This window comes from Eubalaena glacialis, chromosome 9 (assembly GCF_028564815.1).
Source record: "Eubalaena glacialis isolate mEubGla1 chromosome 9, mEubGla1.1.hap2.+ XY, whole genome shotgun sequence".
Taxonomy (NCBI): domain Eukaryota; kingdom Metazoa; phylum Chordata; class Mammalia; order Artiodactyla; family Balaenidae; genus Eubalaena; species Eubalaena glacialis.
This window is the reverse complement of record NC_083724.1, coordinates 10295684-10367772: the sequence shown is the minus strand read 5'-3', so window position 1 is coordinate 10367772 and position 72089 is coordinate 10295684.

Below are 72089 nucleotides of genomic sequence, written 5' to 3'. Positions count from 1 at the left end.
TTAAGCTCACCCCCCTTTGAGATCCGTCCCCTCAGCCTCAGGGGCGGCCCTGGCAGTGAAGGAGCCGGAGGACACCTGAGTGTTGGCAGCCGGAGCCCAGCAGTGTCTCTTTCCTGGGAATTGGGAATTTGTGTTTGAGTCACAGAGTTTGGCTGGCCTCTGTTGGGTGTCTGAGGTTGCGGGGGTCAAGGCCAGGCTGTGTGCCGAGAGAGGAGAATGAAGCAGAAACCCCGAGGGAAGGCAGACGGCAGTTTTGCTCTCTGGCACCAGTGCCCCTTCTGTTCAGGCCCTACTGCCTCTTGGGGTCTGGCTGCCTGTCCCACCACTTTCAGGGCCCTGCCAATACTGGTCCCCCTCCCGCCCCCCTTACTACTTCTTCCTTATTTCAGTGTGTGAGGGTTCTGGTCTTGTAACCAAAGGATGCCTAAGCATGGCCGTGTAGGTTCATGCCTGCAGGCACAGCACTGGGCTCTGGCAGTGACAAGACAGACCCGGCCGCTGCCTTCTGAGCAGAGAGGCAGAATTTGAACCTGTGTCCAATAACCCTTCAGTCACAGTTGCGTCAAGAGCCGTGCGTAGCAGGAGACTGAAACGGGCCTGACCCGGTTCTGTGGGAGCTGGTCAGGGAAGGGCTCTCACAAATCTTCTGGGGTGAGCCCTGGGCACGGACAGGGCGTTTGACCCGCTGCCAGTCAGTCAGCCAGTAAATGACCCAGATGACGTGGGGACCCAGGATGCCAGCTTCCCCCACCCCCACGAGGCTGCCAACATCCTGGGGCCAGAGAACAAAGCACTGCAGGATCATGAAGCCTTGGTGAGGCCAAGGCATGGGACCGTGGGATGTCCTGCACTCAACGGAATGCTTTACTGCTGACTCAGCTCCTGGTTAAGCTGGGTGTGTGCAAGTGTCACAGCCCTCAGGGCACTGGGTCTGCTGGCTGAGCAGGTGGAGGGTCAGGCCATGTCAGTAGTGAAATCTGGTTTGGAGCAGGGGATTGGCACGGGTTACTCCCCCAAGCCCATGTGATGACGTAGGGTGGCAGTGTTTGGACTAGGACAAGGGGTGACACCATCACTGGCTTCAAATCTGAGAGGATTGTTAATACTACTACTATTACTACCGATAGCAGCTACCCTGTTTTGCGTACTTGCTACACAGGAGGCAATATGCTAAGAGTTTATGTACATGACCTCAATGGAGCCACCCAGCTACTCGATAAGGTAGAAACTGGTAATATTCCCATTTTACAGATGAGTAAACAGAGGTCCAAAGTCATCGTCATAGTTTGGATACTTGTTCAGCAAATCTTTGGTTCCATTCCTACCATGGGTGGAGTGTATTTCCCTGCCCCATTGATGTTGAGCTTGGCCATGTAAGTAACTCATTTTGGCCGGTGGAATGTTAGTGAACGTGACATGAGCAGTGGTTTGAATGTGCTGATTGGTTTCACTTGGCTCGTGCTCTCCTGCCATTTCAGTGGGAGCATGCCCTGTGTAGACGCTGGTTCCAGAATGAGAAAGAGACCCACAGAGCAGACTTGAATCTGACCCTCAGCCTGAAGCAGAGCTCTTAGCCACGCTCTGCTTAGATTGACTAAACCACAGCCAACCTGCAGACCCATGAATGTGGCAATAAATATTTATTAGTGTAAGTTACTGACTTTGTTATGCAGCATTACTGTGGCCGTAGCTGACCAGTACAGTTGCACAACCAGTAGTGGCAGAGCTGAGATTTAAACTGAAATGGTTCTGACCAGAAAATGTCAACGTAACCCCTATGCTATGAAGTCTATCAAATTAGAAAATGTGGGTGAAGTTTTTAGCAGAGTGCAAGGCCCTTCATCAACAGGTTATACGTAACTAGTATTAATATTTGTATTGTCATTATCGCCATCTCTAAAGAGCCAGGGAAACCCAAAGCATCCATGGGCTGCTGGAAGTGCAGTAGTCAGCAGTGCTGGAGGAAGGGCCCTTGGCGGGGGGACTGTGCCTCACATCTGGATTCTGGAACAGGGCCAGAGTTATGTGTCGGTGGCTGAGGTTCCTGAGAGGTCACCACCCGCTTCAGCATCTCTGCGGGGACCAAGAGCAGGAGAGGAGCATGGGCTCAGGAGTCAGACAGATCTTAGTCCGAATTCCAGCCCACCAACTGCTGGCTGTACACCTGGGGCAGTGCCCTCTCTCTGTGCCTCAGTTTCCTCATCTGTAAAATGGGGGTGAAGATCAGTTTCCTTGTAGGGCTGTTGTGAGGATCAGATGCAATTGTTACTGAGGAAGTTTAGCAACCAACCAACCAAAAACATACCCCCCTGTGTACACAGACTCTAGGGAACCAAGGGGACTGGTCCTCGGAGCCCGTGTGAAACGCCTCCAGGGGACACCCAAGCACTTCGGGAGAGTTAGCCAATGCCTCTGATTTGGCCCTGGCAGGCAGGGTCCTCCCCAGCACTCTGGTCACCCTGCTCCTGAGAGCAGCCAACACAGCCTGGGCTGCCCAGCCTGCAGGGGTCAGGTCCAGCCTGACGCCCAGGGTCCCCTGCTCACCCCAGACTCCCATGCCACACCTCAGTCCGACCCTTGGGGGGTCTCAAGCTTCCTTGACTGACTGGCTTTTTTGCATTTGAGTAATAAAAGGGCATTGTGGCCCCTGGCCTTCCTTCAGCATGCTGAGCGCCCTCCCTCAGCAATTCTCCCAGCTTTCAGGTCTTAGTTTTAAGTCACTTCCTCCAGAAGCCCTCCCAGATCCCCCCAGACTAGTGTACCCCACCCTCCAGAGCTCCTCATGCCTTTCCTGCTCTTCTCTTCCCTGCCCATTCCACTCTCTCCCCACCGCTGCCAATACTGCCCTTTCTCACTATAGTGGGAATGACTTACTCTTGCCTACAGTAGGGACTAGGACAAAGGGAGGAGGAGGAGAACATTTCTTGGGCACCTGCTGCTGCCAGGCACTGTACACACGTTACCTCTTTTAGTCCACACCAAACGTTGGCTGTTAGAGTGATTATCCCCATTGAGCAGATGAGGAAACTGAGGCTCAGAGGGGAACCCAGGTCTGCCCGACACTGAAGTCTGGTCCCCCAACCACTCTCCCTCCTGGGACCTCAGCACCCTGTGCCCTGAGGCATGGCTCACCCCCTCTCTTAATTGTAATTCAACTACTTGTGATATTTTGGTACCAATTAATATTGATTTTACAATTGGTTTACGGAGATGTTGTTTTATTACTAATATATTTAATGTGCAAGTCAATAAGAACACTTGCTTGGCTCTCTCCCTGGAAGGTAATAAAATCAAATATCTCAGGGGTAAAATGCTACCCGAGCCGTGAATGGCAAAGCAGATGCTTAATGTAATAGTTAAAGACGAGGCCAAGGGCTGGGCAAAGCCCACCTGCCCCACAGCCTGCTTTCAAGGCTGCTGGCGAGGGGCCTCCCTGGGCTCCATGGTCTCCAGACCTGCTGGGGAGGCCACGGTGAGGTTCCTGAGGGCTTTGGTGGAGGGGGCTGGAGCCAAGGGGGACAGGCAGGAGACTGCCGCCTTTGGGGAGCTGTTCTGGGCAGGCCTGCCCTCACTGCCCATCCTCTTCTTCCCCTTTCTCTCTCTCCCTCCCTTCCCTCCCCACCTCCCTTCTTCCTTCCCTCCCTCCCTTCCCTATCCTTCTTATTCCATTCTATCATTCCTTTTTGTTTATTCATTCTTCCATTGATTTAGCTGTTTATCTGATCATTTCTTTGCTCTCATATTTTCCCATCCATTCATCCATCCATCCATCCATCCAATTTTTCATTCATTCATTCATTCATTCAATAACTTTTTGGACTTTTGTTCATTCATATATATGTTTGTTCAATCATTTGATTGTTCATTCATTCATTCATCAGGTATTTAGTCTTTGATTTATTGATTTGTTCATTCACTTATTTGTTCAGTCATCCGACAGCTACAAACAGAGCCCTTATTCTGTGTTGGGCTGGGTGCTGGGGGTTCGGGGGGGCACTCTGGACCAGGTGCACGGCCCCTGCCCGCCTCCCTGAGTCACAGTCAGATGTGGGCGGGGGGGCTGACTCCCTTTGTTGCCTTGATGGTTTGTCCCACCGCCTTCTCCTTCTCCTGTGTCCAGTGGCAAAGGCTGGAGCAGAGGGTTGCTGAGGACCTTTGCCCCTTGGGGTCTTCCTGTACTCAGTGCTTCCAGAGCACCCACCGTGCCCGGGTGTGTACTGTCCCCACCTCATAACTGAGGAAACAGGCCCAGAGGAGCGAAGACACTTGCTCAAGTTCATACAGGTGTAGACATTAGAGCTGGGATTTGAATCTGGGTTCGTTTGACTCCAAAGTCCGTGCTTTCCTGGTCACTGAGGCAGAGTGGTTGGGGCACAGACCCTGGAGCCAGACCTGCGTTCTAATCTCGCTCCCCCTCCCACCAGCCTCGGTACCGTCTTCTGCGAGAGTGGGTCTCATCACGGCAGCGAGCTCAGCCTTGTGAAGGGCCTGGCACAGAGTGGCAAACTGCCAGGGTCGCGTCTTCTGGACTTGGCTGTTGGCAATGAAGAAGTCCTTTCTGAGACTCCGGTTGTCAGGAGGCTGTGGCATGCCTACAGGTCAGGCGGAGTCTGTGTGCAGCTCTCCAGGACAGGACATGTCACAGCTCCATCTCTCCTGGGGTCCTCTAAAGCCCAGCTCTGCTGGGGCACGGGGACGGGGGTGGGCATGGGGGTGGGGAGCTGGAGCCCGGCTCCCCTGCTGTGATTTATGGGGGAGCCGGTAATGAAGCTGGCTGGCAGTAAATAATCAGACATGAAAATCTTACCATTTAATTAACCAAAAATAAATGACCAAGGGCCCTTGCAAGAAGGGAATCCTGGCCACCGCAGTCAGCTGCTGCCTTGGGCTCAGAGTGGAACCACTCACTCGCTCATCACTCATTCATTCATTCATTCATTGTGCATCACTCATTCCCACAGCACAACCCTTACTGTTCCAATGGAGTGTTATCATCCCCATTTTGCAGACGGGGAATCTGAGGCCCAGAGCGGGGACGGGATTCACTGAGAGTCCCATGGGGGTCAGTAAGTGACCTGGGACTTGATCCTGTGGCCCCTGAGCCCAGGGCTGCAACCCACCATCCTCCCCCTTGCCCCGACCTGTCCCATCTTCCTGTCCATCTCTCCAGATCCTCCTGTTGCCCTCCTTTCCCAGGAAGGCCTCCTGGGCTGCTGTTGCCCAAGGTGCCACTGAATGACCCCGGATCCTGGGAAGTTGGGGCGGATCTGGGTCCCAAGACTTCCTCGCCTCTCCTCGAGCTGCTTGGCTGGCAAATATTTTCGCTTATAGACGACACCAACCTGCACCTCTGAATTAATACTCCCGCATCAGCTGATACCTCTGGTGGGAACAAGAGAATCCCAGGGCAATGGGAGGACCTGCCCCAGGAACAAACAGAATGAAGTGTCGTTGTGTGTGTGTGTGTGTGTGTTAAGGGGCTCTGTGAAGGGACAGCTTCTCCTTTTCTTTTCTTTCCTTGTTTTTCAGGAGTGAGCCTCTGACTTGCAGTCACTACTCCCCGGCCTTCTGTATAATGGGTTCATGGCAGCCAATTAAATAGAGCAGGGAGAAGGAAGCCGGAGCAGAGCCAGGATACGTGTTCCAGTGTCCTGTTCTTGTTGTGGCTTTGTTCTTTCTTTTTTGTTGTTGTTGCTTCTTTAAACCTTTTTTTTTTTTTTTTTTGGTGCCTTGGTCTTAATTTGAAAGATTGCTAACATTTTAGAGCCCTTTGCATGTACCGGATAAGTGCTTCACATAATGATCTCATTTGGTTTTCACAATAGCCCTGTAGAGTGAGTATTCTTAGTATGTCCATTTTCCAGCTAAGGACTGTAAAGCTCAGAGAGGGGCAGTGGCATCCCCAAGGACACACAGCTCATTAAGAGGCTGACTGGGACTGAGGTCCCAGGTCTGTCTGAGCCCAAACCCATGTTCTTTGTCAGCTCTCTTGGCTTCCCTGCTCAGGAGCTGGCAGGGCAGGGTCAGGGCAGCTATAGAAACCTGTCTTGGACCCTGGGAAATGGACAGTTCCTGCAGGTCCAAGAAGAAGGGCTGGTGTGAGTGGGAAAGAAGATGAGCTAGTTGGAGAAGGCGGGGTCCGCGGGGGCTGTCCACTGTGGTCTGGCTCTGGCTGCGTCAAAGCTTTGGGCTGACTGAGAGCACACTCTCTGAGTCAGACGAACCTGCGTTTGCACTGTGGCTCTGCCCCCCACTTTCTTTGTGGCCTCGGACGAGTTTTCACTCCTGGGTAAGGGATCACAGTGGGGCCCGACTTGCAGGGTTGTGGAGGGGATTACATGAGATCATGAAGGTTTGTGCTCAGAGGAACGTGCCAGGTATACAACGTAAGTGTCAAATAAATGTGAGCCAATATTGTTTCTCTTAGTGATCTAGGTTAGTATCAATATTTAATACGAAGTCTTTTTTGCCGGATTATTGTGAGAATCAGAGATAGTATATTCAAAATGCCTAGAATAGTACCTGGTATGTGTTGGGCACTTCATAAATGTAGGGCTTATCTCTTTTTTGGTAAAACATGTATTTATTTATGTGCATATACACACTGAAGAAAGTCTGGGAGGAAAAATACCAAAATATCAACAGTGATTTTTTTTTTTCAGGATTGCAGGTGATATTTTTCTTCTTTGCAATTTTCTGTGTTTTCTGCATCTTTAGCCATGAGGAGGTGTCATTTTTGCACCTGGAAAACCAGAAACAACAGAAGCTGCCATGGCCAGGCAAGCAGTCCCCCGGGTTGTCAGCCCCAGTAGATGCTCATTTTCCAGGAGAGGGGGACACAGAGAGCTGCCCTGTCCTCCGTGGCCTCAGGCTCTGGACCCCTGGGTCTCAAAACTTGGGGATTGGGAGTTCTATCTCAGGCCCTCTTGTGCTGGGCATCCCTGAGGGATGTCCGGGGCTGGGCTATGACCTGAGGGACACTCCGATGCTTCCTTAAAGCGGAGGGCATCTCCAGGGCAGTCACCATGGCTCTGGTCCCCCCAAACCTCAGGCACGCCCCGGTTTCTTCCTTCCCGCCCCAGCACGGCGCCTCCACTCCTTGCCAATTGGCATATGGAATGTGGAGACAATAGAAGCTGAGTGTAACCACTGTTTACAGAAAAAAACGGTACAAGATTTATTTATTGGAAGGTGACTGAAGAATATGAATTCTACACTCCATTTAAAATGCTTTTTATTTCTCTCAGCCTTGGGGCTCAGAGTACATCTAATTTCACCCACAGCTATAATTCTCTACCAAACAGTTCCTGCTTCTCCTCTGGGGTCCCCAGGAACCGAGTTAGTTTATGTCTGCCACTGACGAGGCACAGGCAGGGGCAGTGGTGGCTACGTGCCAGCGCACACGGCGTCCTCCTGCCCACGCCACCGTCGGCCCCATGGTTCAGGCCCGTGTGTGCGCAACCGGCCGGGCTCGGCTGGGCCCATGGGGTGCCCGTGGCGCCAGGCCCCGAGCCTTGGGATGGCCTAAACGCGAGCAGGCGGGTGGCCCATATCTCATGCTGGACGTGTTGATTGCTCCAACCTCAGAGCTAACAAACAATTAGTTTGTTAGTATATTTATCCTGTGAACATTGGAGCCTGTGATTACAAATCCAATAGCGGGATTGTGGCAGCATTTGGAGATAAATCTGTGCTCCAGGCCCGGCTGTGTCAGCCATGGGGGATGGGGGGGCAGTGGCAGGGGGAGGGGGAGACATCTCAGTGGCCTTGCCTGCCTGTCCCTGTGGCCGTTTTTTCAGCTGCTTGTTGGCCTATCTGTCTGCTGGCCTGCTAGTCTGTCTGGATGTGTCTCAGCTAGCTTGTCTGTGCGTCTGTCTGACCCCTTGCTAGCCTGCCTGCCTGGCACTCTGTACTTCCTTCCATACCAGGTCCCAGGGCTGCAGAAATACCTTAGAAGATGCCGAGCCTCGAGTCACTCATGTTCTTCTTGGAGAGACACTGTCACCCATCCGACGGTGATCAAAGGGATGGCAGAGGGATGGATGGAGAGAGCACCATGGGGTCTCTAGGAGGAAAAGGCTAACTCTGCCCAAAAGGTCAAGGAGCCCCCAGTGGACTCTGCCAGTAGCTGCCCTCTCCTTTTCCCCTTTGCCTTTTCAGTATCTTTCCTCAGGCCTCCCCTATCCTGAAAAAAAAAAATCCAGCCACCCACCCCATCTTCCCACCGTCACAGTTTTCTTCACTTATGCAGGTCTTGGACCACCTCCCTCAGTCCCCTCTCTGCTGCCTAGTAGATCCAGTTGGCCCTGGAGGTGCTATAATGGACACGTGTCCTCCCCACCTCTCAGCCCCCTGGGCACCGCTGGACTCCCTTCCCTTTGTGACTTCTTGAGACTTCCATGGCGCTGCGGCCCCCAGACTGGGCTCCATCCCCTCTGACTGCGTGTTCCCAGCTCCTTCGGGTTCCTCTGGCTCTTTTGGCTTCTTAACCACAGCCATCCCCCGGGCCAGTCCTCCAGCCCCTGCCCTGCTCTCTCCCCCTCCATCACAGCACTCACTCACTCACTCACTCGGCCTCCTCCCCACCACCACGGACATCCCCGCGTCTCTGCCTTCAGCCCTGAGCTCTCCCAGGAACCTGGGTTTTCTAGGCTCCTCCTCCCCCCTGTGGCCTTGACCTCAGGGTCCAGCCAGCCCCAACACCCACCGGCCACCAAGCTGGACCCTGGGGGTGGTCAGTCATCCTCGACGAGAACTTCTGCTTTGCCCCCAGCCAGGGAGTCACCCAGGCCTGTCAAGTTCTCCTCCAAACGCTTCTCACACCTGCTCTCCACTCTTCCCATCACTGTCCTATGCCAAGCCACTGTGATCTCTCCCTGACTGGTCTGCAGCAGCCTCCTCACTGGCCCCTCAGCCCAGATGCATTCCCCCATAAGCCCCACAATTCATCCCAGTGTTCCTGAACCTCAGGGGGAACACAGGCAAAATCTGTAAAACGGCGATAGTAACTCTTGCCTGTTAGGGATGTTGGTAGGACTTAATGAGAGCTCAGCGATATTAGTGGCCCACATATATTTAGCATTTACTGTGTGTCTAGCGCCCTGCCAGGCAATTTACCTGATGGTCTTATTTCATTTTCACAACTTTGTGAAATAGGTAATATTATTATCTCCCATTTCACAGATGTGGAAACTAAGACTCAGAGAGTTAAAGCATATGCCCAAGATCAGAAGATTGTAAGTGATGGAGGGAGGATTTCAACGTGGGTCTGCTTGGTTCTTGGGCCGTGCTCTGAACTGCTGTCTGTGCTTCTCAGGGATGCCCATTCCAGCGCCGGCCCTGCCCCTGGCCCTTAGCAGTGGTCAGGGCCAGTGACCACCTTTCCTCTGAGGTCCAGGGCTTTCTGAGGGCTCTGCAGTGTTCCCTGGGTTTGTGAGGAGGAACTTCAAGGCACTGACCAGTGCTCAGACGCCCATCCACCAAAGTCTTCTTTTCTTTTTAAAGACATAATTCTCACACTGTAAAATCCACCTTTTAAAAGTGGACATTCAGTGGTTTTTAATATATTTATAAGGTGAACAACCATTATCACTATTATCACAATTCCAGAACACTTTCATCATTCCCCAAAGAAACTCCCCAGACCCATTTAGCACTCACCCCCCTTCCCCTGTCCTTTCCACCCTGGCAACCACCAATCTACTTTCTGTCGCTATGGATTTGCCTTGTCTGGATATTTCATGTGAATGGAATCATACGACACGTGAGCTTTTGTGTCTGGGTCCTTTCACTTAGCGTGTTGTTTTGGGGGTTCATCCATGTTGTAGCGTGTACTTCATTCCTTCATTCCATTCAGTACTTCATTCCCTTTAATTGCCGAATTGTATTCCACTATACGGATATGTCACATTTTGTTTATTCGTTCATCAGTCAATGGACATTTGAGTTGTTTCCACTTTTTGACTACGGAGAATAATGCTGCTATATAACATACATAACATTCCTGTACAAGCGTTTGTACTTGTATTGTGTGCAAATAAGTGCACGAGTGTTGTTGATTCTTTTAGCACACCTACGTGTGGGATCACTGGGTCGTACGGTAATCCTAGGTTTAAACTTTTCAGCAAGTGCTTTCCAGGGGCTCCCATTGGCCACAGTGTTCTGTGGGGTGGGGCTGGGGAGCCCGGCGGAGTCATGAGCAGCCTTGTGGGGTGGGACCCTGGTTAGGCTCTCTGAGCCCATGACTCTTCTCACTACTTTCCTCCAAGAGCATGGACGTCAGACACTTCCCATTTGTGATCCCGTTTGACCCCCAGAGGAACCCAGTAGGGAAGGTATTGTTCACCTCCTTTTATGATTGAGAACACCGAAGCTCAACAAGGCCAGGTAATTTGCCAGTGAGGGACAGAGTTGAGTCTTAAACCCAGCTCTATTTCATTCCAAAATCCTTGCCATTTATTTATTTATTTAATTGAAATATAGGTGATTGACCATGTTGTGTTAATTACTGCTGTACAGCAAAGCGATTCAGATACGTGTGTGTGTGTATACACATTCTATCTTTAAATATTCTTTTCCATTATGGTTTATCATAGGATATTGAATATAGTTCTCTGTGCTATACAGTAGGACCTTGTTGTTTATCCATTCTATATATAAAAGCTTACATCTGCTGACCCCAACCTCCCACTCCATCCCTCCCCCACCCCCTTTCCCTTGGCAGCCACCAGTCTGTTCTCTATGTCTGTGAGTCTGTTTCTGTTTCACAGATAGATTCATTTGTGTCATATTTTAGATTCCACATATAAATGGTGTCATATGGTATTTGTCTTTCTTTTTCTGACTTACTTCAGTTAGTACGATAATCTCTAGTTGCATCCATGTTGCTGCAAACGACATTATTTCTTTCCTTTTTAATGGCTGAATAGTATTCCATTGTATATATGTACCACGTCTTCTTTATCCATTCATCTGTCGACGGACATTTAAGTTGTTTCCATGTCTTGGCTATTGTGAATAGTGCTGCTATGAACATAGGAATGCATGTATCTTTTTGAATTATAGTTTTGTCCTGATATATGCCCAGGAGTGGGATTACTGGATCATATGGTAGTTCTATTTTTAGTTTTTGAAAGAAGCTCCATACTGTTCTCCATGGCGGCTACACCAATTAACATTCCCACCAACAGTGTAGGAGGGTTCCCTTTTCTCCACACCCTCTCCAGCATTTATTTTAACCTGTAAGCTGTACTGCCACTTGGTTGGCTCAGTAAAGCTTGTGGGAGGAAGCAAGATGTGTAGAGGAGGGTGCTTGGTGAGGCAATGGGTTCCTCCAGTATTCCTTAGACCTCTTGCTCCTTTGTTCTACCAGCTGCTGGGGCTGACTTTGGGAGGGAATGGGCATATTACTAGGCTCAGATTCCTCTTGTAGGCCCAGGCATGCTGGATCAGGATGGCTTCTGAGAGATGGAGTCCTAGCCTCCATTTTATGGGTGGGAAAACTGAAGACCAGAGAGAGAAGTGCCAGGTCCAAACCAGTGGTAGAGCTAGTATTCGAATCCTGCTCCATTTGCATCCAAAGCCAGGTGTGTGTGTGTGTGTGTGTGTGTGTGTGTGTGTGTTAGGTGGCAGTGGTTGGCATGGCAGAGAGGGCCATGCTATGTGCCCAGTTAGTGAAGATAGATTTAAGCCAGGCACACCAGAGTGGGTGGGGTGCAGCACTCCTGTCTTGGTGACATTGTTCCCATCCAGAGGAGGAATAGCTGTAGATGGCCAAAACTAGGACAAGTCCAGTTTAGGGGCTGGATAAGGCAGGATCCCTAGGGAATGGCTCTGTTGGGCCTCCCAGTACAGACACCTATAGATACCAAGAGGTAGCTCTGTTCTAATAACCCCTCCCTGGAGGAAGGAGTCAGTCTGAGAGAGAGAGGAAGGCCTGAAAGTGTAGGCTTGGGGTGCTGCCCCTCCATGACACCACAGATGTGTAGGGTCTAAGCCTGTCTGAGGATGGATTCGGGAGCCATGGTCCAGGGTACCCAACTTGCCCCTTTGTAACTCCCACCTGGGATCCTGTAAGTGTCAGCAGCAAAACCTGAACGTGAGCAGGGTGGGGGACAGTGGAGAGGGGGGACTTAGGGATACTGTGTTCCACTCTGCAGCCCAGCAGGGGTTGAAGGAGCTCCAAGGCGTAGTGGGGGAGCTAGAAGATGTAATGGGGAAGGGCTGCCTCGCATCCTTTGTGGGAAATGGTTATAATAATAGCACCCATCTCGAAAGGGTTATTGTGAGGTCTTGGAGTGGCATAATATATGCAAACTGCTTGGTAAAGTAAGCACCCAATCAGTGGTAGCTAAAATAGCTCTAATCGGGCCCTGCCTTTGGCATGTGTGTGGGCTTGGGCAGAGGATAACTCAGAAGCAGGAGTGGTGTCAGGCTGAGTCCCATGTGTTTCCCCCAGGTTTGTGCCACAGCCTCTGACTGGCTTGTGTGCTGGGATGACAGCACCAGCAGCACCTGATACTTCTAAAGCCTTTGCTATGTGCCAAGCCCCATTCTAAGCTCTTTATTATCAATCACTCATTTAATCCTTACAACACTCCCTGAGATAGGTTAAGTTTTATTATCCCATTTTACAGCTGAGAATACTGAAGCCTAGAGAGATTAACCATGTGTACGAAGGCACATGGCTAGTAGGTGGAAGAACTAGGATTTGAATAGAAAGCAGTCTATCTCCTGAATCTGTGCCTTTAACAACCACCAGAGTTTACTGCTTCTACCTGGCTATGCTCTATGGGGCTAGAGCAGTTGGCGAATGGATCCACTGTGGGGTCTGGGGAAGGCTGTCCAGGGGACAAGACTCACTCAGCTAACATGGCCCAGGAAGAACACCAATGCTTCTCCTCTTCAGTTATCTTGGACAGAGACATGTCTGGCATTAATTGTCCATTGTGTTGTATCTCTTTTCGGTCACTCTTTGGGATTGTTGAGGGCAAGGACCTTGTCTGGTTTACCTTGTATGTCTTGTGCCTAGCATAGTGCTGGAATCACAGTAGGAACTAAATTAACAGCGATTTGTTCCTGTTGTTTGCTGTTGACACAAGTCTTGACTCATATTCACTATGCTCTTTGAGGTTCAAATTTGACCTGTCTCCCTGAAGACCTATGCACATGGCTCTAGAAAGGTCCAACCTATATTGAGATGGGTTATGACCCACACATGAATCTCTGGATCCTGAGTCTATGGGATAATTTCTGAGCTCATACACTGCAAGGTAAAGACTCCTGCAGAATCTTGTTTACTCCGTGAGGCAAAAGTCCGATTATTAGGCCATGACCTGCCTCCAGCTTGAAAACTAGCTTAAATTTGTCCCCTGAAGATGCCAAGACAACTTTGATGTTCCACAGGAATGATAATGGTCACTGCCTTTAGTGGGGCACTTACTACTTTCCGCAGTAGCTCCAGCAGAAGAGTCAGAGTTGGCAGGGCTTCTCCTGGCAGCCTAACCAGCACTAGCTGTTCCAGACTAGGGGGAGCCAGATCTCAGGACCTTCAGTCTGTGATCTAGGGAGGTTTGAGATGGTCAAGTCCTGCGGAGGGGCAATAGAGACTTGTCAGGCTCCATGGGGGTTGTGGGGAGGAGAGGTCCTGCCAGTAGAAATATGTGGGAGAATCTTGGTGTCTAAAGAAACAACTTTGAAGGTGAATCGGGTCTTCCAGTTGGGAGGCAGAGCAATGAAGAAGCTAGGACACTGACTTCAGAGTTTTTCACTTACTCATTCATTCACTCACTCATTCAACAGATATTCATTGAGAGCCTCTTCTTTGCCTGGTCTGGACAAGAGGGATAAAGACATAAATCACCAAGATAGACAGAATTGTTGGGGTTTACAGTCTAGACGTGTGTGTGAATCCTGTTCCTCTACCTCTAACTTTCTGAACTTGGGTGAGCCAATATCTTCTCTAATGTCAGGATTTTTATCTACAAAATGAAGGTGATAATAGCACCTACCTCATTGGTTTGTTGGAAAATTAACTGGGGTAATGTATGTAAAGGGCTTAGCACAGACCCTGGCACACAATCTATGCCAGGGATAAAGACCTCATTTTTGGACCATTTCTCAGTCCACTGTGGGTCCTGGCCTGGGACAGTCTAGGGAAAGGGAACTTGGAGATGTCCCCAGGGCAAAGGATTAGGGCTGCCTTTGGACCTCCCAACAGTCTCCCTCTATAAAATAATTTCTTTAGATCTAGAATTTACCAATGAATCAATAACTCTGATTCCCCCTGTAGTCTCAGTCTCCAGATAAATGTCCTCCTGCATCTCCTGGTTAGACTGTGGAAGGGGTGAGTGTGTAGTGTGGGCAAGCCCCAGTCAGCACCCTGAACAGAGGCTTGCTGCTATCCATGGTGCTGATAACTTTCAGGCCAGCTTCTCACCTTGGAGGTGCAGCTACTCAGGGACTAGAGCAGCGGTCCCCAACAATTTTGGCACCGGGGACCAGTTTCGTGGAAGATAATTTTTCCACAGCCCAGTTCCTAGCAGGCCGCGGACCGCTACCAGTCCATGGCCCAGGGGTTGGGGACCCCTTGACTAGAGGGAATGTCTGAAACTTCTGTGTGTGTGTGAATGCATGTGTGTACGTTTGCATGTGTGTTTGTGTGTCAAGGGACCCAGATCAGATAGCAATTGACCTCAGTAAGGTGACTTAGGACTCCTCCCTCAATCCTGCAGGCACTGGGGACCCTAAGTCAGGCTGAATAAGAAGGTGGCTGGAAGAAGAGTGACATCATGAGATGACTGCACCAGCCTTCAAGGAATTCCCCTCTATGCTTAGAGAACCCGAGAAGAGCCAATTCCCACTCTTTCCAGTGGCTGGGACTGGACAATGCCTTGCTACAGCAGGCTGCGGGGAGCACTTCCCTATTCTTCCTCTAGGGGAGAGACAAACAAGAGATGGAGCCCCGTCACCTCTTCTCAGGGTCCTCTAGGCCTTGTCTTGGAGCAAGTGAGAGTCAGCAGGGTGTGACACGGGGGCTTTCTTCACCTGCCCAGGAGATTTGTGATCTGTCTTCTGCCTCTGTGTTTGGGGTCTAGTGGATAGACAACTGCAGGGCTGAAGACTGTAGCTTCTCTTCCTTCCCCCTTCTTCTGGAGGAAACCAGAACTCACTTGGTTCCTGGGCTGGGCCCCATGTTTTGATTCAAGTCCCTGCTGGTGTGGAAGCAGGCCCCAAGACTAGCCTGGCTTCCTGTGGCTGGGACCCCCTCATTGGGGGCTGCCAGCATCCCCCCTGGACCTGGGAATCTGGGCTGGGTCATTCTGATCTGATGTATGTCCGGGAGGGCACCTGATGTCCCAAACCAGCAACGCTGAGACCCTGCCCATCCAGCCCCAGATCACTTTAGACATGGGCTGTAGTCAGATTTGGTTTCACCCTTAGCTATTCCTGTGCCAGTCTGTCCCCGATTCCTGCCAGGAGCTCCTCAAATGCTGGGAAGCTGAGGCTACACGAAATAAGACTCTTATCTCTCCCCATCCCCATGGCCACCTCTGGAGGCTTGCTTTTGGGGACAGGGTTCCTCTACCCCACACTTCCTCTAATAGTTAAAAATTTTTTTTTAGAAAACCCCAAAGGGCTTCATGATCCATTAACAGGCTGTAGCACAGACCCAATAGCTAGGCTGTGTGTGTGTGTCTGTTTTGGTGACTGTGAGAGATATTTTACATATGGTTATTTTTATGTATGTGAGATGTGACTCTGAATGGAGCTACATCTACGTGTTCTCTCTATGTGATTGTGTGTGTGTGTAAGAGAGCTGTCTCCTTGGGTGAGACTGTGTCATACCAAAGAACGAGTCTCAATCTCTCCTTCTCTCTTTCTCTTTCTGCTTTGCAAATGCACATTTATGTGTGTAATCCCCACTTATTATGTGTTTTCCTGAGGACCTGGAGTGTGACTTACTGGGTGTGGTTGTGTGTCCTTTCCCAACATAAGCTACATCTGTGTACAAGGGCCTCGGCTTGTGAGCGTGCACGCGTGGCACCATGCCCATCATGTAAGGGCCTGTGTCTTTGACTCGTGGTACCATGAGGCGTGGATACGCCAGTGTCTGTGGGGATGTGATCCTGATATCATGCCAGAAACCAGCTCCCTTCCCCCGACCAAGTTCCCCACTTTCCCACCTGAATGGCAAAGTTGTTTCTTTGAAACGCTTCCAGCACCTGGCTTAATAGACCTTCCTGTGAGCTTATTCCCAGTTCCGCACTGCTCCCCAGTGACTGGGGACCTTTTGTCAAGCACATATGAAATTAAGTGAAATAAAAATCATATTAAAAATTATTACCATCTAACAGCCATTAGTCTGCACACTGCTGTCAGCCTGTGATGGATTCCTCACTTACTTCAATGAATGTTCTAACGACAGTGATAAAATCACTCAGAAAAAATAGAATAAACTATTAACCCTCTCCCCATCGACACTTGTTTTTCTTTGAGAAAAATACAATAAGAGATCTTGGTGGAAGAGGTTGAGCCACATGTGACTCTTCAGATGGAAAAATGAGCTGGGTGTGGGGCCCTGGGCTTTGACCTCTGCATTTTGGGAGAGAATTTTGCTCTAGAGTCTAGACATCAGCCTTAATTTCTGAGCTCTGGGTTGAGATTTGGGTTCTGATTGACTCTGAATTGTTCTTTCAGGTCAGGTAGGGCCTAGTTCTTGTATTTTAAACTTTAAACTAGGTTAATTTATTTAGGAAGATTTATTAAGCCTCTACAGCTGATAGGAAGGCCCAGGTGGACAGTAATGTGTATCTGAGCTGAGGCAGTGACCAAGGGGATGGGGAGACCGGGCAGATTAGAAAGATGCTCTAAAGGTAGAAGAGACAGGATTAGCTAATGGGTTTTATCTGCAGTAGAGAGAGTGAGGTATCACGATGTTCACTGTCGAAGTGTCTAGAAGTTGGAGGACATTATTCACTGAGATAGGGAACAGATGGTCCTTCTTAGTAGGAGGGAAGAGCTCAGTGATGAGTTCTTTGAGTTTGGGGAGCCTCTGGGTACCCTAGGTGGCTGTGGAGAAGGCTGCTGGATTCCTGGGTCTGTAGCCCCAGAGAAGGTTTGGGCTGGAGAGACAGATGCGGGCATCCTTGGCACTCAGGTCGGGGGAGACGCTAGGGAGTGGATGAGACCATCCAGGGAGTGTGTGGAGAGAGGAGAGTCCCAAGGACAGTACGTTGAAGACAACTGGCCATTGAGAAAGTTCCAGCAGGAGACAGAGAAGGAGTGGCTGGGGAGGAGGGAGGAGTAGAGGAAGGTGTGATGTCACAGAGCTCAGGGAGAGAGAGTGTTTCAAGAAGAGGTAAGTGGTTGGTAAAGTGAAATGTTGCAGAAAATCAGATAGGAGCTGAAAAAAGTTCATGGCCCTATGGAGGTACTGGTGACAATTCAGAGGTGTGGGAGGAGGGAGAGGGAAGTCAGACGCAGTATACACTCACACGCAGAGCCCTCTTCCCAAAGACAAGGTCCCTGACATAGCCATTCGCTCTGGCTCAGTTTACCCAAACACAGAGCGGAGGACCTGCGGACCTCTCAGAGCCCCGCCACCATGATCTGAGATGCAGGCTCACTTTGTTCCTGTCTTCTGGGCTCTGCCTTTTCCTGTAGGGACACGGTGTGGAGTCCTGCTGGTGTCACTTGGTAACCCTCAGAGGTAAAAGCATGTGAGGGAGGAGCTCCTACCCCAGTCCTTGGGACCCTAATGGTTCACAGGTTCTGCTGGTTCCTCTGGGGGGTGGGATCAGGGCTCCTTGGGTGAGGGTATGGGGCCTTGAGGAAGCTAGCGGTGCATGAAAGATGATTCCATGAGGTGTGAGGAGGGATCTCTCTCCTGGTGGATGACCTGTCCCCTCCTCTCCCATCCATGAGGCTCAGTCTCCCCCACGGGCTGAGAGAACAGAGTCCCTCCCCCTCCCCCAGAGTCCCCTTTGTGGGAGAGGCAGGCAGGGCATACGCTATTCACAATGAATATGAGACACTTGAGGTTGCAAGAGGAAAGGTGACCCGGCTGAGGTCACACGGCCAGCCAGCGCAGAGCGGGGACCAGGAGGCGCTATTTGGAGATGACAGCTAGGACACTTCCGGCTAGGCTGGAAGTGGCAGGCTGCTGGATGTCCGTCTCCCTCCCCTTCAGCAGGGGGATGTTCCCTGTGCCATTTTTGGGACCGTGTGGACTTAACATTTGCTAGAAAAATCAACCAGGGAGGATGGATGATACGTCAGGGCCTCGCCTCTCCTGAAAACGTGACATGCAAACACGTGCACGTGGCCACACCAACGGGACTCAAATTCCTTCCCAGCATTGTCCACTTTCCCCCTTTTTGTTTTTTAGGGCTGGGATGATGTCTGCCCTTTTGGATTCAAATACCCAAACCAATTCTATTTGGCTTAATCTCAAGGGGGATTTTTTTCTCGAGGACCAGAGTGTCTTGCAGAGGCCAAGGACAGGAAAAGCAGCCTGGGAACAGGGTCAGAGAGCCTTGGGGGCCTCAGGCAGCCTCGCCCTCCATCTTGTTCCGTGTCTGGAGCCAAATGACCTGTTAGTTCTCTGTGTGCATCTGTTTTATTCTTCTCTCTGCACTTGGCTCTCCCTGCTTCTCCATACCTGTGGACAAACAGGGCTGCGTCCTGAACTCTGTACTTTCATGTCACCCGGGTGAGCCTTATGTCCTGAGCACAAATCTCACATTTCTGGGACTGAGAACCCAGTTGGCCCGATTGGCCCAGGCTGGGTCAGGTGTTCATCTTGGGTCCAATCAGCTGTGGCTGGAGCCACATGGTGATAGTAATACTGATGATAAGGATGATGGTAATGATGATGATGACAATGATAACAGCCAACATCTACTGAGTGCTTACTACAAAATTTTAAGTGCTTTATGTGTATAATTCCTCTACTTCATGCTACACCCTGGGATGTAAGCGCTGTAATTATCAGCCTCACTTTACAGATGAGGCACAGAGAGTTTAAGAGACATGCTCAAGGTCACACAACTAGCGTGTGGCCGAGCTGGACTTGGAACCCAGGGGACTGATCCTATCATCTGAGCGCCTGGCCACTATGCAGTACTATACTGTCTCTTGAACATGGCGGCCAGGCCCATCCCTGGAAGGGCAACTTTTAGAATAAGGGCGAGCAGGACAGACAGCTCTGGAGTTGTCTGCTATATTCAAGTTCATAGACAGTCTGTTGCAAAGATCAAAGAAGCACGGGTGGATGTCAGAAGTGGGGTGGCCTCCGGCATTGACCAGAGGGGTTGGGCTTATGGAAAACTGGGCAGGCGTCAGCCTGAGACCCCCATAAGGAGACAGGCTTGGCAAACTGCAGGTGTCAGTGGGGCTCAGACCTGGAGGCTTCATGTACCCTGAAGCTCATGGGTACACCCTGGAGTGGGGTGGGACGTGAGATTCATGGAGCAGCCTTGGCTTCCCAGCACCGCCCCAGGCATGAGGGCCCCTGGGTCTGCCACTTGGTCAGGCACTCACCGGCTTAGGCCCGTGCAGGGTGGAGCCCCCAGGGCAGCTGTGGGAGGCTGGGGTCAGCGGGTGCTGTCACTGACAGGCAGCCCCACTCCTGGTCCACGTCACGCTCTCCTGAACACAGCACCGAGGTCGACCCCTTGTTCTAACTTACCAGCCTATCTCAGCCCTATCTTCACGATGCATGTGTTTTTGGGTGTCCAAGGCCAGAGTGTCCTTGTGGTGTCCTTCTCATCCCTGAGGAGTCAGGACAACATGATGGGCTTGGAGTCAGAAAGGCCTAGACTTGAATTCTGGTTCTATCATCACCAGCTAGGGGAGCCTGAACCAATTTCTTCTGGGCCTGTTTGCCCAGGGATAAAGTGGGGATGATGAGACACCTCCATGGGAGGAGGGACTCGGGTAATGCACACAAAGTGCCTGCTACAGAGCCAACGCTCAATACGTGCAGCTAATGTTATTGGAATCAATCCTTTTGTCCAAAGCTTAAGTTGTACCCCTTCCATTCCCAGAAACACACCTCTTGTCAGCTTCTCTGCTCTATGTGGCTGGTAGCTTGGCTCAAGGGCTGAAGTCTTCCGTTAGATGCTGAGCAAAGAGGCTTTGGCGGGGAGAAGCTTGTGTCCCTTCTAGATGGCGTGGTCTCTGGAGAGACGAGCTGGCCACAGCCCATTCCTGATGCCCTGTGAGGACCAGCTTCCTGAGCAGCCCTGCACCCAGATGGCCTCTGGGCAGCTACATTATCCTCCCATTTCAGACACAGTAGCATCCCCACCGTTCTCTGATGGGAGGGGCTTGCACACCCGGCTCCAGGCAAAGCACAGGTCCTCTCTCCACATTGGCTTCTGGCCCCTGACCCACAGTTTCTTGCATTAATTTCCTGGAGCTGCCGTGTCAAGTACCACAGACTTGGTGACTTAAAACGACAAAATTTATTCTCTCAGTTCTGGAGGCTAGAAGTCTGAAATCAAGGTGTCAGTAGGGTCCCCACCGCTGGAGGCTCTTGGGAAGAATCCTTCCTTGCCTCTTCTTGCTTCTGTGGGTCTCTGGCAGTCCTTGATACCCTTTGTCTTATAGCTGCATCACTCCAGTCTGCCTCTGTCATTACATGGCATTTGTCTCTCCTCTTTTTATAAGGGCACCAGTGAAATTGGATTAACGGTCCACCCTAATCTAGTATGGCCCCATCTTAACTTGATTATATCTGCAAAGTCTCTAGTTTCAAATAAGGTCACGTTCACAAGTACTACTTGTGTTAAGTGGTGTTAACACTTCATCATACCTTTTTGAGGGAAACGATTTGACCCATAGCACTGTCTAAGAGGGTCCCTGAGACCCTGACAATGTCCTACCGAGGACCAGGGGCTGTGGTCAGAGGGAGGAAGGGACTTGGGGGGCAAGTACAAAGGGGTAAGCTTGCACCTTGGGAAGCAGGGGCTGGGTTAGGAGTGAGAGGGAGTGACCACTACCCCAAGAACCATTTCAGCACTGGGACCTGAGTCCCATCACAGGAGGAATGGTCAGAACTGCCAGCCCCAGGGCTGGGACGAAGCTGCCCCTTCTGGCTTGGAAAAGTCATTATACAGAGGTGACGACCTCATCTAAGACCTTTGCCTGAATATTTCTGGTGGTGTTTCCTGGAATGACTTTGGGATACAATAATTAGACTGTTCCTGGGACTGAGGTCTCCTGGGCAGCTCCCCACTCATTCATTCATCAGATATTCCCTATAGGCCTACTATGTGCCAGGGATTGCAACTGGCGCAGGGGATAGCCTCGCGGAATAAGACATCAATCAAACCACCACTCCAGTAAACACTGCTGAACAATGATAACTGATGTGCGCACGCGCGTGTGTGTGTGTGTATCTAATAGAATACCTAATAGGGAGGCCAGATTTTGATTGCAGGATCAGGGAGTTTAAGCAGAGACCTAAGGGATTAAGAAAGAACAAGGAAAGTGGGGAAGGGACGATTGGGCCGAGCATTCTAGGATGAGGAGAGAAGAGAGGTTATTTGAGATGGGGCTGTGTCCATCAATGGGAATCTTCAGGCAGGTGACAAGGGTCTAAGGGAGCTGTCAGGTGACAGTCGGGTGAGCCTGAGGGTGTGACCAGGGACCCATCAGCAGGGTTGCCCCAGGTGATGGGGACTCTGTCTAGCTTTGGGCCCGGGTCACTGTCCCAGGAGGGAGGAAGCGCTAAGCCAGGGACGGGTGTCAATCCTCCTCAACCCTGTTCCCTTCCTTTCACGTCAACGCGTGTTTATTGGGCATCTGCAGGGGGTCTAACGAGGAGCCAGAGCTCTGGCTGCACGGGAATCAGAAGGGGGGCCATGCTCAGTGGAGAGCTGGAGTGCTGGGCGGGGCAAGGCAGATGGGGGCCTGGCATAGCAACAGGGCTGACTCAGCGGGGAAGGGAAGGCTTCAGGGTGCCCCCTCCCGCGGAGACCTCACAGATGGTGATAAAGAACCTCTGATCCTTTGAGTCCCCGGATCTGCTTCCTAACCTGACCAGGGTTGGTTCAGAGACTGCATGGGGCTGAGCTTGTAAAGTCCCTGAAGTTGAAGGGGACAGCAGAGCAGGGGTTGCACAGTGGGACTGAGAGGTGGGACAGTGACCCTTCCTGGGGGGCTTTGCGGTCGTTGGGTCCCATGCGGCCTGGTTATCCCGACTCAGTAAAGGGGCAGAGGACTTGGGCCAGACACTAGAATTGAGCTGGTGGGAAATCGCAGTGGCTGACACAGCCTGCTGGGAGGGGAAGGGAGAGCTGGAGGGGTGTGTGTGCAGCAAGAAGATTCGATTTGCAGGGGAGTTTAACCGTCGCACAGGGCTCTGGGAGGCCCTGGATTCTGCTGCCTCGAAGGGCTTGAGGCTTGATTCCCACACACCTGAGAGGAGAGCATGGCTTTGCACCACCAATCCCGGGACCCAGGCTTCAGGATGGTTCCCGTTCTCCTTGACCATAAACAGTACGATGGAGTCAGGTCTGGATTGCGCCTGAGCTTCACCCCACTTTGACACTGTGTGACCTGGGGCAAGTTCTCAGCCCTTTCTGATGAATTTTCTCCTCTGTAAAATGGGGATAGTGCCATTTTGTCCCCAGGAGTTGTGTCTAGAACAGAGCCTGTTAGTAAATGGTAGGTGAGTGTGTGTTGGGGGTTGCGTGCTCCTGGGTGTTTCTGAAGCACCAGGGCCTGTATCAGTGGCCTTGAGGGAAAGGAGAAGGTTGGTGTAAATAGGTTGAGGGTGAGAGACAAGAATATATCTGTCATCTCCAGACCCCATGAACTCACATCTGAGCCATGGAGAGATGGTGTCCAGGCAGGAGCTGAAGGACCATTTTCACCAGGGATGCTGGTGGCTTGGGCCATTGGTGATATCACAGATGGTGATAAAGTACCTCTGATTCCTTGAGTCCCCAGATCTGCTTCCTAACCTGACCAGGGTTGGCTCAGAGACTGCGTGGGGCTGAACTTACAAAGTCCCTGAAGTTGAAAGGGACAGCAGAGCAGGGGTTGATTTCCCCTTGAATCTGCATGAACCCCACATAGCGTCTGCTCATTGAGGGCTGCAGGGGACACAGGGGTCCTTTGGTGCCAGGAGGGCTTGCAGCCTTATTGGCATCAGGGCAGCCGCTTGGCAGGGACAAAAACCTGACCAGGGTAGAGCAGAGGAGCGCTGTGGGTGACTTCACACCCGAAGCCCCACCCCGGAGAACCCCAGAGCTGCCAGGGTGCTTATGCAGGGGTGGAGGGGCGTGCAGGGAAGTGTGGGCAGCTGTAAGGAGTCCCTGAGATGGTGCCCTCCCCACAACACCTCTTCAGATTCAACTCAGGATAGTGGGACACTCCAGGGCCCCGCCTTTGGAAGGAACGGTCCATCCCAAGCCAGGCCTTGTTCTCATTGGCTCTAAGCCCAGGGGGTGGAGCTTATGGGGGATGACATCCTGTGGACCCCCAGGCTGTGCAGAGTTCATAAACACCTTTACGACTGGTACCTTCATGCACTCCCCGTGTGATTATTTTCTTAGTACATATTACAAATTGACCTTTTTCTTTTACAATAATTTATTTTAAGAGGAAAATTTACCTCACTGTGGGAGACACTCTGGTTATAAAGGATTCCAAGTCTAGCCCTGGACACTTACGAGCTGCGTGACTTGGGGACAGTCCTAACCATTCTGTGCCTCGGCTTCCTCATCTCTTCATCAGGGATGGTCATGACTGTACCCCACAGGGTTTTCTGAGGATTAGATGAGTTAAAATATGCAAAGCTCAGCACAATACCAGACCCGTTGTAAGTGCTTTCTATGTCTTTGCTATATTATTATCATTGCTGTTATTAAGTGGGAAACCAGCATTACTTGCTATAAGTGGAGGCAACTATAAAAATAAATATAATGAAAATGCAACAGGGTTATTAAATTCCGACCAGTTCATGCAGCCTGCAGAGGGCTCCCAGGCTGGGCCCTGCAATCTCTGTTTAAAAAAGCGATTTGTGGTGATGGAGAGGCATTCCACAAGCCAGCGCCAGACAGACTTACTTGTGGACCTGAGCAGAAGGTCTGAAGACAGTTAAAAGGAAGACAATTTCCCCACTAAAAATGCAGTGGGCTTTACTGCCCACCAATAGCCCACATGGTGCCCTGGGAGTCACCATGGCAGTGGTCAGGGCTGGGCAAGGAGGACAGACAGACGCTACAGCCTGGGCTCAGCTCCAGGGTTTTGCCATTTGCCAGCTGTGTGGCCTGGGCAGATTTCTCCACCTCTCTGAGCCTTAAGTTCCTCACCTGAAAGGAAGGCAAACCAGGCACCCCTCCTAGGGCTGCTGGAGGAGCGGTGAGATGAAGGGGTTAGGGCTTCTCACAGTCACGGCCAAATTCCCAGGCTCTGTATCATCTTCGGTGGGTTGGGGAGGACTTAGGCCCACATCTGGGCTGGAGAAAAGCCAGGAGGGCAGCACTGAAGGGTCTAATTTTCAGACACCAGTGGGTCAGGCTGTTTTTGCACAAGCAGCTCTGGGTTCACGTATGATTTTGCTGTTTTCAAAGTCTGAGAAAGCCAGCGGAGGGGGCCAGGGCACCGTGGTGGCCTACGTGCTCTTCTGCCACAGAGGGGCCACACAGGCACCAGTGGGAGCTGCGTAACGAGTAGCTGAGGTGGCAGAGGCAGAGCAGTGAGATGTGACCGGGAGGAACCCGGGGCCTGCCCAGGCCACCCGGTGTGGCCTCCTTGCCAATTCGCTAGTGACCCTGTACCAGGCTCTTAACCTCAATGCCTCAGAATCTCCATCAGTAAAGGGAGGGGAAGCACTGTCACCTGTGGACCTTTGGAGGTCCAAAGAGGCAGCTCAGGGCTTGAGGAGGGAACCGGGGTTCAAGGGCTGGCTCTGCTGGGATTTGCTGTGTGACCTTGGGTGAGTCCTGTGCCATTCTGGGCCCCAGTTTACATGTTGGTTCCCAGGGGTTGGTCTGGCTGATCCCCATAATCCCAGCCTGGGGGGGGATGGGATTCTGTGGCCCGCAGATGGAGAGCAATGTGACAGAGCAAGGTTGAGCGGAAGAGAATTCCTGCCTGGAAGGTGCCTCTAAGCAGCCTCCCTGCACGGTCTGGGGGGCCCTGGGGCCGGGCAGAGAAGAGGAGACAGGTGTCCAGACAGCTGGGCTTTGGTGTCGATCACACCTGGTATGAATCCTGGCTCCACACCTGGCCCTGTGTGACCCTGGACATGTGTCTCCTCCATCCTGAGCTTCAGTCTTCTCATCTAGCACAGGGGAGATGGCAGTACGTGTGACCATGACACCATGGGGGGAAAGAGTTGGGCACGGTGTCTGGCTTCCAGAGGGCTTAGTAAGTGATGGATAATAATAATAGTATTGATTAGGATTGTGTGTTGTTGGTGGTCTTAGTAGGGTTGTGCAGATTCAAAACCAGGGGAGTGGTAGGATAACACACAGGTGGGGAGGCCAGGGCAGGCCCAGGTTCTGGGAGTGGAAGGGTTAAGTCTCCATGGAAACAGGCATGCATTATTTACACAGCCTAATGAATAAAACATTTATGTGGTAGGCTAATAAATTCCCTCACACAAAGCAAAGTAAGCTATGATTTAAATATCAGTCTCTGCTGGCTGGCTGAGTTATGAAGCCTGCTCAGGGAGACCTTCTTGGTTTTACACCTCCATCCACTGGAGGGAGGGGGAGGGGAAGTGGAGGGGACGGAGGGGGAGGGGAGTCCCTCCCTAGGAAGTGGCTTTCTGGGCCCTCCAGACCCCAGGCCTGAACGCTTTGCTGCCCCTTGCTGTGGCTCTGACTCTCGCCACCCTCAGCTGCGGTGCCCCAGGGAACTTTCCCCAGAGCCATGGAGGGAGGATTGGGTGACAGGTGGGGCTGGCCCCTGCCCTGGGACTCGCCTTGTGGACAGAGGCAGCCAGAGGTAGTGGCAGCTTGCTACAGTGTCCTGGGAGTGGTGGCTTTTCTGGGTTTGAGGGGCTTGGAGATTGTTGGGTAACAGGAGCGCACACTCGGAGGCTTGGGGCCCTGCCTGGTCCTCCCAGGGAGGGGGGCGGCATCTGGGCAGTGCAGCGGGTGCTCGGGCAGCTGGGGAGCTGAGATGGGGGGTTGGGGTGGGTGGACATAAACAACCAAGAGGGGGGCAGGGGGCTAAATCCAGTGTCTGGGGAGATGGAGCACCCCCGCCCCTTGGCCTCTGCTGTTCTTGTCTCTCATCTCTCTGCAGTTTTATCTCACTGCTTTCATCACCGCTTTCATTTGTTTTGCTGTTTCTGCCTGTCTATCTCTGTCTCTGTCTCCTTCTCTTGCTGTCTCTCTCTTTCCCTCCTTCCTCTACACTTCTGTCTCTGTCTTTCTCTGACCCTCTAGTGTTTTTCTATTTCTGTCCCTCTCTCTATATCTCTTTTTCTCTGTCTCTCTCTTTGTGTCTCTCTGTATCTCTGTCTCTATCTCTGCCTCTGCATTTGTCTGGGTCATATTCTCTCTCCATCTCTGGTTCTTTACATCGCTGTCTCTTTCTGGGGGAATCTCACACGGCAGGGAGAGGGGTCCCGTGTGCTTGGATCAGGATGTGCGAGGCCCCCGCTGGGGCTCTGAGGAAGCCTGGTTGTGTAGGAGGGGCCTCCTCAGGGTCTGAGGGGTTGAACATTTGTCTGAGGGACCCTAGGGAAGTGGGCTCAGGGTCCACCCACACCACTGTGATGGGGGTTCCATTGGGCCCCCTTAGCTGGCAGGCCTTCTCAATTCTGTCCTCGGGAGAGTGGAAGCCACCAAGTGCAGACCTCCCCTGGAGAAGCCTGAGAAGGGAGGTTGACACTTTGAATAAGCTCCTCACATTGGAGCTTGACTCCTCCTCTTGGCCACTCCCTGGGGAAACGGTCCTTGGCAGTGGTGCTGGAGGGAAACCCAGTGGCAATGGAACCACACACCTGGGGTGGCCCTCCCTCTCCAACCGCTTCCGCTTCCTGCCACCACCAGGGCCCAGGTCTCCAACCTCTCAGGGGCTGCTTCCCAGGGCTCCCAGCCCTTCAGCTGCATGGCTGGTCGGGCTGCTTTCCCCCGTTCTAGTCACCTGGTGCTACGTAACCAATGACCTCAAAACACAGGGGTGTAAAACAACCATTTTATCATGTTCATGATTCTCTGGGTCGGGAACTCAGGCAGACACCAGCGGGTCAGGCAGGGCACTGAGGAAGTGGCCCTCGTCTGGTCCCTATGTCTGGGGCTGGTGATGCTGGAACGGCTCGGCTGGGACCGCGTGTCTGAGGCCTCACACCGTCTCTGCGTGGCATCTATGGGGGCTGAAAAGCCCAGGTGGTTGCTTTACTCACACGTCAGGCCCCTGAGCTGGGATGGATGGGCAGGGATCTGGGCCGGCATGGCTTGCTCTCTCTTTGGGCTTCCTCAGAACGTGGCCGTCTCGGGGTATATAGTTCAACTTCCCGCATGGCACTGGCTTCCCAGAGTGAGCACTGCATCGTAAACTGCCCTTTCTCTTAAGTCTAGGCCTGGACCTGGCCAAGCATCACTTCTGCCAGACTCCATTGGCCAAAGCTGTCACAGACCAGAAGCTATAGATTAAAAGCAACCAGAGAGACATGTCCATCAGTTCAAAAATACAGACTTTATTAGTTTTTAATTCAAACAAACTGTATGAAAAATGTATAAGGCAATTTGGTGACTATAAACCTTGATTAGATTTTATCATAGTAAAAAATTATCATTAATTGTTTAGGTGTGATAATGGTATTTGGTCATTAAAAAAATCTTGTAGAAATACAACTGAAAGAACAAATGAGTTGATAACATGTCTGGTATTTGGTCATTAAAAAAATCTTGTAGAAATACAACTGAAAGAACAAATGAGTTGGTAATATGTCTGGCATTTGATTCAAACTTAGCTAGGAGTCAGGAGTGGGAGTTATAGATGAAATACGACTGTCCATGAGTTGAGAATTGTTGAAGCTGGGCATGATTATATTGTTTACTTTAGTATAATTTTGTACAGTAACATTTTCTATGATCAAAATAGAAACGTGGAATTTTCTGTAATGAACTTGAGTTAAAAAATTTTTTTAAAGTGTTAAACAAAACAAATCAGTAACTCCTGGTCCTCTCTCTCTCAACCTAGCAGGCCACATTCAGGATGCCTAGGCCACCCCAACCTGACTTCCACATTTCTTGTGAAAAGACTTCATACCTTTCCAAGGATCTTTATTTATTCTTTCCTTTACTGACCACCCACCCAGGTGGACACTGCCCTGCTAAGATACTTGCTAATAAATTTCCTAAACTTCCAAGCAGTTCTTATTGAATCAAGAATGAGGGGCTCCTGTGACAATGGCTAAATTTACTGAGTACTTACTGTATGCCAGGCACCTTGCTGAGCACTGGCTGTGCACTTTATCCTTAATACCATCTATCCTTACTAAAAAGATAAGCTGGGATTTGAACCCAGGTTTATTTATATCAACAGCCATACTCATAACCACTAGACCATTCTGCCCCAGGTATGGAGCAAGCAGCTTGGATTCCCACTGGTGTGTGTTGTGGAGGGGGAGACTTCTCAGCCAAAAGGTAGTGGGTGGTGGGTGGTGAATGTGGTCAGCCATGGGAGGCACAGGACCACTGCATAGGCCCTGGGAGGTGGGGAAGTTAGGAGTCAGGAAATGCAGCTAGCCTGGAATCCAGATGGGGGCAACTGGTAAGAAACAGGAGTCTTCAGGGGGTCTGTGGGCCCAGAAACCCCACAGCCTAAATGGCTATGGTCAGCAGTGGATGAAAATGGTTGAAAAGTGACTCCTAGCACAGGAGCCAGGCACCTCAGTAAAAGGAAGCAGCCAGGAGCGTGAATGTGGAGCTAGAGGAGAGAAGGTGGTCCTCCATTAGGTCCAGGACTCTGCCCAATGGCTGGGAGCTACAGGCCTAGGCTGAGGTCTCCCTCATCACCCAACCTCCCAGGTCTTAAGGTTCAGAACATGATTTGGACACAGGTTGCTTCTGGATTTGGAAGGTACCTCTGTGCATCTGTTTGCTCAACCCCAGTCTTCTCATTCTAGAAGTGGGCAATGCTGGGCTCAGAAAGCAATCATTTTGAGAGATGGAATGATTTTAAAGGAAATTATTATGTTTAACCACATCTTAAATGGAGAAAACAAAGGAAAGTTTAAGTATTAATTAAGAATGTTTTGCCCTTGATGTCCAAAGAAGGGCCTCTGGAGTGTGGAGTTCCAGAGTTTGGAGAAATTATAATGGCAGAAACACCACCTAGAAACATGACTAAATGGAGGGAATAAAACTCATTTGGTTAATATTCTCAATGGATTCACATCTTTATAGCTATAAAATAGCCATGTGGCTGACAGGGTCTTGGTTCTCCAGCAGGGTGTCAGGCCTGAGCCTCTGAGGTGGGAGAGCCGAGTTCAGGACATTGGACCACCAGAGACCTCCCAGCGCCACGTAATATCAATCGGTGAGAGCTCTCCCAGAGATCTCCGTCTCAATGTTAAAACCCAGTTCCACTCAATGACCAGCAAGCTACAGTGCTGGACACCCTATGCCAAACAACTAGCAAGACAGGAACACAACCCCACCCATTAGCAGAGAGGCTGCCTAAAATCATAATAAGGTCACAGACACCCCAAAACACACCACCGGGCGCGGTCCTGCCCACCAGAAAGACAAGATCCAGCCTCATCCACCAGAACACAGGCACCAGTCCCCTCCACCAGGAAGCCTACACAACCCATTGAACCAACCTTAGCCAGTGGGGGCAGACACCAAAAACAACAGGAACTATGAACCTGCAGCCTGCGAAAAGGAGATCCCAAACACAGTAAGTTAAGCAAAATGAGAAGACAGAGAAACACACAGCAGATGAAGGAGCAAGGTAAAAACCCACCAGACCAAACAAATGAAGAGGAAATAGGCAGTCTACCTGAAAAAGAGTTGAGAGTAATGATAGTAAAGATGATCCAAAATCTTGGAATAGAATGGAGAAAATACAAGGAACGTTTAGCAAGGACCTAGAAGAACTAAAGAGCAAACAAACAATTATGAACAAAACAATAGATGAAATAAAAAATTCTCTAGAAGGAATCAACAGCAGAATAACTGAGGCAGAAGAACAGATAAGTGACCTGGAAGATAAAACAGTGGAAATAATTACCACAGAGCAGAATAAAGAAAAAAGAATGAAAAGAACTGAGGACAGTCTTAGAGACCTCTGGGACATTAAACGCACCAACATTCGAATTATAGAGGTCCCAGAAGAAGAAGAGAAAAAGAAAGGGTCTGAGAAAATATTTGAAGAGATTATAGTTGAAAACTTCCCTAATATGGGAAAGGAAATAGTCAATCAAGTCCAGGAAATGCAGAGAGTCCCATACAGGATAAATGCAAGGAGAAACACTCCAAGACACATATTAATCAGATTATCAAAAAGTAAATACAAAGAAAAAATATTAAAAGCAGCAAGGGAAAAGCAACAAATAACATACAAGGGAATCCCCGTAAGGTTAACAGCTGATCTTTCAGCAGAAACTTTGCAAGCCGGAAGGGAGTGGCAGGACATATTTAAAGTGATGAAAGGGAAAAACCTACAACCAAGATTACTCTACCCAGCAGGGATCTCATTCAGATTCGACGGAGAAATTAAAACCTTTACAGACAAGCAAAAGCTAAGAGAATTCAGCACCACCAAACCAGCTTTACAACAAACGCTAAAGGAACTTCTCTAGGCAGGAAACACAAGAGAAGGAAAAGACCTACAATAACAAACCCAAAACAATTAAGAAAACGGTAATAGGAACATACATATCGATAATTACCTTAAATGTAAATGGATTAAATGCTCCAACCAAAAGACATAGACTGGCTGAATGGATACAAAAACAAGACCCGTATATATGCTGTCTACAAGACACCCACTTCAGACCTAGGGACACATACAGGCTGAAAGTGAGGGGATGGAAAAAGATATTCCATGCAAATGGAAATCAAAAGAAAGCTGGAGTAGCAATTCTCATATCAGACAAAATAGACTTTAAAATAAAGACTATTATAAGAGACAAAGAAGGACACTACATAATGATCAAGGGATCCATCCAAGAAGAAGATATAACAATTGTAAATATTTATGCACCCAGAATAGGAGCACCTCAATACATAAGGCAAATGCTAACAGCCATAAAAGGGGAAATCAACAGTAACACAATCATAGTGGGGGACTTTAACACCCCACTTTCACCAATGGACAGATCATCCAAAATGAAAATAAATAAAGAAACTCAAGCTTAAATGACACATTAAACAAGATGGACTTAACTGATATTTATAGGACATTCCATCCAAAAACAACAGAATACACTTTCTTCTCAAGTGCTCATGGAACATTCTCCAGGATAGATCATATCTTGGGTCACAAATCAAGCCCTGGTAAATTTAAGAAAATTGGAATCATATCAAGTATCTTTTCTGACCACAATGCTATGAGACTAGATATCAATTACAGGAAAAAAAAACTGTAAAAAAATACAAACACATGGAGGCTAAACAATACGTTACTAAATAACCAAGAGATCACTGAAGAAATCAAAGAGGAAATAAAAAAATACCTGGAAACAAATGACAGTGAAAACACGAAGACCCAAAACCTATGGGATGCAGCAAAAGCAGTTCTAAGAGGTAAGTTTATAGCAATACAGTCCTACCTCAAGAAACAAGAAAAATCTCAAATAAGCAACCTAAACTTACACCTAAAGCAATTAGAGAAAGAACAGAAAAACCATAAGTCAGCAGAAGGTAAGAAATCATAAAGATCAGATCAGAAATAAATGAAAAAGAAATGAAGGAAACATTAGCAAAGATCAATAAAAGTAAAAGCTGGTTCTTTGAGAAGATAAACAAAATTGATAAACCATTAGCCAGACTCATCAAGAAAAAAAGGGAGAAGACTCAAATCAACATAATTAGAAATGAAAAAGGAGAAGTAACAACTGACACTGCAGAAATACAAAGGATCATGAGAGATTACTACAAGCAACTATATGCCAATAAAATGGATAACCAGGAAGGAATGGACAAATTCTTACAAAAGCACAACCTTCCAAGACTGAAGCAGGAAGAAATAGAAAATATAAACAGACCAATCACAAGCACTAAAATTGAAACTGTGATTAAAAATCTTCCAACAAACAAAAGCCCAGGACCAGATGGCTTCACAGGCAAATTCTATCAAACATTTAGAGAAGAGCTAACACCTATCCTTCTCAAACTCTTCCAGTATATAGCAGAGGGAGGAACACTCCCAAAGTCGTTCTACGAGGCCACCATCACCCTGATACTAAAACCAGACAAAGATACTACAAAAAAAGAAAACTACAGGCCAATATCACTGATGAATGTAGATGCAAAAATCCTCAACAAAATACTAGCAAGCAGAATCCAACAGCACATTAAAAGGATCATACACCATGATCAAGTGGGGTTTATTCCAGGAATGCAAGGATTCTTCAATATATGCAAATCAATCAATGTGATACACCATATTAACAAACTGAAGGATAAAAACCATATGATCATCTCAATAGATGCAGAAAAAGCTTTTGACAAAATTGAACACCCATTTATGATTAAAAACTCTCCAGAAAGTGGGCATAGAGGGAACCTACCTCAACATAATAAAGGCCATATATGACAAACCCACAGCAAACAGCGTTCTCAATGGTGAAAAACTGAAAACATTTCCTCTAAGATCAGGAAGAAGACAAGGATGTCCACTCTCACCACTATTATTCAACATAGTTTTGGAAGTCCTAACCACGGCAATCAGAGAAGAAAAAGAAATAAAAGGAATACAAATTGGAAAAGAAGAAGTAAAACTGTCACTGTTTGCAGATGACATGATACTATACATAGAGAATCCTAAAGATGCCACCAGAAAACTACTAGAGCTAATCAATGAATTTGGTAAAGTTGCAGGATACAAAATTAATGCACAGAAATCTCTTGCATTCCTATTCACTAATGATGAAAAATCTGAAAGAGAAATTAAGGAAACACTTCCATTTACCAGTGCAACAAAAAGAATAAAATACCTAGGAATAAACCTACCTAGGGAGACAAAAGGCCTGTATGCAGAAAACTATAAGACACTGATGAAAGAAATCAAAGATGATACAAACAGATGGAGAGATATACCATGTTCCTGGATTGGAAGAATCATCATTGTGAAAATGACTACACTCCCCAAAGCAATCTACAGATTTAATGCAATCCCTATCAAACTACCAATGGCAGTTTTCACAGAGCTAAATTGTGAAACAAAAAATTTCACAATTTGTATGGAAACACAAAAGACCCTGAATAGCCAAAGCAATCTTGAGAAAGAAAAACAGAGCTGGAGGAATCAGGCTCCCTGACTTCAGACTATACTACAAAGCTACAGTAATCAAGACAGTATGGTACTGGCACAAAAACAGACATATAGATCAATGGAACAGGATAGAAAGCCCAGAGATAAACTCAAGCACATATGGTCACCTTATCTTTGAGAAAGGAGGCAAGACTTTACAATGGAGAAAAGACAGCCTCTTCAATAAGTGGTGCTGGGAAAACTGGACAGCTACATGTAAAAGAATGAAATTAGAACACTCCCTAACACCATACACAAAAATAAACTCAAAATGGATTAAAGGCCTAAATGTAAGGCCAGACACTATAAAACCCTTAGAGGAAAACATAGGCAGAACACTCTATGACTTAAATCACAGCAAGATCCTTATTGACCCACCTCCTAGAGAAATGGAAATAAAAGCAAAAATAAACAAATGGGACCTAATGAAACTTAAAAACTTTTGCACAGCAAAGGAAACCATAAACAAGACAAAAGGACAACCCTCAGAATGGGAGAAAATATTTGCAAATGAAGCAACTGACAAAGGATTAATCTGCAAAATATACAAGCAGCTCATGCAGCTCAATATCAAAAAAACAAACAACCTAATCCAAAAATGGGCAGAAGACCTAAACAGACATTTCTCCAAAGAAGATATACAGATTGCCAACAAACACATGAAAGGATGCTCAACATCACTAATCATTAGAGAAATGCAAATCAAAACTACAATGAGGTATCACCTCACACCTGTCAGAATGGCCATCATCAAAAAATCTACAAACAATAAATGCTGGAAAGGGTGTGGAGAAAAGGGAACCCTGTTGCACTGTTGGTGGGAATGTAAATTGATACAGTCACTATGGAGAACAGTATGGAGGTTCCTTAAAAAACTAAAAATAGAACTACCATATGACCCAGCAATCCCACTACTGGGCATATACCCTGAGAAAATCGTAATTCAAAAAGAATCATGTACCACAATGTTCATTGCAGCACTATTTACAATAGCCAGGAGATGGAAGCAACCTAAGTGTCCATCGACAGATGAATGGATAAAGAAGATGTGACACATACATACTCAGCCATAAAAAGAAACAAAATTGAGTTATTTGTAGTGAGGTGGATGGACCTAGAATCTGTCATACAGAGTGACGTAAGTCAGAAAGAGAAAAAAAAATACCGTATGCTAATGCATATATATGGAATCTAAAAAAAAAATGGTTCTGATGAACCTAGGGGTAGGACAGGAATAAAGACACAGACGACTTTATTGAGAATGGACTTGAGGACACGGGGAGGGGGAAGAGCAAGCAGGGACGAAGTGAGAGATGGATGCTCTCACTTATCATTTGCATTGACATATATACACTACAAATGTAAAATAGATAGCTAGTGGGAAGCAGCCGCATAGCACAGGGAGATCAGCTTGGTGCTTTGTGACCACCTAGAAGGGTGGCATAGGGAGGGTGGGAGGGAGACGCAAGAGGGAGGGGATATGGGGATATATGTGTACGTATAGCTGATTCACTTTGTTATACAGCAGAAACTAACACACCATTGTAAAGCAATTATACTCCAATAAAGATGTTAAAAAAAAAAAAAAGAATGTTTTGCCCTTAAGGCCAAGGTACATAATGGACATTCTAATGGTTGTGTCCTGGGGTCCATTTCCCAGGCCAAGATCCAGTCTCTAGGCACCCTCAACTTTCTTCTCATGGACCCCAATCCTTGCTTTGTTTTCTACTTTCAAACCTATAGTCTCTCTTCCAGAACTGGGTTGTCTTACCTCCATCTGTCCCTTTCTTAACTGCTCCCAAAAGAAACTTCTAGACTGTTTTGATGCTAAAGGTTTTATTGTTTATCTTTGTGGAGACGTTAAGTTTCCAGAATCCTCTAGAACCTTCTGTTTGTGGTTCCTCTTTCCTTCTCTGAGGTGGTCCCCAGACTCCTGCTCACCTCTGGCATCCCCAGAGGAGGAGCTTAGCAAACCACCGCATCCTCCACATCCCCACCCCAACCTTTTCTTAGGGTGTTTATGGCTCTTATCCTCCAAGAATGCTTCTCCACTCAACATGTCAGGAAATTGTTCCACACAGGGCATGGCACTCAGAGGGTTAACAGGGGTGAGGCTGGGCCAAGGTGCCCCAAATTCAGCTCCTGTGCCCATGGCCCAGAAGCATACTGTGAGAGTTTGCCTGCAAAGATGGCCATCGGCAACTCCTCCCATCCTTGCATGCACGTGCCTTCATCCCATCAAGAGATGGAATCTGGTTCTCCATCTCTTGAATCTGGGCTGCCTGATTTGATTTGACCAGTAGAATATGGCAGAAGGGAAGAGGCCTTACAGCATCCACAGAATCTCCGAGAAGAACCAGCTGTCATGGAAATAAGTGCAGGTCATCCTGCTAGGGGATGAACCACCACATGGAATTAAAACTGAGGCCCCAGCCCACACTGTGAGTAGAGCGGTCCAGCTGTCCTAGCCAGTCCCCAGCCGGCCCCGAGACATTCGGGCACCCCCAGCCGAGGCGCTGGCTGTGTGAGTGAGACCATCTTGGACCTCCCTGCCCCAGTCACGCCACCCTGGCCAACACCGTGTGGGCAGGGATGAGTTGTACCCCTGCCCTAATTCCTGACCCCCAGAATCATGAGAAATGAAGTGGTGGTTGGTTTAGGCCACTAAGTTTTGGGGTGGTTTGGTATGTAGCAATAAATGATCGAGATACATACATTTTCTGCTCTGTCTCCAGGCCTCTTGAGTGTTAGGATGTCCTAAGCAGTTGAGGTCAGAGGTCAGCTGGCCAGCACTTGGAACCCTGAGGGAGGCAGACAGAGGTCAGCGTTTCTGGAGATGGTGTAGCTAAGCAGAGCCTGGGCTTTGGTGACAGACTCAACTTCCTGGCTCTGCCACTTACCAGCTATGTGACCGTGGGCATGGCTGAGTTTCTTTCCTCAAATGAAAATGGGGATAATAATCGTGTATCTCTTCTAGAGCGGCACTCTCCAATGGAACTTTTTGATAACGATGGAAACTCTATGTCTGTGCTGTCAGATTCAGTAGTCACTACTCATGTGAGGCTGTTGACACTTGAAATGTGGTGAGCCCGAATCAAGAGGTTCTATAAGCATAAAATGCACACATTTGTATGAAAAAAAGAATGTGAAATATCTCATCAATACTTTAAATATTGATTACATACTGAAACAATATTTTGTATTATTTGGGTTAAATAAAAAATATTATTCAAATTAATTTTCCCTACTTTTACTTAAAAAATTATGTATGTGGCTCACATTATATTTTATTGGACAGAGCTGATGTAGAGTCTTCAGAAAATCAAATGTGTGTAAAGTGCTTAGCGCAGCACCTGGCACATGAAAAACCCTCAGTAAATGGTATCTATTACTTTTGTAAATATTGTCTTGAGTAGGTGGAGGTCGGTGTCTGGGTTCCTGCAGGATGGGCCCCACTTTATGGGGCAGAGGAAGGGAACTCACATTCATTTAAGCAACTATGTGCTGGTGAATGGGAGGGGGTTTTACTCGGGCGGGGCCATTCATATAATGGCTTGAGGAAGAGATATTATCCTCCCCATTGGACAGATGGGGAAACTGAAGCTCAGAAAGGTGACGTGACTTGCCCAGCTGGTTTTGTGACAGAGCAGGAGTTCTTGACTCTGGCGATCGGGGTTCTGCCCCAGTGTCTCTGTTTGCCCTGGAGGTGATGTGTAGCCCCAGCACAAGCCTCCTTTCTCCTCTTCCTCTTGACCTCCCCCGGCCCTGCCACCTGCTCCATCTCCTCTCTGAAGCCCAGGGCCCCCAGCCTGTCTCCTGTCTCCTTCCCTCCCTCCCTACTCAGACTTCCAAAGGAACTAATTTCTTTCTCCAAGTATAAATGGACTCTTTCCCACAAAGACACCACATATGTCGTTTCATTCCTTATTTGTTAACTTCATCAAACAAAGTACAATTCTCTGGCACTAATGTCAGTCTCCACAGCTCATTGGGTTTTTTAAAATAGTAGAAGCACAGCCCTCATCTCCCAGCCACAATGAGGAAGGCAGCCTGTACTCCAGCCAGCGAGAAGAGCGCTTTACTTCTCACCCTAGAAAGAGCCATAAAACACGCTCAGTGCCAGAGCACGCACCCATTTGACAAAGACAATTTGATTTGTCCGTGGCTTCTAAAATATTCATCCCACTTTGATGGACTATCGTTTTATAAATATAGATTATCATTAACCAACACCGGCGGTGCGCTGCTGGCCGACCCAGCGCCACGCCACTGGTTCGGGATGAAGACGTCCAATAAAAAAAATCATTATCTCTGTCTGCAAACCCTGATCTGTATCGTTTGCCTCATTTGCAGTGCAGGGGTCAGTAACTCACGCTAACTGCCTCTGTTTGTGCATTTCACGGCCTGGCCACCCCTGCTGGGGAGATTGGCAGGATCCTTCTCAAGTTTGGACCTGGGGAAGGAAATGAGGCGATTGGGGGAAGGGAAGGGAAGAAAAGATCACATCGAGAGGGCTGTGTTTCTGGAGAGGCAGTGAGGTGGAGTGGCCATGGCTATGAGTTTTGGATCATGTCAGACCCAGTTCCACTACTTACTGGCTAGAAGACCTTGGGCAAGTGAGTTAAACTCTCTGAGTCTCAATTTTCTCATAGGTGAAATGGGAATCACTGTCATATCTCTCCATGAGGCACTTCAGCACACAGTCAAGGTTAGTGTGATGACGATGCTCGTTGCGATAGCCTCGAGCCCTTCAGCAAATTGCTTGACCTCTCTGAATCCCAGTTTCTCCACTTGTAGAACAGTCTCAATAGCACCTACATCCAGTGGTTGTAAAGATCCAATGAGCTAATGCATCCAAAGAGCTCAGCACATTAGATGTACACCCTGAGCCTCCATGAGGGCCATTTTGTTTAAGCTCAATGGAAGCCAGACAGAGAGAAGAGTGAAGGATTCATCCCAGATAGCCATGTCTCCAACGTCCTTGCTCTGCGAGGGCTCAGAATGCATAGAGGGTGAGCCTGGAGCAAAAGGTGTCTCAAGGTGTCATGCTGAGATGAATTCAGATCTGTTCTATAAGGATCTCTTTTCTGATCCTCTCCTCCTGAGCATTCTGGGTCTTGTGGGACCTGAAAAAGAGATGGGGGTGGAGTAGCTGAGTTTGCTAGACATACGCCTTGGTGCTATGTTGCCAGGGAATGAAATTCAAGGTGGAATTAAAGATTTGCCTGGCCTTGGAAACAAAACTTTGTCTGCAGCGTTTCCTCTTACATTTAGCCATTTGAAAGAAATATACAACCAGGTATGGGGGAAAAAAGCAATTGCAGAGAAATCTCCAATAGAATGTAGCCTGAGGGAGAAGAGAAATAGAAGGGCAAGTGTGGAGTTGAGAGCAGAGAGCAAACCTCTCTTCATCCTGAAAAGGAGTAGGATGAAAAACGGTGAAATAAACTCTTGGATTTAAGCTCTAACCAGGGCCATAGATGAGGCGGGTGCCCTAGAACATTCTGGAGGGTCCCAGTGTTGAATCCCCTGCTGCTTCCAGAAGCAGGCAGGCAAGATGTGTGCTGAGGCCTCAGCCGGTGGGAAGACAGCCTAGGGCACTCAGCCCCAAAGTTTATTTAAGTGAAAAAACCCACCCAGAGACGAGAAGAAGTGTTACACCACTGTCAAGTTTTAGATGTCGCCATCAAGCAAAAAAAATTACATCCCGTCCTGACGAGCGACTAATCAAGGCATGGCAAACGGTCCTGCAATAAATTACTCCGGCACGAAATAAACCACACAAACAGACCGATGATAATAAATGTAAATTATTTCTCTGAAGAAATTTTCTTGGTATATGAGTAATACGAACCATCAGGAAGGCGTCTTCCTTAACATTAATTACAGAAAATGACAAGTGAGCTGATGACTGGGAAGGCTCATTATCTGAGAACATATTCACAGCTTTGCAATTTGCGCGAGATGTACTCCGGCTAAATTAATCTCCCTTCTTTGCATGAGCCTCTTCTAATTTTCATGTTATTAACAGGTTTGCAGTATCAGTCAGTGCTTGTCACTCTAATCAGGTTTCAGCATGTTCGCAAAAGCGAAGCGTCATTTATAAGGATAAGCCCTCATAATGGTGCTTGCTTTCATGTGGAGAATTCTACAAGGCTGCTTTTAATAAGGTACTTTAATCATCTCCTTTGCTCAACTTTTGGCCCCACTGTTCCTTTATGAAGAGTCATTAAAAGACTTTGAAGTTCATCAGGGAGGAAAAATTCATGACATTGTTCTGGTGAGGTTGGGGATTGTTCTGAGAGGAAGCCTGGAAGGAGTCAGGGGTGAGAGTGTCCTGTTGGCCTAGAGCCTGGTCGTGGGTGACTAGGGGCGTCCTGTGCTCATTGTGCTACACCATTCAACACCCTGTAGTGTTACTGCTGAGCCAAGACTCCTCTGGTCGAGTTCTGGGCAGGTGGTGAGAGGGGCTCAGGGGGTTGTTTAGAGAAAGCGCCAGCCTGGTCAGCACTCTGGACAGCTCCCAGCACGTGGCCTTCACTGAGAAAGACTGGGAGGGCTCTGAGGGTTTTAGATCTATTTTCATGGTCTACTTTGCTTTGGAAATTACTGACTCTTGGGAACCAGACTGATTTCTCTGAATCCAGAGAGTCATTGTCACTTTTTCATGAGTTTTTAGTTCAGAGGAGAACACTAAGTTTTCTATTCCAACTGGAGTATCCATAGGGTGCTTTGAACCTTAGTGGGCTTATAGACCAGATTAACTGGGGTGTGTGTGTGTGTGTGTGTGTGTGTGTGTGTGTGTGTGAGAGAGAGAGAGAGGGAAAGAGAGAGAGGCTGTGTGTGTGTGTGTGTGTGTGTGTGTGTGTGTGTGTGTGTACAATAGGTCTTTTTGCTGCATGGCTCACAGGGGCAAGATGGGGCTCATCCTGGAATCAAGGCTCAGGTACACCCCTTTTCCCTGTTAAATTCTTTCAGCAGCCCATGAAAATGTCCTTACATGTTTCCATCACCAGAGATGCACGACTATTAGTTTGCCTCCAGTGATCCTTGGTGGCCCCTGACAGGCTCACTGCTGTCGCAGAGACTCCTTCTTGATGGGGCAGCTCACCTCATAGTGGACAGAGTACTAGACGGAGAGGCAAAGACAAGTCCTAGTCCTACCTTAGTCACTTTCTCATTCTGTGACCTCGAGCGAGTCACAATTTTCTGGCACTATCCATATAACTTTTTAAGGTTTTCTCCAGCTTGGACTTTTGTGATGATATCTATTGAAGCCCCCTCCTTCCATCCTCTAGGCAATGGTAGAGATGGTTGCCCTGTGTCTCAAGGTGGCAACATGACCAGAGCTCACAAAAGAATAGTCTTCTTGTTCCCTTAAGTGTATTTCTCTCTCTGTAGGTGTGGGATGTTCATGGGGGTGGCAACAGTGTGGTGTCCTGGGCTCTGTGCTGGCTGGGGTGATGTCAGCAGAATCTTTTGCTCAGATGACAGTGGTCACTCTTCTTGGACACCTGCTCCCTGAGGCACAAGGTTGGGTCCCCAGAGCTATACTGATGCTACTTGGGCCCACCCTCTGGCCATAGCCGGTTGGACCACAGCTCAGCAGGTCAGAGTCTCCCCTCTGTGAATCTGGAATTGGACTAAGGGAAGGTCAGATTGTGGTGGAGGGTAACTGGATCTACAGTGTGGACGCTCAAGAACAGTGGGGCAGCCATCTTCTCCCATGCGGCCTGGAGAAGGAGCAAGGCTGGTATACAGGGAGGGAGAACGAAGAAGCAGAGACAGGAGGCAGAGAAAGCCCAGTTCCAGATCCTCCTGGACACCCTTGGGTTCTGTGAGATATCCCATCCTAAAACTCTATCTCCTTTTCCTACTTAAGCTCACATTTCAGTGTGTTTCTGTTAATTTTTGAAAATGCATTTTTTAAAAATTTATTTATTTATTTATTTTTGGCTGTGTTGGGTCTTCGTTTCTGTGCGAGGGCTTTCTCTAGTTGGGGCGAACGGGGGCCACTCTTCATCGCGGTGCGCGGGCCTCTCACTATCGCGGCCTCTCTTGTTGCGGAGCGCAGGCTCCAGACGCGCAGGCTCAGTAGTTGTGGCTCACGGACCCAGTCGTTCCGCGGCATGTGGGATCTTCCCAGACCAGGGCTCGAACCCGTGTCCCCTGCATTGGCAGGCAGACTCTCAACCACTGCGCCACCAGGGAAGCCCTGTTTCAGTTAATTTTAACCAAAAAGACCCAACCGGTACAGCTTCCTTGAATGTGGGAGTCACTTGCCTGAGCAAAACCTCAGAGCCAGCACCGAGCAGGGTGGAGCCGGTGACCTGACAAGGGAGGGCTGATGGCTGTCCAGGACCTTGGATCAGAACAGCGGACAAAGACCTCACTGGGTCTGAGAAGTTGAATGCTCAGTGCGTAGGGACTTGTTCCGGAGGATATGGTACGCAGCAGACAGAGCTGGCCCTAGGGGACAGGCAGCGAGAGGAAGGACCTTGAGCAGCTGATGAGTTTAGTTTAGGACCAGAAAGCTAATCTGCAGAAACATTGTTCTTTTCAGGCTCTTTGCCACCTGTACTTATTTCTTAGTCATTATGCCTCCAGGTCTCTTTAGAGATGCCTGGCTCAGCTCTGCTACGGGAACTAGAGGGAAGGGTGGGACTTCATGAGGCCAGAGCATTAAAGGAAGGACAACCCCAGTGATGATGGTAATGGACTTAGAGGACCTTGAGAACATAACTGGGGTATTTGTTTGGCGCCCGTCCCAACCAGGTGAGGTCATCTCCGTCTATGCCTGGGAGGGTTCTGTGCTTTAATGAATCCCCTTCTCCCAACTCAACCAACAGACTCAAGGCCAATAGGGTTCATTCAAATAAGCAGAAGGATGGGGTATCTGGGTCCAGCTTAGTAAGTAATAATGGGTCACCTCCAAGGTCACGTGGTAAAATTGCAATGCAATAAAATAAGTCCACTTGCAGTCGCTTCAGAGGTGGCAGCTGTGCCTTTAGATCAGGTGACCACTGTGGAGGGAGGAACCCTGGGAGTGCAGCATGAAACCATTCTGCAGCTAGAGTCCCCCTGGCTGAGCTGGGGCAGTGTGGGATTTGAGGATGGAGAGGACAGCAGGCTGGGGCCCCACAGTGGGGTGAGGCATTGCCCCCCTTCACCCTGCACTCCAGACCTGATTAGGACGTATAGAGGCCCTGAGGACCAGAAAGGGTGGAGGGAGGGTGCATATAAGATTTAAAATAAAAACAATACTAAAGTATAAGACTAGTGTAACAGGTCCAACCAAGCTCTGATTTTTCCCATGGTGGCTTGTTTATTTACTTTTATTAAAAATTCTTTTATTTTTTCCCCTCTTAGTTTAAAGTATCTCTCCTTTGCTGGACCACTAAGCTTGAACTTACTTCTCACCCACCCAGAGGCCTTCCTGGAGCATGGGGTCCCCTGTGGGTCTGGGGGTGGATAGGCAGGAGTGTGTCCTGCATGTGTGTGTCTGTGTCCACTTGTGCTCATGGACTCGTGTGTCTGTGTGTGCAGGAAACCAGCTGGGGCGGCCAGAGCCTGTGGAGGGACAATGGGCTCTCCCTAAAGTGGAATTCTCTGTTTGTCTGTCTGTGTCTTCTGGCGTTAGGGGAGGACTTGCAGGTGAGGGTTGGAGCACAGACAGGCAGCTGCAGTGGGGCAGCCAAGACAGATACTCAGCAACATGATCTGACCCAACAGACAAGCAGGCGGGGTCGTGATGGCAAGGCTTTCTCTACACCCCCTTCTGGGGACCCCTGTGCTATTCAGGCCAGGGTTCAGAGGGGCAGATCCTCTCAAAGGACTTGGCAAACCTAACTGGGAGGGGTCGGGCAGACGAGCAGGAATGACTTTCCAGTCTCCTCCCCAAGCCCCAGGACCCTTCGTTCACCTCTCCAGCCCCTGCTCAGCAGGTCACGTGTGGGAAAGAGATGTGAAACGTGTAGTTCCTAGGGGCTCCAAAACAAAGTGATAGAGGGCGACCAGCAGGCCAGACTGGGCAGTTCTGATCCCTGCAAAGTGGTCCCCTGTGGGAGAGTTTCTTCTAATGATGTTGCCAACACCCAGAGCACATTTAAGGCCTTGGGAAGCACCATCCCAGCGCTCAGACACATGGGACCACAGCATCATCTAGTTCACCCCCATTGTCCAACTTGCGGCCACTGAGGCCTGGCAGGAGCTGTGACTTGCCCTGGGCTGTGCACTGAGTTGGACACATTCTCATCTGGATTTCTGACCTCCCTGTTCTGTGAGTTTCTCCCTCCTTTGGCCTTATTTTCTGAATGGTGCAAATGCCTTCCTCTCCAGGCTATATTTATCTGAATTTTGCAAATAGTCGAGTGTCACTTGAAGCAGATTTGGGGATCAAGCTGGATATGGTACCCAGCCTCCAAGGTGGCTCCCAGTGACCTCTCTCTCTCTCCTGTTATTCACTGTGCTGTGTAGTGCCCACCCACATGACACCAGTCTGTGTGACCAATAGATGATGGTGGAAATGATGGTTTGTCACTTCTAGGAGTAAGTTCTGAAAGACTGTGGCTTCCGTCTAGGTGCCTCTCTCTCTCATCTCTCACGCTGGGAGAAGCCAGCTGCCATGTCACATGGACATTTAGGCAGCATACGGAGAGGCCCACGGGCAAGGAGCTACACGAGCGAAGCAACTACACGAGCGCCTCCAGCTGACCGCAGCCCCAGACGGCAGCCCGACCCTGAGCCACAAACACCCAGCTGTGCCGTGCCCGGATTCCTGACCCTCAGAAACGGAGGGATAATAAATGTTCATTGTTTTAAGTCACTAAGTTTTAGAGTCTCTTGATACACAAGAATAGATAACTAATATACTGTTTTGTTGTTTAATAAAATGAGGCTGGAAAGTTCCATTGGCCTCAGATTCCCCAGACTTTGGGGAAAGAAGGCAAAAGCTGAAATGATTCAGAAATGCCACAGATTGAAGGACAAGGTTTGCCCAGTTCTGGTCAAGAGGATTTGTGGGGTCAGACCTTAAGTTTTGTGCTGGGCTGGATCAGGACACACAGAGATGACAAGTTCTTACCATCTATTGGCAAAATAGACAGGAAAACAAATGCATTGTCTTCAGCATGGAAAAATCGTCGCTCTGGATGGTCAAGGAAGGAAACTGGTGCCCGTCCAGTGACCTCCATCCTCTGCATGTCCATCGCCTTATTTACTTTCCCCAGCCCTATGGAGTGACCTTTACTATCCTCACCTGCTCAGGAGTTTGAACTCTATCCCACAGGCATGAGGGACCCCTGGAAGTGTATTGAGCTGGGTTTTGGAAAGATGACTCCAGCCATCTGGGTAGAGGATGGGCCAGAGGGAAATGGCAGGAGGTGGGGACTCTTTTGACCCAGGAGAATAGCCCTGAGCCCCGAGCTGAGGCAGGGCCATGGGGATGGTGAGGGGTGAAGCTAGGAAGGCAGCAGGGATGGAGCAGCGGCCAGTCTGGGCATGGGGGTGGGGGAGAGGGAAGACTCCAGGATGTCTCACAGTTCCCTGATGTGGGGATGGGGGACACAATGGCAGTGTTTTTCACCAAGCTGGGATGCCCCCCAAAGGAGTTCTATTGAAATTGAATTTCAGGTGCCTATGGGATATCCAGGTGGCAATGTCCTGGTGATCAGAGGAAAAATCTGGGCTAGGCCTTCAACTTGTGAATGTTAAAAATAAAGAGAGAGGTCGCAGGAGTGGATACGATTGCCCAGAATGTATGTGATGTCAGCAGAGAAGCGAGCCAGGCCTGGAAGAACTCTTACATTAAAGAGATGGGCAGAAATGGAGACTGAGAAGCATCAGCCAGGGGCAGTTACTTGCGGCACCGTGGAGGCCAGGCGTGAAGGAAGCTTCAAATGGACAAGATGCTGGGGAGAAATCCAGTGTGGGTGGGAGGGATGGAGCCCTGCTGGATGGGCACGTCCAGCAGGCTGACTCAGCAACAGCTCCAGGCCCACGGGTTACCTCCCAAACCCATCACAGGACGGCAAGTCAGCTCATCTAGGGGACGAGAGCACTGTCCACACAGGGACCACTCGGAGTTGGGAGGAAGTTACAGACAAGGTCCTAATAACCAAAGCTGAGTAACAGTGGAGTGGGCTCTCTGCTGAGTAATGAGTGTCCCATTGCTGGGGGCATGCAAGAAGAAGAAGTTGCACAGCTAAATGTCAGAATTCCGGGCAGTGGGTAGGAAATGGATTCGACATCCACCAATGTCCCTTCTGGCTCCGAGCTCTAGAGCATGATAGGAAGGAAGCCACGAGCCAGCACAAAGAACAGGAAATCCTTAGACCTCTGCTAGGAGCACACAGAGCTTCCCAGACAGGACTTAAGGAGGGAAGGAGCAGGGTCATGCCCACCTTGGTGAGGCGTAAGGTGCCTCGCACACTCTCCCCTATTCCCTTGCCCTTTCCGTCAGTGTTCAGTGGAATCAGTCCCCAGCACATGTCTTGGGAAACCTGGGAAAAAGGAAGAGCAAATCAGAGCTCTGGTCAATTCTTGTTCATGCCTGAGCACGGTGATCCAGTCCATGCCTGGGCACTGGAGTTTCAGGCTCCCCGATGAGGCGGTGGAGTGTATATGTGCCCGATGGGTATGGGTCTATGGGGGGCTCCACCTAGCTGCCTTTCTCAGACCGCTTCTATCCCCGTGATGGGAGGAAGCACCACCGTTCCTAATATCCAGGTGTGCTTGCAATAGTGGGGGCTTCACTGCCCCAGACCCAGAGCCTCCCTCTCCGCAGGGGCCAGCACAGGCCCCCTTGGGTTTCCTAAATGGTGCGGAGACCCTCTCCTGCAGGGCAGGGCGGGACACCCTGCCGTGGGAGCCCTCACAACTGCCTTCCCCCTCTTCCACGGCGAAGTTCGCCTGCAACAATGTCAGCGTGCTTTTCAGGCTGACAGAAATCCCACCGATAATTGGGAAGAATGGAAAATGAAAACATTAAAATTTGCCGTGTCATAGGTGCACTTTTCTGATTGCCTGATACCCACCGTCCACTGACAGATGCTGTGTTATTAACACTTGATTAAAAATCACTTCAGGTTTGAACCAGCCCATCGAGAAGGGAACGTCTTGACAAGACTTGTGGTTTGTGATTGACAATTAGTAATATTCGGTGTGTCACAACATAGATAGTGTGACTTATTGGTGCTGGTGTAATGCAACACATTTCATCTGAGCCTCTCAAATTGGTACATAGGAATAAGAAAGAAAGGATGGAGTCCCATTCAGCTGACTTTGATTACCAACAAAGGAGAGATTGTACATACCTGTTTCCGCGTGCCCTACCTGGATTTCTATCAATCAGCCAGACAGCTGAGATCCCCTCTTCTCTTTGGGAAGGGGAACCTCAACAGCGCTGGATCTCATTATGCAACCTTCCACTTCTCTATCAGCAGCCAAATCCTTTCTGTCTGGAAATGTGAAAGCTTTTCACTCTAACGCGGCCCCCGCACCTCCAAATTACCAGCCTGCTCCTCTTAAAACAAAAGGCTTCTCAGTTTTTAAAAATAAAATGATCATAACTTGATTGACGTGCTACATCCTTTTTCTTCAGCTATTTTTCTAACTCGGTGTCAGCGGGAGTTGGATTCAGGGGCCAATTTTTTTTTTGTCTCAGTTCTAATTCAATCCCTTTTAAGTGCTTTTAAGAACAGTGCAATTCAAGGTCTTTCCTTTTTTGGGTCTGACCTGGATATCATTTTTAGTTTCCTTCTCTGCTAAGATTATCCAGGCAGAGAATGGTTGTTTGCATTACTGAAAGGTGAGGAATTTAATGCGATTAACCTCTGCAAACTTTGGGAGAAATAGCCTCAGGTGTGATTTAAATGTCTTGCAGAACTGTGTACCTTGTAATAGAGAAGTGAACAATAGTGCAGTGATCACGCGATCTCACCACCCTGAGTGAACTGCCTTCTCAGAACTTATCGCCATCTAAAAAACTCTCTTCTTTCATGTGTTCACTTATCTTTTGACTGCCTGCTCCCACCCTGTCGCCCAGATCCCCCCCCCAAAACCTGTGAGAATGGAGACCACGTCTCTTTTGTTCACTGCTGTATCCCCAGTGCTAGAACTCTCTGGCATGAAGTAAGCTCTTTACAAACATTTGTGGAATGAATGAATGAATTATTTAATAATGGGGTCGTGGGGCAGTCTGGAGCTCAGAACCTAGGACTGGCTTCCATATAAGGAATGTTCTCTTGGGGAGGCAAGCAGTCAGCTCTTGGGGTGCAAAGGGGCTCACATTTCTTTCCTCACCCTGTCACCCCGACCTGAGCGGCTTGTCTCCTCCAGCTCTGGTTTCCGGTCCCCCCAGGGAAAGTCTCCAGGGGTCAGGCTTCCTCAGGGCAAGAGAAGCAGCTTTTCTGTAGGGGTGAGTGGGGCCAGGCCCTGCCAGAAGGGACACAAAAAAGGTGTCATGACTGGCTGGGAGGGAGGCTGTCGCTCTGCTCCCACAGGACACCCCTGGCTAATCCAGCCTTTGCTTGGTGCAGGCTGAACCTGTATATCTCTTCATTTACTCACTCATTCAGCCCATCAGCGAATGTGTCCTGAATCTCTAACAGCTGTATGAAACGGCTTGCAGGCACTGGGCTAGGAGCTTGTCACCCCCATTCTCTCCCTGGTCCCTCTGCCCTCAGGCCTGGACACAGCCTTATCTTTTCTGACTGGACAGTTGGGGCCTCTCTTGGGCCTGCTTTCAGGCACTCGTCCCCAGCTCCACCCACTGTCAGTCACCAAAGTCAGGACACCCCAACTGAGTCCTCGGGTCCACCCCATCCAGCTTTGCCTCACTCTGGGTACCCCATTCCCCAAAGAGGAATCAGATCAGGGCATCTCCTGGAGCCTATAAGGAAAAAGGCTTACCATCCTGAGTTAGAATTACAGAGGGATCTGTCTCCCCAATGCTTTGGGCCCTCCTGGGGTGCAGGGGCCATGCCAGAGCCATATCTGTGTTCTCAGCCCCCAGAACAAGGATGCAGAGGAAGTGGGTGGTACAAGGGTTAGGCACTGGCTCCTGGGAATGCCAAGCTCAAATTGATGCTTCATCATTCACTAGTCGGGCGCCCTTGGACAAGTGACTTAACCTTTCCAAGTTTTGGTTTTCTCATCTGCAAAACGGAGAGAATGATGGAAGCCACTGCAGAGGTCCTAAGGTAGGGGCTCTTAACCCTTTATATGCCATGGACACCTTTAGCAGTCTGGGGAAGCCTGTGGGTCCCTTCCCAGGACAATTGTTTTTAAATGCATGAAATCATATATACAGAATTACAAAAGAAAACGATTTATTAAAATATAATTATGAAAATATAAAAATGTGTGGTATAGCAATATGCATGCTTCTTTATTAACACATTAAATAGCAGGTTCTAGTGGCAGGTCTAATTACTGTCCCGATTTCAAGGCAGTGATACGTGTAAAGGATATTCTGAGAAATTGGCAGCAACTGTGATGTGATATGAAAACATCTGTGATTTCCGCCAGTGACAAAGTCATGAGTATTGGTAACGCTACATTCCTAATGGAAGAAAAGGCTAGATTTCAGCTACAGGGGAGTCAATATCCCACCCAGGTTGAGGAGTCCTGTTTTGAAGGAAGCACCAGGAATGGCAACCAGAGCAGCAGCGACAAGGACAGAAGTGAGGGGGCTGGGGGGTGGGGGGTTGGAGGTCAGTATCAAACCCAGGTAGGGCTAATTCCAAAGCCCATGCGTTTTAGTTCTTTGGTGATATTTAAAATGTTATTTTATAATTTAGCAGACTTTAAAGGGCGTCTCACTATTTAATCTTTAAAAAAATCATTTACGAAGTGGAATATTTTCCCGTGCTCTGATTTGCTAATGGTTTTGCCTTCTGGGTGAGTGACCTATTCAGATTCTTGGACTTGGTGCATGTCCTTCAGGAAATCTATTAGCATTTGATGTTTTTCTTATAGTTTGTCCTGACTCTTTATATCATACATATATTTACTGCTTTCTGAGCAGTGACTGTGATTTTGGCAACTTCGTTTGGAAATTCCTCTCCATTTGCCAAACATACACAAATACTTCAGCGATTATGGCTGAATCATTTGCTTCTTTTGTAATAATATTTATTACTATTAAGATTCATTACAAAATAAACCAATGTCCACATCATTAGATGGCAAAGGAGGGCTTCTTGGGACAGTCATTCTCAAACCTGGCTGGCCAACAGATCCAGTGAAGGTCTTGCAAAGAGCACAGGCTCTGGGCTGCCTGATTCCTCAGTGTGATGGGGCCTGGGCCTCTGCATTGTATAAAGCCCCTCTGCTCGTGCTGAAGACACACCAGTTTGTGGAGCAGCTTGGGGGGATCACTGCTTTATAACACCATTTGTCTGAACAATGGGAAGTTCCAGGTGCAGAAATAAAGCATTGGAACAAAATTAGACTTCTGAGCAAGCTCTCAAGTTTCAAATTCTGGCTCTGCCATTTATAAGTAGAGTGTTCTTGGACAAATTACTTTCTCTCTCTGAGCATCAGTTTTCTCATCTGTAAAATGGATACCAAAGTTTCTAACTCACAGCGTTGTGCTGAAGATAAATGAGATCATGTACATAATATACTAAATAGTGTCTGGTCCATGGTGAGAGCCAAGTAAATGTTAGCTGCTACTGTTGCCACTATGACTACTACCAAAATTGCCCTTTGATATGATAAATATTCAGGTAGCATTTGCTCAAAGGATCCTGGGCCTTGCGTGCCTGTAATGACCACATTCTTTAATAGGGAAAGTTGCCACGAGGTCATCAAACTCTTATAACACAAGAGACTTGGGCCTGATTCTGGAGCAGGTGGGACCAGGTTGAAGTCATAGAGCAGGTTGGGCTCCTGGCATTCACAATGCAATGCCCAGCATGGTCTGGTGAACTCTGGGGAGTCCAGGCTGGCAAGGCATTAATCCTCAAGGGCCTGTCTACTGGGTAAGTGTGTGGGGCACCGCAGAGGGGAGCAATACGGCAGAGTAGAAGGAGCACAGGTTTGAACCCCAGATCTGCCACTTAATAGCTGTGTGATCTCAGAAAGCCCTTTAACCTCTCTGGTTAATCATATATACCCTTCAGGAATTAAAAAAATAAAGACATTATGGAAGGCTTGACCAAGGGGCTGGACACATCCGGGAGCTGTGGCTTTGATTAATATGGTGGCCGCAACTTGGGCCCGTGGGGAGTCCATTAGAGTTGAGAGGAGACCCTTGGGAGAACTGGGATAGAGCGCCACCGGATGGAGGAGAAGGATGAATGGGAGGGTGTCAGGGCCTTCCACAAGGGCTTGGGCTTCAGGGCCGGTTCTAGTCCCAGCCGGGGTGAGGCTGTGGCTCAGTAGCCAGGCTGTGACCAGCTCCCCCAGGCCTATTCACATACCAGGCTGAAGCCCCATCTAATGCCAACATGACAAACAGTATTCACTGTCAATGTGACTTGGGGCTAGAAATCCAAAGGAAGCAACTCAAATGTATATAAACAAATAACCATGTGCTAAAGTGGCCAGAGACAAGATCTATTTACCCCAATCAGTGCTCTCCTGTGTTCCAGCCACAGTCTGCCAAGAAACTGTAATGAAAAAAAGAGATGCCATTCCCAGAAGCAATGGAAAAATACTTAGGAATAAACTTAATGAGAAATGCGTGTGACCTATATAAAGAAAACTACAAAATTTTATTGGTGAAATAAAAGAAGACCAGAATAAATGGAGACGCATACTATGTTTCTGCATGGGAAGACCGAATATTGTAAAAATGTCAAACCACCTCCATGTTAATTTGCAGATTTAATGCAATACCAAACAATCCTGCAAAAGGAACTTGATAAAATGATTCTAAAATTCATCTGGAAAAAACATTGGTCAGAATATCAAAGAATATTCTGAAAAAGGAGAACACGGATGTAGAGCCTTACTGAATATTAAAACATATAAAGTAGAAATAATTAGAACAGTGAGAATATTGATGGAAAAAAAGAAGCAGATTTTAATGGATTAGAACACGTGGAAACAGATAAGATCACATGTAAAAAATAACTATGATAAAGAAATCACTCCAAAACAATGAGTGGGTGATGAATTATTTAGTAAATGCTGCTGAAAAAACTGATTAGCAACTTGAAAAAATAGCTTATAATTTAGATATACCTTATACAACTCTATCTGCATAAAAAATTAAATTCAGAAAAACACCAAATACTGAAAAAATCTAGCAGAGAATGGATTTGGGGACTTATTAGATCTTGGGAATACTAATTTTAAAGAGACCACATAATAAATGATATAAAATGTAAGATACACACATACAATAAAAATTATGTATAGATATGATGACTAAGTAAAATATTTGCATGGGAGCAAGAACCATGAGGGTAATAACACGCTCAGGGAGATGTTTTTCCTTTTTGTTTTAATAATATTTTTTTCAGCAAATAAAAATCGAGTAAAACATCCATAAATTGTTTTTAGATGATTAAATATTGTAAAATCTTAAATATGTATGAACACATAATCCCTTTATCTACTATTGCTCCTCTGATTTTTATATAAAGAGTTTAGAAAACCATTCAAGACAATGTAATCTCCTAGGTATGATCTCTTATGAGGAGCTGCTGATAAATGTTCTCACTAATTCTTTAAGTTCTATGAGTTCCCGCTTTATTTCAATTTGGTATCCCTCAGGCTGGAGTCAAGGGCTATGTCAACTCACCCTAAATTTAAAAACAGTTTTTTGTTTTTGTTTTTTAAAGTGAATTCTTTCCATTGGTTTTGCTGGCACGATTGTATTTTTTTTTTAATTTATTTTATTTATTTATTTATTTTGGCTGCGTTGGGTCTTCTTATTTATTTATTTATTTTGCTGTGCGGGTTTTCTCTAGTTGCGTCGAGCGGGGGCTACTCTTCGTTGTGGTGCACGGGCTTCTCATTGTGGTGGCTTCTCTTGTTGCGGAGCACGGTCTCTAGGCGCGTGGGCTTCAGTAGTTGTGGCACGCAGGCTCAGTAGTTGTGGTGCACGGGCTTAGTTGCTCGCGGCATGTGGGATCTTCCCAGACCAGGGTTTGAACCCATGTCCCCTGCATTGGCAGGTGGATTCTTAACCACTACACCACCAGGGAAGCCCCCCAAATAATTTTTTTTTTAATTGAGTAAAACTTCTAGAAAAGTGCACAGTCTTAAGTGTACAATGAGCACTCATGTCACCACCCATAAAGATGAAGAGCATCTCTGGCACCCAGAAGTTTCCCTCTGGCTTGTACCCCACCTTTCCTGGTTTCCACATAAATTAGGTTCATCTTGCCTGTTCTTGAACTTTGCATAAATGGAATCATACACACCCTGTACTCTTTTGCGTCTGGCTTCTATGGCATTACATTGTCTGTGAGCTTGATCCATAGGGCAGTGTGTACTGGTAGTTCATTTTTCATGGCTGTGTACTATTCCACTGTGTGCCGATACCACATTTTGTTCATGTTACTGGTCCAAGGGTATGGGGTAATGGAGAGAGTCTTTCATCACCATCTTAGACAACCCCCTCCAAAACCACAGTGACTTTCCACTCCTCCCTGATAAAGGAAGGAGAGAGGGCCCATCATCAGGAGAACTTGTGACTTCTTACCTCTGCCCTTTGTCTTGCAGACCTCTCCCAAGACATTAAATATCGTGTGGCATTTAATGATCTTCAGCATCCAGGCTTTAGCAGACATGTGGCACCCACCAGGCCAAAGCTCAGAACTCCAGAATGCCCCAGTTCTTCCCCCCTTAGCCCTAGAGCCTGGTTTGGGAGGGGGGGCTGTAACTGGTCCGGGGTCTGGGGGCACACTGGGCTAACAGATGAAGGAAGGGAAGCCACAATGCAGGTGTGTGGCCAGGCAAAGCCCTCCCCCCCACCCCCCAAAGCTCCCTCACAGTGAAGGTGGAGGGAAGGGTGGCAGACAGGAGCCTTCCCAGCCCTCCCAGGGCTTACGAATATCATCGGTCAGCACAGCGCGGCTGGGTACTTACAGGTGCCCATGAGTGTCACAAAGAAGGGCTGTGTCAAACTGGTGTCTGCGGTGAGGTGGACCCCCTGGGGAAGGCACTTGGAGCCGAGACCTGAGGCGGGCTGGGAGCTGGTCAGGAGAAGGAGCAGCGGGGCGAGGTGGGATGGAGGGAAGAAGAAGGTTCCAGGCAAGGTCCTGGAGTTCGTGTAGGGCAGGCTCTGGGCACCGGGAGAAGGGGGAGCCGTGGGAGGTGGGGCAGGGGCAGGACGAAGTCAGACTTGTGCTTCGGAAGGACCGTTCTCGTTGGTGAATAATGGATTGGACAAAGTTAAATGCAGGGAGGTCATTTACTCATCTGTAAAATGGGGTAATAACGCCGACCTCACGGAGGCGGAACAAAGGTGTTAGCGCTTTGCTCCTGTTCAGGTGGTGGTATTCCTGATTGAAGGGTGGGGGGAAGCGGGGAGGCGGGGCCAGCAGATCCCGGGCCGCCCTGTAGGCACCGCACACGTGCTCTGATTAAATGAGTGACTAGTGGTCATTTCCACCTCCACGTTCAGTCTTTTCAGGGGATTGGCAAGGCCAGGTAAATCACACAAGGCATAATAATACCTCCCTCATGGCGTTGTTGATCATTTGGAGACAGACCAGTTCATAAAGTAAATATCCCCGTGTAAATCCTTAGTAAACAGTAGCTGCTGTGGTTTCGGACGATGAAATGGCTGTGAAGGAGGTGTAGGAGGGATGGTGAGGCCGTGACTCCTCCTTCCGGGCACCAAGCATCCTCATATCCCATCCCATCGCGAGACTGTAGGCCCCACCCCCACCCCCACCCACCCTGACTCCGCCCTCTCTCCGTCTCCACGTCCCCACCCTGCTCTGATCTCGCTGCTTCTCACCTGGATCCTGCTTGAGGAATCACAGCTGCCAGGGTCGTGCTGCTTCCACGCTTGGCCCCGACTAGTTCTCCACTCTACAGTCAGAAGGAGCTTTGACAAGTAAACCAGAGCCCATCACTCTTGCCTCAGGGCTCCCTGATGGCTTTCCATTGAGATTAGAATAAAACCCCAACTCCTTCACTCCTGGGCGGGCAGTGGGGCATCACCGGCCTGTCAGTATCATCTCTTACCTTGCTCCCAGCCACTCTGCTCCACGCGTGTTGGTTCTCCTGCCCCAGGTCCCGTCCTGTCTCAGGGCCTTTGCACTTTCTGTTCAGGCTCCTGGAAAGTTCTGTCCCCATATCTTTATAGGGTTGGTTTAGCTCTTTTAGTTAAAATGCCTTTTTTTCTCCCAACAAAGACCTACCCTGACCAACCAATCTAAAGTAACAACTCCTTATTGATTCCCTAGATTTATTTCTTGTAGCACTTATCACCCTCTGGAAATTTTTTATTCATTTATTTATTTTCTTGCCTAATGGGTGTCGAAATCCAGTTCAAGCTCCATGAGCAGAGGTACTTATCTCCCCAGCAACAGGATAATGTCCAGCACATCGCATGTATTCAGTATGTAAAATATAAGGAATGAATGAATGGAAAGTGATGGACAGAGTGGTGGTGGTGATGGCAGCAGAGAGACATGGTGGAGGTGACGATGATGCTGAGAAGAAGTGGGGAGGGGGGAATTAGTGAGGATGATCCTGGTCACTCAGATGTCCTTGTCTGTGGCTAGCTGGTGCCCTTTGCATCTCAAGGGCACATTCTGAGAAGAGATTTGGGGCTCACTGCTCTCGGGACTATCTCTGAACATCCCCCAGTCTACAGAACATCCCAGAGCCCCAGCCATGAAGCCCAGCTTTCCTCCCTGTTTAATATTCTGCTTAAACTTTACACACCCTGTTTAAACATTTCAGTACCTTTGCATCGATTCTGCTCCTCACCGAAAATAAAAATATTTTGGTACTGCAAATAAAAAGCAAATATTTGACACCACTTCGCATTTTGCAGTGCATTAATTAGCAATTTGCTGGATAAATAGTGCTATGTAAATCAACGATCACTTCCCAATAATTAAAAGCCAAGTCAGCTGTTATTGGAAAACCCACCGGTATATGCTCCAACTCTGGGAAATGTTGCCCCTTGCAGCTGTGGCCGGAGCAGAATAGCCCAAAGAGTGTGTAGGTGGTCCTGGTCTGGACACCCCCTGAATTCCAGATATGGTTGCAGGGAGAAAGGGAAGGGGCTGGAGGCGCTGGCAGTGCTGGAGGTCTGGGGTGGCTTGCTGAGCCTCTCAGGGCCCCACAGGAGATTGGGGCTAATGTGAGAAACAGATTTGGCCAAACTTTTGTGATTAGAATGAGTTGGTCTAGAGCAGTGGTTCCATGCATGGACTTGGGAATCCAACAGATGCAGGGGAAAGCCCCGGATCAGCCACTTGCCGTCTGTGTGACCCCAGACAAGGCACTTCTCCTCTCTGAGTCTCAGGTCTTTCATCTGTAAAATGGGTATAATAAAAGTCCTATTTCACAGGACTGAGAATAAGTGGTTGGAATGTATGTGCTTAGCCCATGGTGTGCACTCAACAAATCCTGGTGGTTGATTGTTATTTGCTGTTTTTCTTCTGGGTGATTTGCTCTGGGTCTAATCTCCCTATGCCCCTGTGCCTCTTACCTTTATGCTTTTTCCCAGTGCTGCCTACACAAAGAAGGTAGTGAGTTAAGTCTTTGCCCATCACCTCTTTGCTTAGCCTCTCTCCAAAATATCTTCCTGGTCTGTGAAGCAAAATCCTAATGACTGACTGGGAGTCCTCTCTAGTCCTTGGCTTGGCTGGGATGGAAGGAAGGAGGGCAGGGATGGCCCAGCTGGTGGAGTACTATAGGGCCAGGGCGGCAGGAGGGTGACTTTCTCCCCTAAGCTGTGTGGTCTCAAACCTGAGGAGTGGGACTTCCCTGGTGGCGCAGTGGTTAAGACTCCATGCTCCCAATGCAGGGGGCCTGGGTTTGATCCCTGGTCAGGGAACTAGATCCCACGTGCATGCTACAACTAAGAGTTCGCATGCCACAACTGAGGAGCCCGCAAGCCACAACTAAGGAGCCCGCCTGCCGCAACTAAGACCCAGTGCAACCAAATAAATAAATAAATAAATAAGATATTAAAAAAAAAAACCAAACCTGAGGAGCCCATGGCACAAGGTAGATGAGAAGCCACGTCCTGTGGCTCAGAGAGATTGTAATCAGATGGCGAACCGAGACTTGTTGTTTAACTGCTTCCTCCCCTCCTCCCATTCCTTTTGAAATTACTATATAGGGATGTAAAAATAGGGGAGCACAGAGAACAGGTACCACCGGGCACACAAAGGAGAGTGACACTGATGCATTAGAAACGGGAAGAATTTCTACCAATACTGGAGGAACCTGCCTGGGGAAAGGGCTCTCACACATTTGTGGGACACACTGTGTGAGAAGGAGAAGTCCTCTCAGGAGTTATTAGAGTTTCCAGTGATGGTGCACCTACTGTGTGCCAGATCCTGGGCCGAGAAAGTCACAGACATAGTGAATCCTCATCAGAGCACAGGGGTGAGGTGCTGTCAGTGACCTCATTTTGTACAAGAGGGAACTGAGGCCCAGAGAGTCTGTCCCTTGTTCCTAGTTGCACAGCTAATAAGTGGCCGAACTGGGACTTGAAGCCATGCCCATCTAACTCCTGAGCCCATGGTCTTAACTCCCAGGCTAGGTGGCCTCCCTACATGTAAGGGATCCCTATCAGAACCCCATAACTCACCTAAGCACAGGGAGGCAGAGCCTGAAGATGAGGCGGCTGGGGGCAGTAGGTGGGAGCAGTTTCTGTGAGTGCCTCGTGCAGCGAACCAAGGTGCTAGCTTGCAGCTTTCCCCGGAGGCCGGCTGGGAAGAGTGAGTTGCAACCACAGCTGGGTCCTGGTGTGGCCGGCCATGCCCGATAGAGACGGAGGGCAGCTCCCAAGCAACTTGGAGCTGCATCCCCAGCTTCCGAACTGAGGCTCACTGGCAGAGCACAGATGTTCCCATGATGTGTGCGCGTTAGTATCTTACCTTTCTTACTCCCCTCAGAGAATGAAACCCTGACATAGCACACTAAACCTTCAGCAAACCCAAATGTTTCCTTATCTGGGACGGGAGGATTAGAACAGGGTTTCTTTCTCACAGTGAGAAATGCTCACTGTGAGGATGACCAAAGGAAGACCACCGGCCATGTGAAAAGACAGCCATTCACAAGGAAAGAATCAATGTAGATGTTTCCCTCTGAGATAAACTTCCTGCCAGAATCAGCAGAAGTCTTTAGAAAATCTCCAATTTGTATGCCCAAGGAGATTCAAAGGGACATTGTATATCTGAAAAAAGTATACTCTGAGACTAGAAAAGATTGTTTTCAGCTAAAAAGTGCAATTGCTGCATTTATAAAGGCAATGGAGGAAGGAAATAGCAGATTGAACACTGCAGTAAAACAGAACCCATGGTTTAAAAGATGGGCCTCAAAAAAAATCTTTCCATAATTCAGAATAAAGGAATAAAGGAATGGACATGATTAGTGAAAAGACACCTTGAAGAAAGACCCTACAAATAGAATAAAATGAGAAATAATCAAAGGAATAATAAAACAAACCTGCTCTTTGAACATTAGGTAAAGCTGATGAAAAGCGACCTATAACCAGGTGAAATAATCGAATTTCAAGGATTAAAGGGGAAAAATCCTATAAATATACAGGCAGGAGAAAAATGTGGCCAACTGTATTAGTTGTAGAATAGATTTGGCAATGTGTACAGAGTGCCAAAGTAACAATGGCAGAACAGTATGAAATATTTCCATTTCGGTACAAAAGTACGTGATTCAAGCTTTGCATGGGGACTGCTCTATGAGGTTTCCCAGTGCTCTGAAGTAGTAGAACATAGACTTCTGTCTTGTTGCTCTGCCATTCTTAGGGTGTTAACTTCATCTGCAAGGATCCTTGTTACAAGCAGCAGAATCAAGTAATAATAATAAAAGCGGGGCACACTTCCCCTCCCCCTTTTAAAATCACCACCCAGAGGTTCTGCACATAATACTATTCCCATCCCATTGGCCAGAACTTAGTCACATGACTACTCCTAGCTGCAAGCGTGGCTGGGAAATGTAGTTTTTATTCTGAGAAGCTATGTGCCTGGCTAAATATTAGGGTTTTGTTATTACCGAAAAGAAGAGAATGGTTATTGGAGAACTCTTACCCCAGTGCACTAAAACTGGAAATTAAAGATAAAATGAGAAAAAAAAATACCAAACTCAATAATTCTCTACCACCTAGAAATTTTTAAAATTCCCTATTAACTAGCACTTGGGTCAAAGAGGGTATAAGCAGAAACTGCAGAAAACCTAGAAAATAAAGAAAATAAACTACATAACACAGTCTGTGGGAAATGGTTATAGTAATACTCAGAGGAAAAGCCTTGAATATTGATATCAATAAACAAGAAAGATGAAAATGAGAAAATTAAACATCCGATCTAAGAAGTTAGGAAAAGAGCAGGAAACTTAGAAAGATAAAAGGAGAAATTATGAGTTAACAAGCAGAAAAATAGAAGTCATTTTATGAGGAAACCAGTAAAATAGATAAACCACAAGATAACCTAATTAAGATAAAGGGCAAGAAAGCCTAAATACACAAAAGAAGAAATGATAAAGGAAAAATAACCACAGAGAGAGAGGAAAGTAAAGAATCATGAAACTGCTTTGTTCAACTTTATGTAAATACATTTAAAAACCTGGATGAATTTGATAATTTTTTTCCAAAATATAAATGACCAAACCCAATTCAGGAAGAGATAGAAAATCTAAACATTTTCATATAGAAATTGTTAAAGTAGATAAGGAGTTATCTCCTTAAAAAGTACCAGGCCCAGATGGTCTTGCAGAGAAATTCTTCCAAACCTCTAATGAGCAGATAAGTCCAATATTATTTAGACTGTTTCAGACTTTTTTAAACGGGGATTTTTTCCAATTATTTTAATAAAGCAAGTAGAACATTAATACCCAAATGTAAGAAAGATCTCACACGAAAAAGAGAACCATAGTCACTTATGAAAAGCTGTGCAAAAAATCATAAATAAATCTTAAGTAAACCAAATCTAACAGCACATTGCATAATGACCAAATGGGGTTTATTTCATGAATCTACAGATTGTTCAATATTAGGAAATATACGAATATAGTTCATCATAGCAATAGATCTAAGGAGAAAACTTATATTAACTTCTTCATAGACACCAAAAGGCATTTGAAAAGACTCAGCATTCATTTTTGATAGAAATACTTCATGAAAAAGGGATGGGTAGATTCTTCCTTAACCTGATAAAGAACATCTGTCTTGGCACAAAAGTCAACATCATGCTTAATGAGGAAACACTAAAATATCCCCGCTAAAATCAGGAGCAAGACAAAATTATCTGCTATCATACTGTTATTAAATGTTGAGCTAAAGGTACCAGCCAATAGAAACAAATTAAAGGGATTTAAAAAAATGGGAAATGGAAGTCAAACACTATTTGCAGATAATATGTTTGTCTATCCAGAAAACACAAGGGAATCAAATTTAAAGCTACTATAAACAGCAGGAGAATTCAACAAGGTAGGGGGGTGCAAATTGATATGTGGAAGTTAACTGTTTTTATATATAAAAACAACAAGTTAGAAGATATAATGGAAAAAAAGCCCTCATTTATAATAGCAGAAAAAAATTCAGCAATAAGTTTATAAAGAAATTTATACAACCTGTGAGAAAAAACTTAAAACACTTCTGAGGGACCTAAAGAAGACTTGAACCAGTGGAAAAAATAGTGTTCTTGGATAGGAAGACAGAGCATCATAAAAAAAGTAATTTCTCCCCAAGTTAATTTTTTTTTTTAATTTATAAATTTATTTATTTTTAGTTGTGTTGGGTCTTCGTTGCTGCGCACAGGCTTTCTCTAGTTGCGGCGAGCGGGGGCTACTCTTCGTTGCGGTGCGCGGGCTTCTCATTGCGGTGGCTTCTCTTTGTTGCGGAGCGTGGGCTCTAGGTGCACAGGCTTCAGTAGTTGTGGCATGTGGGCCCAGTAGTTGTGGCTTGCGGGCTCTAGAGCGCAGGCTCAGTAGTTGTGGCGCACGGGCTTAGTTGCTCCGCGGCATGTGGGATCTTCCCGGACCAGGGCTTGAACCCGTGTCCCCTGCATTGGCAGGCAGATTCTTATCCACTGCGCCACCAGGGAAGCCCTCCCCAAGTTAATTTATAAATTTAAGGCAAGCCTAATTAAAATGTCAATGTGGTTTAAAAAAGAAAAACTAGACAAGCTGATTTTAAAATTTACATGAAAAACAAAAGTAAGAATAATGAGAGGGTACTAACCCTATAGCAGTTAAAGTCCCCCACAACTAAAACAAAGCTATTCTGGTACCTGAAGAGATAGGCAGGACAATAGATGAGAAAACAAACTCTAGAATACAGTACATTAGTACAAGTTAAAGGAGCCATCTCCAGTAGAGGTGTGTGACGTTAAACTGATAAACACAGCCCTAGTAGGAGACTTCATCAAACTGCTCTCAGTATTTTACTTCTCAAATTGACAGGAAAAAAAAAAAGCCCAGAAAAGAACAAGCATGGGCAAGGATGTGATAAAATTGGAACCCTTGTGCCCCGTTGGTTAGGAATGTAAAATAGTGCAGCCATTATGTAAAACAGTACGGCAGTTCCTCAAAAAATTAAAAACAGAATTACCATATGATCCAGCAATCCCACTTCTGGGTATATATCCAAAAGAATTGAAAACAGAATCTTGAAGAGATATTTGCACCCTTGTTCATAACAACATTATTGACAATAGCCAAGAGGTGGAAGCAACCTAAATGTCTATTGACAGATGAGTGATAAACAAAGTGTGGCAAATACATACAGTGGAATACTATTCAACCATAAAAAGGAAGGAAATTCTGACACATGCCACAACATGGATGAGCCTTGAGGACATTATGCTAAATGAAATAAGCCAGTCACAAAAAGACAAATACCATATAATTCAACTTATATAAGGTACCTAGAGTACTCAAATTCATAGAGACAGAAAGTAGAATGGTAGTTGCCAGGGCCTGGAGGGGAAGGGGTAAATGAGAAGTTGTTGTTTAATGGATACAGAGTTTCAGTTTTGCATGATTAAAAAGTTCTGGAGATCTGTTGCACAACAATGTGAATATACTCAACATACTGAACTGTGCATATAAAAAGAGTTAAGGTTTTTTTTTATCATGTTTTTACTATATGTTTCTATATGTTTTACTATATGTTTACTATATGTTTTTTACCATGATAAAAAATTTTGAATTGTTGTTAATGGAACATAGCAATAAAATATATAAAATATATATAAATATATAAAATATATTTAAGATCACTTTAGCACATTTATCTTATATTAAGCAATTTTGCTCAATCCTTCTATATACTTCTATATAGTTTGTGTATAGACTCTATTGGATTTTTTTAATGTAGATAATCATATCACCTACAAATAATTTTTTTTCTTTCAATCCTTATACTTATTTTTTTTCTTGTGTGATCCATAACTTCTAATACATTGTTAAATAAAATTGTAATAAAGGTTATCTTTGCCTCATACCTGATTTTGAAGGAAATGCTTCTAACGTTTCACCATTAAGTAGAATGTTTGCCATAGGTTTTTGGTATACCCTCTATATCTTCTCTATTCCTTTTTTGTAAAGAGTATTTCCCCTCAGGAATGGTATTGAACTTTATCAAATGCTTTTTTATAGATATATTAAAATAACTTTATGGTTTTTCTCTGTTCATTTGTTAATGTAGTAAATTACATAGATTTTCTCATCATAAATTAAAGTTTAAATCCAACTTTGTCATTTTTTATACAGTGCTGGATTTTGTCTTAATATTTCATTTGGGATTTTTGCTTCTATGTTCATGAGATAAAGTCCTCTTTTCTTTTATCATACTATCATTTTTTGTTTGTTTTTTAATTAAGACATTGCCAGCCTCCTTGAAAGAGTTGGAAAACAGTATCTCTTCTGTTCTTTGAGTAGTTTGTTTAAGATTAGTGTGATTGTTAACTTTATGTGTCAACTTGACTGGGCCATGGAGTGGTCAAGCATTATTCTAGGTGTATCTGTGGGGGGTATTTTGGATGAGATTAACATTTGAATTGGTAGACTGAATAAACCAGATTGCTCTCCCTGATGCGGGTGGGCCTCATCCAATTAGCTGAAGGCCTGAATAGAACAAAAAGGCTTACCTTTCTTCAAGTAAGAGGGAGCTCCTTTTGCCTGACTGTCTTTAACTGGGATATTGGTTTTTTCCCACCTTTGGTCTCAAACTAAAACATTACCTCTTTCCAGGTCTCAGGCCTGCCAGCATTTGGATTAGAATTACACCATCACCTCTCCTGAATTTCAGCTTGCCAACATACGCACACATATACATATTTCCTATTGTTTCTGTTTCTCTGGTGAACCCTGACTAATACAACTGTGATTATCTGTTCATTGAATGTTTGGTAGAAGTTGACTATTACCATCTGGGCCTGGTGGGCTTTTTGGATGGAAGAGTGGTAGATTTTACATTAATGAATCAATTCTTTAATGATTATAGGTCTCTTTAGAGTTTCTAATTCTTCTTAGGACAATTTTGGTAAGTTATATTTTCTTGGAAATTGGCTATCTGTGACTAGGCTTTAAATTTTATTGGCATAAATTTGTTCAAAACATGATTTTTAGAATTACTATTTTCTCTGTGTTTCTTTTCTTTAATTTTTAATATCACTTATTTGTGCCTTCTCTTTCTCTTAACTAGTTTTTAGTTTTATGATTTTATTGTTGCTTGGTTTTAAATTTAATTATTTTCTGCTCTTTATTATCTCCTTCATTTTTCTTTCTTTAGGTTACTCTGTTATTCTTTTTCTAATTTCTTAAGTTGTGTGCTTAGTTTATTAATTTTCATTCTCTCTTCTCGTCTAATATAAATCTAAACCTGGCCCTCCAAGTACTACTTTAGCTGCATCCCAGAAGTTTTGATATGTACTATTTGAAATATCCAGTTCTTTCTTTGTTCCATAAGTTATTTACAACTGTGCTGTAACATGGAGTGTCATTGCTAATCTTCTTATTAATTTTAATTTAATTGCATTGTGGTCAGAAAATATGATTTGTATGCTAGCAACTCTCTGGAAATTGTTGAGATTTTGCTTTATGGCCTGGTGTCTGTCATTTCTGCAAACATCTATTACGTACTTGAAAAAATAGTTTTTCTATAATTGTTTGTTGCCGGGTTCTATGTTTGTTCATTATATCAAGCAAGTTAATTGTCTTATTCAAATGTCCTAGTCCCTTACAAAAATTCTTGTCTGCTTCATCTATAAATTACTGAGTCTGTTTAAAATTTTCCATTACAATATAGTGGATTTTTTCAATTAAAAAATAATCTATTACATATTTGCTTTATATATTTTATGTGACCATGGTGTTAGGTGCATATATAACACAATTATTATATATAAGGTGAGGTGGTCCATTATCATTATGTACTGTTGATATTCTTTATACCTAATGGTGTTTTCTGTCTTAGAGTCTAGTTTTTTCCCCCTGATATTAATATAGCTACCCCAACATTTATTTAATTAATATTTAGTTGATATAATTATTCTATCTCTATACTTTCAATTTTTTGTCCACAAATGACTAGACTTTGATTTTTAAAATTCAATCTGAAAATCTGATTTTTAACTGGATACAGTTTAGTCCATTTACATTTATTATAAGCTGCCAATTGGTCCATATTTAGTTCTAGTACAATTATTTTGCACTTTTATTTTTACCATAGTTTTATTTGCTTATTTTCTTATCTTTTGGATTGGTTGAATTTATACTCATTTTCTTCTTTCTACATTCTATTTCTAGTCTTAGAGTGGTTACCTTTACATTTTTTAAAAATAAACTTTTAATTTTAGAATAGTTTTAAATTTACAGAAAAATTGTGACGATAGAACAGAGTTTCTTATATGCCTCACACTCAGTTCTCCCTATTATTAACATCTTATGTTAGTATGATTTGTTTGTTACAATGAATGAACCAATATCAATACATTGTTATTACCTAAAGTATATATTGTATTCATATTGCCTTAGATTTTACCCAAAATTCTTTATCCCAGAATCTCATTCAAGTTACCATATTACATTTATGTCTCCTTAGGTTCCTCTTGGCTGCGGCAGTTTCTCAGAATTTCCTTGTTTTCAGTGACAATTTTAAGGAGTACTGGGCAGTTATTTTGTAGAAAATCCAACTGGGATTTGTCTGGTGTTTGTGTTTTTGGTTTGTTTGTTTTTCATGATTATACTCAGGTTATGGATTTTGGAGGAGAAAATCACAGATTTAATGGGCCATTTTTGCTTTGCATCTCATCAAGGGTATCAACATGACTTATCCCCATTGGTGTTAATCTTGATCACCCGGCTGAGGTAGCATTTGTCAGGTTTCTCCTGTGTAAAGTTACTCTTTTTCTCTGTCTCCATATTTTATCTGCTCTTTGGAAGAGATTCGTTATGTGAACAAATTCACTATGTTCAGCCCACATTTTAAGGAGTGGGGAATTATACTCCACTTTTCTGAAGGCAGAGAATCTACTTTGTCTCTGTGAATTCGACTACTTTAGGCATCTTATATAAGTGGAATCATACAATATTTGTCTTTTTGTGTCTGGCTTATTTCACTTAGCATAATATCCTCAAAGCTCATCCATGTTGTGGCATGTGTCAGAATTTCCTTCCTTTTTAAAGCTGAATAGTATTCCATTGTATATATTTGCCACATTTTGTTCATTCATTTTATCTGTCTATGAACATTTGGATTGCTTCCACCTCTTGGCTATTGTGAATAATGCTGCAATAAGCAGGGGGTATACAAATATCTCTTTGAGATCCTGTTTTCAGTTATTTTGGATGCATACCCAGAAGTGGGATAGCTGGATCATGTGGTAATTCTGTTTTTAATTTTTTGAGGAATTGCCATACTGTTTTCCATAATGGCTGCACTATTTTACATTCCCACTGACAGGGCACAGGGTTCCAGTTTTATCACATCCTTGCCAATGCTTGTTATTTTCTGGTTTTGTTTTTTTGTTTGTTTTGCTAGTAAGCCATCTTAATAGGTGTGAGTTGGTGTCTCAATGTGATTTTGATTTGCATTTCTCTAATGATCAATGATGATGAGCATCTTATCATGTGCTTATTAGTGACTTTTGAGTATTTTTAATCTCAGTCATTCTCTCCTTGAGTGATATTTCTCTCATTCTCTTTATTCCCTCTTTTCCCTGCCTGTTCCAGAGCGCAGATTTTTTTTTTTCAAGTCCACCCTTCCCTGGGAGCACAGCCCCTGGGGATGGTAGGTCCAAACATCTCTCCCAACTCAGACCCAAAGCCTTGTCTCCTGTCCCCATGTGAGCATCACCTCCTCTCGCCCCTCTCCCTGGCCACCTGCTGTGACAGCTCCTGTGCTTACCTCTCTGGTTTTCAGTTCCCACTTTATTTCTTGCTACTGGAAAAGTCCTCTATGTTCCTGTAAGCTCAACTGTTTGTTACATTGTATTGAGCATTTCTAGGTGTTTATGGCAGGAAGATTTGGGGGATATCTGGTCCACAGTATTTCCAGAACGAGAAGCCCTTCCAACTCATTTACAAAGCTAAATAAACCCGACAAAAGATAGCACAAAGAAGAAGGCTGCAGGCTAATCTCATTTACAAACATAGATGCAAACATCTTAAATGAAATATTAGCAAATTGAATCTAGCAATATATAAAATGAATATTCCACAATGACCAGGTAGGGTATATTATTGGAAAGCAAGGACAGTTCTATTTTAGGAACCCTATTAATATAATTCATCATATTAATAGGCCAAAAGGGAAAAACCAAGGATGATAAAAAGGCATTTGATAACATTCAGCATCCATTTTATAGAAAAACCTCTCTTGGCAAAATAAAAATAGAAGGATTCATCTTTAACGTGGTAAGAAAGGCTTACAGAAAACTCCCATCCTTCAAGGGGAAGGCAGCACAGCCTGGGGACCTTCTGGAGTCAGAAAGTGTCCCCTCCAGTCACCTGTCTCTTCTGCCCCAAGTTGAGAGTAAATCCCCATGTCCCTACTTCTCTGACTGAGTTGAGGGAAAACATTCCACTCACCCTGAGAAGCCCTAGATATTTTGCTTTCCAAGCACACACTTTGGACCCAGATAGACTAGGATGGCTGTATTGTGTTGGACAGGCTGCTGCCACTTGCTGAGCTTCTCTGATCCTCAATTTTCTCATCTGTGAAATGGGGTTAAGATTCTCTGTTCCATGCGAACACAGCAAAGGCTCAAAGCGTATTTCTTTTTTAAATTGAAATATAGTTGATTTACAATGTTGTGTTCGTTTCTGGTATACAGCAAAGTGATTCAGTTATTCATATATATAATTCTTTTCCATTATAGGTTATTACAAGACATTGAAGATAGTCCCTGTGCTATACAGTAAGACCTCGTTATTTATCTATTTTATATATAGTAGTTTGTATCTGCTAATCCCAAACTCCTAATTTATCCCTCCTCCCCTTTCCCCTTTGGTGACCATACATTTGTTATGTCTGTGAGTCTATTTCTGTTTTGTAAATGTCTATTTCTGTTTTGTAAATAAGTTCATTTGTATCATTTTTTTAGATTCCACATATAAGTGATAGCATATGGTATTTGTCTTTCTCTGACTTACTTCACTTAGTATGATAATATCTGGGTCCATCCATGTTGCTGCAAATGGCATTATTTCATTCTTTTTTATGGCTGAGTAGTATTCCATTGTGTGTGTGTGTGTGTGTATATATATATATATGTGTATATATATATATATATATATGTGTATATATATATATATATATGTCTTGGCTATTGTAAATCATGCTGCCATGAACATTAGGGTGCGTGGATCTCAAAGAATATTTTTTACTTAGCACTTCCCTCCTCCCCAGCTCTCCCTTTGTTCTTTCTCCTTATCTTCCCATCCCTGAATCTCCTCTCCTTTTTCATCCCTCCATACTCCCATGTCTGGCCTGCCTTGCCTCCTTACCCCAACTAAGCCCACTAGGTAGAGGAATTTGGGGAGACCCCAGAGTTAGCACCCAAGGACAGGAAAGTAGCTGCATGGGGCCTGATTGGGTGCTGGCTTGGGGGACTCCCTGAGGTCAGTGAGTCCTGGAGCTCTGGAGGCCATGAGGTCCATCTGGACAGCTCGTCTCATTTTGGGAGGTTTCCATACTCTGGCCTAACACAGGGGGGCCCCAGGGTGAGCAGACACCAGCTTGGAGAAGAGAACTCTGTGCTTCTCTGGGAAGTCAGCCTCCTGCTAATTTCTTCTTCCTTCTGGGTTCCTCCCTCGGGGACACAGTCTGGAGTTGCTGTCCCATAGCCTCTCAGAGGAAGAACAAAGCCGGATCTTGGCCTCCAGGCCTCCACCCTCAGGTCCCCACCGCTACACCCTGCCTTCTTTTCCACCGGGACCCTAAGCTCCATCATTCTGCTCTCTTTGCCACCCCCAGACTTTCCTTATGCCTCCCCCTCCTTCACACCTCTGCCCACGCTGTGCCCATCAGAGTTAGCATTTAGTCCTTTCCCTGTAGAACATCACAATAATCCCCTGTATTAGTCAGTGTATTAACCATGGCTGTTATTTTCTATATCCTGATGCTTTGACATCTTGGGGCCTTGCTGGCTCTGGAGGGACTGCCCCCCTCCCAGGGTTAGCTAATTCCTAGAGGTAGTCAATGACTTGCCAGGGAGCATGCCTTTCAAGTGCAAACCAACCAATCCAGAGCCCACACCCTAACTGCCTCCTTTATGGGGCTCTGACCCTCTGGACCACCAGCTGCCTGCCCTAATCACCCCAGGGCAGGTACCAGACATAGGGAGAACCCCTAGGCCTCAGAGCCTGCTGGAATATTCAAACCAGCCTATCTTAAACCTGCTTACCCTGCCTTGCCCTTTCTTCTTCTCATGGAAGCCAATAAAGACTTGGGTCCACATTTCTACTTGCTCCTTCTACCTCCTGACCGATGCTGGTGCTTTCCTGTGTGGCCCCTCATGGTGTGATGCACCACCTCCTCTTGGGATCTGTGAATATAACAGACTGTCTTTTTAGCAGCAATCATCTCCTGATCTGTTGGCCTCACCTTACCCGAATAATAATAAACCTACCTTTTAAAACAGTGAGGGTAGGCTTGGTTATGCTGAGATAACAAACAGACCTCCAAGTCAGTGGCTTAACCCGCAAAGCTCGTTGTTGGTCTAGGCGACTCTCCAGGGCGCTGTCCTCCATGCATTGACCTGTGATCCAGGCTGCCCGAGGCTCTACCCTCCTGTAGCTGCTCATCTGGGGACACGCATCTGTGGTCACTGTGGAGGGCAGGAAAGTGCTGCAGAAAACCAGCACTTAAATGCTTCAGCCCTGCAGTAACACACACCCCCTTATGCTCACAACCTGCTGGGCAGAACAAGTGATGTCACAGGCCCGCCGACTGCAGGGGGCTAGGGGGTGGAATCCTCCAGGGCGTGCAAAAGGAGAAAATAGAAGAGTGCACTCTAGAAACCTCTGCCACACCTCTCTTCTGTGTTGCCCTGTCAAGAAACATCCCAGTGTGGGATGTTCTCTCTCATACTCACCCCAAAACTGCACTGGTTGGGAGAAGTCATATATCTGCTGAGATGGGATTCGGTGGGACTGCGTGGGGCAGGAAATTGGGCTTTGTTGCGGGAAGCCCTGATTTTATCGTCTCCCTCACAGTAGCCCAGCTTGAGTTTGCCATCATCTAGAACTTTAAAAAAAATTAAAAATTTAAAAAGGAGGGTGAGAAAGAGAGAGAGACAAACAAATCCAATCCCAACCAGGCAGAGACACAAATAGCGACTTTTAATTATATAATCTGCTTTTGATGAATTTATTTCTGACAGTTTTATAGGTTGACGAGAGAGTGCATTTTAGATGCAAAAATAAACCCCATTATTCATTCTGGGCTCTTTGAGCATAAAAATTGTCAAATGATTTTAATACAGTTTTAAGTTTTATGTTTATTGTCAAGGGGAAAAAAAGTCCACAGCAATTACTGAGTCACATGCCCCTTAAATCTTTATGTTTCTGACAGCAAGAACAATAAAATATGTTTTTGCCCAAACCTTTTACCGCTCAGATTGACGTGGCTTCAGCGACAGCTGCTTTTCTTCCATCTGAGAACCGTTTATGAGAAAGCTAACTTAGAACCACTTCCTCTGTGGGGAGCAGGGAGGGGTGTCTCGGCTGCTCTGCAGAACAGATGTTCCTTTGCAGAGAAGTCCAGACCTCAAGATGTAGGCCCAGAAAGGGAAATGGGAATTGGGCAGATCTGTGCTTTTCCACTGGCTGCATGGCACCCTGTTGATTTGCAGGGGACCTGGGAAGGCACACCTTGCCAGGTGGTAACCACTTGCTTCAGCACTAGTGTGAATGCCTCGGGCATGTGGGTGAGGCACTGGCACGCCTACCACATCTGCCAACCTAAACCCACTGAGAAGATGCCTGCCATTCAAGTCACTGGAGCCAATCAGGTACTGCATTGAAAGGACTGCCCTTCAAGCCGGCAGCCCAGGTGTGGCCATCCCTTCATTCTGAGCCCCTGTGGACACATGCTGCCTCTCTGCTTTGTGCCCCATGCCAACCTCGTTGCTGAATTCACCTCCTCCATGAGCCCCCAAATAAAAGCGCTAGTCAGTAATGTTTACTGTACATTTTTAGGGACTGTGGAGGAGGATGATACACCGTATTCTCCGTGGTGAACCCCAAGCCCCTCCTCAGTGGTTCCTCTGCTGCGGGAATCCTTTTTTTTTTTTTTTTTTTTAAGTTAACCCCTATTATGGAGATTTTATTTTATTTTTCTTTTTAAAAATTTATTTATTTATTTATTTATGGCTGCATTGGGTCTTCGTTGCTGTACACGCGTTTTCTCTAGTTGCGGCGAGCAGGGGCTACTCTTTGTTGCAGTGTGTGGGCTTCTCATTGCGGTGGCTTCTCTTGTTGTGGAGCACGGGCTCTAGGCGCGCGGGCCCCAGTAGTTGTGGCTCGCAGGCTTCAGTAGCTGTGGCTCATGGGCTCTAGAGCGCAGGCTCAGTAGTTGTGGCACACGGGCTTAGTTGCTCCGCGGCATGTGAGATCTTCCCGGACCAGGGCTCGGACCCGTGTCCCCTGCATTGGCGGGTGGATTCTTAACCACTGCGCCACCAGGGAAGTCCCCTGCTGGGGGATCCTTGTTCTTCTTCCTTCTCCCAGCGGCCAGCTTGGTGTGGTTCTCTCAGTCAATTCCACCTCACCGCGAACTTCAGGCTTCTCTGCCCTCTAGGACATAGAGCAGTTCAGCTCGCCCAGTTTCTCTCTCCGGCCTTGTTATTTTCACACTCACCCTGTGCTCGAAAGAGCCGAGGGCCCTCTGGTTAGCAGCGCCCAGCCCCTTTAGAAGGCAAAATCAGCACGACCTTCTTTTTGCTGTGTCACCCCCACGCCGAAGGGCTCATCCAGGTGGCTATAGTCAATGCACCGCATTCTAGGGAGATGGAATTATTTCCATTAGTGGCAGAGACAACCCTCTGGGCCCCAAAGGTTGTGGAGGTGTTGGTCAAGAATCCCCCATCCCACCATGCTGGTGTGATGTGGGGTGAGGGGCACTAGCCAAGTGGTACTGTGGTCAGGGCTTGGCCCAAGGCAGGTCAGCAGGACGCAGTTCCTTAGGAGATCTGTTTAAATCTTCAGGGTTGAAGGCTATGGCTGACCTGAGATCCAACTTCCAAGAGTGGCCTGAATCCCAGCTCCACAGGCTTGCAGTCTGGATGGAGTCGAGGATGGAGCTGGTCCAGGGTAGCATCCTGTCCAATGGTGACCTCAGAGGGGCAAGCCTATGGAGTGGGAGCAGTGTCCAGGAGGGTGAGGTATGGAGGCTGCAGGGAGAGCCCCAGCTCTCCAAAGAGCCCTCCCTGGGGTTCTGGGGAGGAACCTCCTACAGCATCACACCTAGGCAGGCCTGGGAAAGCAATGATCCCCACAATGAGCAGGAACAAAGCATCTCGGAGCCTTCACATGTGCCATTTCCTCTGCCTAGAAAACTCTCATGCAACCCATTCAACTAACTCCTACTCATCCTTCAGAACTCAGTGTAAAAGTCACTTCTTCGGGGAAGCCCTCCTGGATTCCTCAGTCTTTCTAACGCCTCAAGTGTCAAATGCTGCCATGGCCCCCTGTGCTTCTTAGTAGCACTTATTACAATTTAACTGAGAATAAATGTATGTCGTTGCTGTGATTTTATGCTTCTCTTTCCCTCTGGGTTCTAAACTGTACAGGGACAATGTCATGGTCTGTTTCATTCACTGCTCTGTCCAAAAGACTACACAGTATGCATCAGACTGCAGATTTCATTACATTTTCAATGGATAAATGAATGGATGGATGGATGGATTGGATAGGCTTCACTGCTTGTGGCACTTTAACAAGTGCCATTTCACTTTCCTCCTGTATTCCCAGTCTCCCTTGCAAGCAGACATGGCCAGGTGACTGAGTCTGGC